Genomic DNA, 72,089 nt, shown 5'->3' with positions numbered 1-72,089 from the left:
TTTTTCTACCAATCAAAATTTTAATTTTCTTCCTAGGTAAGGTTCATGACAGATCTCATGTGAGAAAATGTCCTTGATTAACTTCAGTACATTATATGTTTTCCTTTTTCTAAAGTCCATAACACTCAACAATCTCTGAAAATTGGCTGAGCACTAGTATTTCTCACCACTTATTTTATTAATGGATGTCTAATATTTCCAAAGAAACTATGAATTTCTTGAAGTGCAGCAGCATATTTATCGATTTTATTGTCCACTGTCTCTTGTACAGAGTTCTGTAATCAAGAAGGCTTACTAAAATTTGTTGATTTGATATTTCCAGCTGCTTATTGAAGTGACAATTTCCATTCCCTCAATATCTCAGGTCCAGATGAAAATTATCCTTTTAAATTCCCATAAGCCTCTTGAAACATCTTCCCTTAGAGAACTCAAAAATACCATCTTTGTTGTTTAACAAATCCCATCGCAAGATTATTTCTTGGTCAATTCCCAAGACCCTACATCTATTTTATACAAAGCTGCTAAACAGCTAATGATGCAACTAGGTCATATATTTATATTTAAAATGATCTCTTATATGCTCTGGCAGAAACCTACTTCACACTATTAGCTCTCTCAAGCCTTGATTCTATTATAGATGTGGTAAGAGAGGACTTTTCCAATGATTTTCATGGAAATGAATTTAAATGTCTTTCCCACTCTGATCTAACAGCTGTTCCACAAAGGTGAGATCCAAACAGGGATGGAAATAATAGATTTATCTTTGAGCTGAGGGCCATTCCAATAAAATTGATGGGATATATACTTTAGGAGATAAGGGCAAAATTCTAAATCATAGAACTGTAATATTTATAGGAAGATATTTAGAGAAGTAAAGCCTCATATATAAAAGATAAAAAAATTGAGACCAAAGGGTCAAATGCCTCTTCTCAAACTTACAGATATAGTTTGCAGTCAACCTTGATAATAATTCAGTCTTCTTCCACTGAGTAAGTATCAAAAAACTGAATTTACAATGTTTTCTGCTAGGTTTCAACCACAGAACTCATTTAATATGTGCATAAATATCCAGTTCTACAAAAGTTCTACCACTGTTCATTGACACCTTTCTTAAGAGCCCATGCTACTTACATGTGAAATAATTTTTATGATGTTTATGTGCTCTTTCAGTAAAGATATCTTTGTGAATACATTTTAAATTACTATACACACACACACTCACATACACAAGTACACATACTCTTAATTCAATATAAGTACATGCTTACTAAATGTTAGCTATTATCTTCAGGGTCATATAGACAAATGGATGAAAAAGTAGATAGGCATATACATTCAGGATGCTATAATACCATTTTGTTGCCTTTTAGTACTACAAAGGAAAGTGTATTATCATCTGTATTCCTTATATGGCCTTTTCCTACAATCTCTAACACCTATAATTCCCTTTTAAACTAATTATGCCAAATGAGAAAGATGAAAAGAATAGGAGAGAAAAATTTTAATATAGGAAACTAAATCTATGAATACATGTTGCTAGAACATCTCAACAAGAAGCAAAATGTTTCTAATAAGTTATTAGTTTGTGGTCATGATGTACAAAATTGGATGTGATTTTTGGTCTCTTTACAATGCCTTCTCTCCCTATAAATTACCACATTTACTAACAGTTCTTTTTTTATATATATATGGGCAGGCACCAGGAATCGAATCTGGATCCTCGGGCTTGGCAGGCAAGTGTTCTTACCTGCTGAGCCACCGTGGCCCACCCCTAACAGTTCTTGATTTTAACAGAGGCATTCTTAGGAATATTATACAGTTTACTATGGGTAAGTCATTCAGTGACTTGGTTTGAAATTTACGTAATGCCATAAATTCTTCTTAAGTAGAATATAAACTAAGATTAAAATTTCATTTTGTTGTTTTCTATTTTATTTAGTACTTTGGTTCTATTATAGTGAGGTACTTAACAAGAAACTTCATATGCTTGGTAAGGAAAGCAACCTCAACTTAAAATCCATCTTTAAGCTTTGATGCAAAGACATTTCATTAATAACTTAAATATTATTTAGTAACAGTGTTGGATTAATCAAAATCATGTTCTTACTTACTTAATTGTGGAATATTATTTGCACATAATTGTAGCAAAAATGGAATACTATGTTATCCACATGCCATAAAAAAGAAACTAGGTCGTTCATCTTTCTTAAAAACTACTCTGAACAGAGTGGGCCATGGTGGCTCAGCAGGCAAGAATGCTCTCCTGCCATGCCAGAGGACCCGGGTTCATTTCCCAGTGCCTACCCATGTAAAAACAAACAAATAAATAAATAAATAACTACTCTGAACACTCATGAAATTTTTCATGAAATAAGCTGTTCAGAGGAAACATATTGCTAGTGTTTTCAGATCTGTAACTTGGAATGGCAAATATAACATTGTCTTGCAAACCACTAACAATTGAATTAAAATATGGCTTCACTTCAAATGGAATGATTCCCAAACAGATGTGAAATAATACATACTTAAACAACTGTCTGATCATAGCATGGATGTAGTGTGGTGATCTTGATATTTATATGATTGTTCTAGTAAACAGTCAGGAAACAATTGCTTGAGATGATATTTCAAATTCAAGTTTCATTTGTTGAAGTCCCTGCCTTCCATACAACAGATGGCAACATAATGGGTTAAAACCAGACTATCACTCATTCTGCTTTCAGAAAGATAGATTCTTGGAAATGTCTAATCTTTTCCTTCCATACTATCACATTTTCTCTTTTCTTTTTCTTTGGGACAGACTTCCACCTACCAAGCAAAACAATGGTTGTGGCCAATAAATCAACTATGACTGAGTTTGTTTTGCTAGGTCTCTCTGATTCCTGGGAGCTACAGACATTTTTCTTCATGATCTTTGCATTGTTTTTTGCGGCAGCCCTGGTGGGGAATAGTGTGATAGTCATCACAGTTATAGCTGACTCTCACCTGCACTGCCCTATGTATTTCCTGCTCACCAAACTTTCCATCATTGATTTGTCTCTTGCTTCCTTTGCCACTCCCAAGATGATTACAGACTATCTCACTGGGCATGAAACCATCTCTTTTGATGGCTGCATAACCCAGATTTTTTTCTACAACTTTTTACTGGTACTGAGATTATTTTTCTCATGACTATGTCCTTTGACACGTACATTGCAATATGCAAGCCCCTCCGCTATGCTTCAATCATAAGCTCCCACATGTGTATAGCATTTGTGGTAGTTGCCTGGGCTGTGGGAGTGATGCATTCAATGATTCAGGTCATATTTGCCCTCACATTACCATTCTGTGGTCCCAATGTTATAGACAGTTTTATCTGTGACCTTCCTGTGGTGTTCCAGTTGGCTTGTGTGGATACTTACGTGCTGGGCCTCTTTATGATTTCAATGAGTGGCATAATTGCCTTGTCCTGCTTTATCCTTTTATTCAATTCTTATGTTATTGTCCTGATTACTATCAAACATCATTATTCGAAGGGATCATCAAAGGCACTATCTACATGCACTGCTCATATCATTGTTGTCTTCATGTTCTTTGGGCCATGCATCTTCATCTACATGTGGCCACTAAACAGCTTTCTGGCAGACAAGATCATGACTGTGTTTTATACCATATTTACTCCCATTCTGAACCCAATAATCTATACCTTGAGGAATCAGGAAGTAAAGGCAGCAATAAGGAAACTGAAGAATAGGTTTCTATATTATAACAAGGCTTCCCCTTCTCATTATTTTTAGTTTTAACATCAAATTCTAATGACCTTCCAGCTTTAATTTCCTAGTCATTAAATGCCACAGTTTTTTCTTTACAAAGCAATGGTCATAATGCTGTGCTAAGATCTTGTTTTTGGACTTATCATACTGTAATTGCCAAGTATTTGTGATATCACAAGGTAAGTGCATTTGAAATAATTGCCATCTGTATTTTCAAAATACTTTTTAAATTCCAGAAGATCAAGCTGACAGAAACAATTTCTTCCAGAAGCAAAGGATATTTATAAAATGCCAGGCGTGACAATTACACTTGGAAGATTCAATATTAATACCCTATTAATTGGAAAAAAGGAAAAATGAATTAGAAGAGGAAGTATAAATAACAGGATAACTAAGAGGGAGCCACATTTACATAAGCCTAGAAACTGAGCAACTCAGAGTGTGACCTCTAAGTCATGACAAATAAGTCACATTTCTACAGCCTTAGAGGCTCCATCCTGCTGCAGGAGGTCAGTCTCTGACAGGCAAATATTTTTCTACATACATCTTTCAGCCACTCCTGCTGAAACTTTAAACCTATTTGTAATCTCTTTTATTAAAGAAAGCCCTAGATTATGTTTCATTACAAATGTTGATGGGGTCCAAAGAAATGATGCAAGTGGAGGAGTCTCAGTAACCAACTCTTAACTAATAAGCAGAGCAATTTAGCCATGTTAAATCCCGATAATGCAGAATGTGTACAGAGACTACAGAATTCTGCAAATCAGGAAGCATTATGAAATGAGGTGTAAATCAGCACCCTTTGTTTTGAATGTGCACAGTGGCAGTTTACTGCTTGGGAAATTAAAACTAGAATTAAATTAAAAGGTACTATTTATAATGTATTAATTTGTGGAGAGCTTATGCTTTCTTTTTAAAGCATTACATTGCTTTAGATTTTGGTAAAATTCATTTTCCTTTTAATATATAGACAAAAAAATTTAAATGTGTGCTTAATAACACAATGCCAATTTAATAAGCATAAGTTTATGTATAGACTTTTTTTTACTGTTTTAAAGATTTTTAGGTTTAATATTAGATTTAAAGTAGGCAATGTATCATTACTACATGCTGGTACATACAAGAAATTCAAGAATTGTAGGTCATGTTAAATAATTCTCTAAGGTGCTATGTTTTAAGTAAATAATCTTCCTTAAATGATGGAAAACATTAAAGAATTAAGTGTTATTTGTAATTTCTTAAATGATGCTTATGAAATATTGTAAGAATTTGAGAATTTTGCCACGCAAAGGAGGACTCCAAGAGATGTTCTCTCATGCAACACGCAAGGGGTTTATTTTCCACACATGTGTGGGGCTCGCTGAACACGCAGGAACAGAGAGCCCCGAACTTAAGTCTGCAAAAGCTTTTTAAAGGGTAAGATGAGGGGGGTGGGGGTTGAGCATGGGTCACAGGTGCTGTTTTGCAAAAAAGCAGATAAGAACAGTTTTACAATAAGCATTTCTTAACAGTTTTACAACAAGTAACCTTGGCGCCAGGATTGTTTATCTTCAGCCTGATGGGGCCCATAATTCTTTTCTTTATAATTCTTAACTCACACTAAATGCATAGCCGTGAATATAAAATGACACAAATGCTTTTGCTGGATATTTCAGAAGCTAAAATATATGTAAATAGCTAAATTAAGCAGGAAAAATTAGCTACTGTTAAGCTTTATAAAATTCCCTTTTACAATATGTGCCTAGTACATGATCCAACTTGTAATAACAAGAAAGACATGTTGCAACCTCAGTTTCAAATACCAAGATGTATTCTTTTCTGGCATATGGAGTAATGGAGAAAACCAAGATTCAATATGCAATAAGAAAGTAACTATCATTAATGAGAAACAAATTAAGAAAAGGAAATTACTGATTTTATTTTAATCCATAAGAGAAAAGAAATGCATCCTTTTTATCCTATTTTTTAAAAATTCATTACTGTATTCAACAAATAAGAGAACAACTTTATAGTTTAGAAGTGTTGGGTTTTGTGTTTGAAACCTCAGCAGATTTGAAATTATTGAATAACAATGTTTAAAGTATTAACATGAGAAAGAAATGTGTCTATATCAACATACAATAGCACAATTGTATTTGATGAGCAGATACAAATTAACCAATTTAGGTTGTGTGTGTCAACTTTCTTTTACCATCCCAGTTAAATATGCAAATACATGCAGAATCAAAGATCTCATTCAGGTAGGAAATAGTTTACCTGGTTTTGAAAATTTCCAAAATAATTCTTTCAAATAAAATATTTACTTGGCCAAGAGATAATTTTTAAAAATCAACTTCTTTTCTGTATAAAAATGTAATATCTTTTAAAAAGAATATCATCAATCATCAAAGACTTTGTGGAGAATTCTAAAACCCAATTTAATTTTCACAAAAACTAAAAGGTGTAATTGATCTGCAAGGACTCTGTAAGACAAGTCAATATTGAGATCAAGTAGATGGATTGATAACAAGCTTCTGCATCTGAGGGTGAGAAGGATTGTGGACAGCCTCTGAAGGGCTTCCATATATGAATGGAACCACCAACTACCTTCTCTGGGTTCTCAATGTGAGGAGATATTATCCAAGATATTGCTACATATTATAAAAACACTTAAATCTTAATTGGGAGCTATTGGTAGATGGTGCTATTTCCATGTCCCTTCAACATGCTGCTGATGACCTTAGAGCAAGGGCAAGTGGAGTGGCAGAGTCACTGGCTATGTAACCAGTGCCATATATGGTGCCACTCACTACTACAGCATCCAAAGGCAGAAATGATGTTTTGCAAATGATCTGCTCCTATTGCTAGCCAAATAGAAATATAGATAAATACACCAGGTCATAGATAACTTTAAATAGTGTATAACCATTTCCAGCAACAAAAGGAAATGTGTGTCGAGATGTGAAGAATTTGCAAGAAGATCCGGGTGGCAAGTACCTGAATCTTCCTCTAAGTATTTGGGGAGCCATGAACCTTAGCAATTCCACATTATGAGCTTCTTAAAAGTGTACAAAGCATGGAAACCGAATTTCCTTGAAAAATTAAGCAAGACAATTGAATGCAGGTTAAATAAAACTATTAAAATAATGTCTATATGAAAACAGATAAAATGTAAAATGTATTATGTAAGGAATTGGGTATATGGAATGCATTGTAAACTTTAAATCATGTGTGCTTCAGAAATATCAAGGAAAATTCAGAATGATAAATGTTATAATGATAGTGAATTTACCATGAAGCTAGTGAAGTTCAAGTTTCAGAACCCTCCTCTACACAGATGTCCTCTAAAGCCCTGGAATGGGTCTTAACATTATTTTATCATAATTTCTCTTAAATTTTCTTAAAAAGGTCCTCTCAGATTACAAGTGCTTTAGACCTTACAGAACCCAGATGTACTTTTGAGTGTAGGGGTAAAGGTCATGGACTCTAGCATTTGATGACAGTTTCTTAGTAATGTAAAATCAGGCAACTGTAGTACTTGATGACAGTTTCTTAGTAATTTAAACTCCAGCAATATACTTAACATTTCTTAGCCTAAGTTTGCACATCTGTGATAAGAGATAGTAAAGCTACCTACAGCATAGTGGTGCTTGAGATATAAAGGAAGTAATTCTTTTAAAGCATATAGCAATGGTTCAATAAAGTTTCATCATTATAATATTTTTCTGGGTGAACAATTCTGGGTATCTTTGTTTAAGGGACTTGGTACTTTTCTTGAGCTAATATTAGTTTGTTTAATTTGAAAGGCAAATATCAATTTCATAACTTTTAAATATTCATATCTGTATATGGATGCAGAAATTGAAGTTTTATCAGGATTAATTTATAAAATTGAATGTGATTTCCAACAGAAAATTTCACTGGATCTCACAGTAACTCAAGGTTCTGGAAACTTTTTCCCTGAGGCAATAACTCTGTCCACAATTTTTGTGAATCAAGAGAAATTTCAAACTGCTATTTCATCAGGATGTGATTGTTTCTCCATGAGTATCTATTATTAAATTGATTTATTGATTTGAGGGTGCATTTTCACTAAATTTTGGTCAGTATAAGAATTATGATATTTAGCCATCTATATTAAAAGGTGAGTGTCATGGTTAGGGACAGGTGTCAACTTGGCCAAGTTGTGGTACCTGTTCATCTGATTGGGCAAGCACTGGCCTGTCTGTTGCAATGAGGACATTTCATAGGATTAGGTCATGATCACGTCAGCTACAGCCACAGCTGATTCCATTTGTAATCAGCCAAAGGGGAGTGTCTTCTGCAATTAGTGATGCTAAATGCAATCATGGGAAGCCTTTTAAGGAGGACTCAGAGGAGACAGGTTCCATTCCTGCTTTGGCTAGTGAGCCTCTCCTGTGGAGTTCATCCAGGCCATCCATTGGAGTCATCGGCTTCGCAGCCTGCCCTGTGGATTTTGGACTCTGCGTTCCTACGGTCACGTGAGACACTTTCATAAATGTTATATTTGCAAGTGTTCCCTGTTGATTCTGTTTCTCTAGAGAACCCTAACTAATACAGCGAGTATACAGTTAGATGGATATATTAGTAGATACTTAAATAGATATGTTAAGGCTTATATTGTATGAACTCTGTCACATGAGGTATTTTTTATAATGATTTGTGCTAGTATAATGTGAAGGACTCCATTGCCAAATAGAAGAAGCTCTTGGCAAATACAATCACTTGAGAATATTTGGACTCTGTAAAGAAGTGTTTCCAAACAAATAGAAATATCAGTGAACCTTACATCTCAAATGAGCTTTTAGGTAAAACAGTTAATACAAAGTTTATTCAGATTAAAAGAAGGAGCTGTAGTAATTCTTTTTTGTCCCTGTTTCTTCTTCAGTATCCTTGGTTGATTAGCATTTTGCTGGATAAAATAAGAGAATCACTACCTAACAGGTTCAATTTTGCTAAATTTGATTTTTAAAGGATTAAAGATTAATCTTCATTTAAATATTTTTAAATTAAGTACTCAGGTTTGAACATATTCAAATATGTAAGCATATCTGTCATCTGGGCAAAATTATCAATTACTTAACCCTTTGCCAATACAGGCAGTTCCCATTGTAGGTAATGCCTTCACAAAAAACAGCAAATATTTAACATGATGCTACTCTGCTAGATGATATTTGGATGCAGGTATCCAGATGAAAAAATGAGAGAAAAATGGACATAAAAATATAATTCATGTGAATTCCCTGCAAGTACTCTTAGACTTCAGTGGAATCCACCGAGGAATTTGACTATCTTTCCATTTATAACCTTCTCTCATGATTGATTTTATAAAGATCATGCTACTTTTTTGTTATGAATTATTTATAGCACTATGGCTTTTGTCTGTGATTCAAATATGCAAAAATTATGCTGGTGTTAGGACTAGTACTGAAAGAAGTTGAAACTGTGACCACGGATTGTTAGCTTCTGTCTGTGTGGTTGTCAGTATAATGCAGTTGACATTTTACCTTTTTCACTCTTTCTGTTAAATAAATACATAAATCTCAAGGCATAGTATGCACTAAATATTATGTTTGTATTTTTATTTTTTCAGTCTGGTAATTTATAATGTCCATGAGGATAGAAGATGTATACCAATTTAAAATTGTAACTGTCTTTTAAACCTTTGCTGTTCTAAGGTGCAGGGCCCATCCTCTTTTGACTTTCCTAATTCCATCACAAACATATCTTTTGGGAGGACACAATTCCAACTGATAAGGGTCATAATGTGACATCCTTTGTATATATTGTTGGATTGGGTTTACTAAATTTTTGGTGAATTTTATGTCTGTATTCATGATGGATATTGGACTATAGTTTTGTCTTGTGATTGTTCCGGCATCAGGGAAATACTGCCTTCACATAAAAAAACTGAGAATAGTTCTATTTTTTTTATTTTCTGGATGACTTTTTTAGCATTTGATATATATTTTTCAAATGTTTTGTAGGATTTATCAGTGAAACTATCTGCCCTGCATTTATATGCATAGGAAAAATTTTAATTACAAATGCAATTTCTTTTTTTGTTGAATGTCCATTTAAAGTTTCTATTTTTTCAGACTCTAAAATATCTTGTAATGTGTGCTTTTCAGATATATATATTTTTTATTTCATAGAAGTTGTCTCTTTTGTTGGCATAAAGTTCTTCATGGGATTATGATCATTTTATTTTATGCAGTGCCTGTATTGATGTTGTTTTTTTCATTCTTGATTTTTACAAAGTGTGTCTCCTCTTTTGTTAGTCTAAAGAAAGGAAAGGCTTATCAATTTTCTTGAATTTTCAAATAACCAACCTTTGGTTTCATTCATTTTCTTTTTGCTTTTCTGTGTTCCATTTCATTGTTTTGAATTGTTATATTAATTATATTTTTTGTGTGATATTAGTTTTAGTTTGCTCTTCTCTTTTTTGAGTTTTGCATGGGCAGGCACCAGGAATTGAACCAGGGTCTCTGGCATGGCAGGTGAGAATTTTGTCTGCTGAGCCACTGTGACCTGCCCTGTTTTTGAATTTTTATATTGAAAGATATGGTGACTGATTCGAGAAATTTCTTATTTTTAATATAGGTTTTAAGAGCTCTAGCATTTTCCTCCAAGTTCTGATTTCTTTTAATCCCAAAATTTTAATATTCTGTGATTGCATTCAGTTGAAAATAATATCCTTATGTTGCTTGTAATTTCTCCTTTCATATATGTTACTTAGAAGAATGTTGCTTGGTTTTCCAAATTTCTTTCTGATGTTGAGTAATACTTTGCATGGTTTTTAATTGATTTTAAATTTATTAAGTTTTGCTTTATAGCCTGGAAATAGTCTATCCTAGAGAAATACCGATATGTCTTAAGAAAAATTTGAACTTTTCTGTAGTTGCCTAGAATGCTCAAGGTGTCAACTAGTCATATTGCTTGATAGTGCTGTTAAAGTCTCCTAAATCCTTGCTGATTTCCTTTCTAATTGTTGTATCAATTATTGAGAGTGGAGTATTGAAGTATTCAAATGTAATTGTCAAATTGTCTGGTTTTCATTTCAATTCTGTCTGTTCTCCTTTTTCGAAGTCTTCTGCTCATTGCATGTATGTCTACATTTTTATATATTTTTGGTCAATTCACTTATTTCAAAATGCCTTTCTTAGTCTCTAGTAACATTTTTTCAAGTGTATTATCTCTGATATTACCATAGTTACACTAATTATTTTAAGGTCCCTCTTGGCAAGGTGCCCCTTTGCTATTCTTTTACCTTTCTTTTATTATTTCTGTGTTTGAATCCAAAGTGTACGTCTTGTAGACAGCATATCGATGAATGTTTTATTTTTAACCAGTCTAATAGTCTTTTGTTTGTAGTGTTTTATTTATTTGCATGTGTTGTAATTATTAGTGTGGTTTGATTTACATCTACATGTTTGCCATTTAATTCCCACAATTTCTCATAATTTTTTGTACCTTTGTGTCTCCTACACTATCTTTTTATTCTATTAAGCAGACACATCCTAGTGTAAGATTCTGATTATTTTTTTAGTTTTTAAATATATTTTTAGAATTATTTTCTTTGTGATTGATCTAGGGAGTATAGCATGCATAGTAAACATACTTCAGGGTAATACTAGCCTAAATTCAGTAAAATATATAAACTTTTACTCTATAATATCACCATTTCATCTTGCTTCATTTGTTCTATTGCTGCCATGTAATCCTACATCCTTATATTTCTTTGTGTTAAATAAAGTTAATTTCTGGTGTCTTTTGTTTCAGCCGGGAGGAATTCCTGAAGTATTTCTTGTAGAGCATAACTGTTAACAATGAATTCTCTAATTGCATCTTATAGCTGGGAATATCTTTATTTAACCCATATATATATATATATATATATATTTTTTTTTTTGGCATGGGCAGACACCAGGAATTAACCCATATCTTTAAAGAATACAGGCATGCTTTGCTCTCTTGCATTTCTCTTTATTTTGCTTTGGATATAATCATGTTTCTACAAACTGAAGATTTGTAGCAACCATTATTGAGGAAATCTATTGTTGCCACCAACAGCATGTGCTCATTTCACATCTCTGTGGCACATTTTGGTAATTCTCACAATATTTCAAACCTCTTCATTATTATTATATCTGTAAGGAAATCTTCACTCTGTGAATTTTGATGTCATCATTGTAATTGTGTGGGAGCTGCAAAAACTGTGCCTGTGATGGTAGGTCTGTTATCAACTTGACTAGTTCCATCTCTCCACCCCATATTATTGACAGCCCCTTCCAACATGAGAAGGTTAGAATGGCCATAGCCCAAATACCCCTAAAGAGTGGGATAGCAAGATCAAAGGTGATGATGGAGTATTACAGAGGACAGAGAAGGTAGGGTTTAACAAAGGAATATGATTGCTAAATCATTAAATTGATATATATATTTTTTAGTCTTCAGTTTCTTAGAGCAGCTAGAAGTAATAACCTAAAATTGTGGAATTGTAATCCATACCAAACTCTGAAAAAAAAGAAAAAATCAATTGTGATGATAAAAAAAATATTTATTTCTTCTGGCCTCCTATATTCTGAAACAGTTAGAAGGAAAAATCTGAGATGATGATATGGTAGCCCATTGACAAACTCTGGAATCTGTCCTGTAACTACTTGTTGAATATTGCTTTGAAACTACTGCTTTCTTTTTTTCTTTGCTTTGAATATATGATATATTATTCAATAAAAAATATAATATAGAATAGAAAAAGAAAGTCTACCTGACGTTTCTATTTCTTCTGACTCATATTTTATATTGTTCCTTTTCAGGCATTTTTTTTAATAATATAAATGTTGTCTCATTTGTTGACATTAAGTTGCTCATGATATTATACATAATTTACTTCATGCAGTGTCTATTTGATCCTTTTTCATTTCTAAATTTTGTAATATACATCTCCTCTTTTCATCAGTCTAACTAACAGCTTGTAAATTTTCTTGAGCTTTTCAAATAACCAACTTTTGATTTCATTCATTTCCTCTACTGTTTTTCTGTGTTCCATCAGACACACTGAATGTATATTCCAATGTAGTACCTGTTATATAGTTGCACATCAAACACACTGAATATATATTCCAAGGTGGTAACTGCTGCATATGTTAGGCCTGGAGGACAGGACCCCTTCATCTTGACAGTCATTGGAAACTGAACTGTCCTGACAGAGATCCTAGGCCCCATGCAGGACCATGCCTAGTTTGCAGCTGTGGTGGTCACTGGAAGTCGAGCCGTCCTGAAAACCCTGTTTCTAGGAAAGTTAGTCCTACACACCATATGGACCCAGAACCAGGATCTTCCTTTCTGGAACTCTTCGTATTGCCAACAGAACCCTGATGGGTCCCTGGTTAGAAACAGCCCCACATCTCCATCAGTAAGTCTGAACCAAGGGTGATTATCAAGGTTGGAGGTAAGCTGATCTTTTTAATTAGCATGGGGACCACATATTCAGTTCATCTTGAGCATTCAGGACGTTTATAGACTTCCTCAATCTCTATTGTACAGGTTGACAGCATTCTCACTTTCTCTTTATTTACTGAACCAATAATATGCTCAATAGAAAGTCTGACATTCTCTCAGCAATTCCCTATAATCCTTACCTGCTCCCCCCACTCCTACACCATGACATTTTATCCAAACTACACTCTTCTGCTTCCTCAATGAAATAATCTCTCTACTTCCTCACCTTCCAGAGCCCTTAAAACAATTCCTAACATTCCTGCTAAACAAAGTGCTTCAAGGAATTTTCCAGGACTTCCTGTGGCAAATCCCATCCTTATTTCTGCCTCTACTGAAACCATGACACTACCCCTCCTCCCGTGTTATTTCTGCCAACTCTTCCTCTTACTATCTCACTCTTCTTCACATTAAATGCCTTAGAAAACCCTTATCATCCTCCCACAGAAACCATTAAGTCTTATAAATCAACTGAACTGTTTGTTCTGGGAGAGCATTAGATGTTCTCACTGAGGTCACAGGAGGTACCTGTGCAATCATAAATAAGACCTGTTGTTTCTATGTAAATGAAACTAGGCAGGTAGAAGAAAATCTTAAAATTTTAAAAGAAAATATAGAAATCATTTAAAAAGTCAGGAATGTTAATTAAGGGACCAAATTATGGTTATCTTCATTACTTTCCAATTTCACTTCACTGCTAAAATCATTTCTTGTATCCCTTATATACACTATTACAAAAAATGTTTTTAGTTCTTTTCTTTGGCCCTTGTCTCTTATAGCTCCTCTCCCAATTCATACACTGAGTTGTCCAGTCAATAACTCAAAAATAGATGAATGAGATCTCCCAATACAAGAAGGAACAGAAACAACTTTTCCTCCTGTCCCATGGTACATCTGGTCACCCACAGATTTTTACCTTTAGGACAACTACACTGATTTTCAGTCAGAAGCACTTACAGCAAGGACCATTGCCCCATTCCCCCTATTAACAAAAAGATCAGAATGTTAGGCTTGGAAGACAGGACCACTTCTCCCATGATATGACCTACCCCTGGGAAAAATTTCAAAAAGCCTCTCCCACCCCAGTCCATACCAGCCCACATCCCTTTCACCCTCCAGCAGTTGCCCTATTGAGATAACCTTCCATTACTCAACCTCCACCTTCTGACAGTTGCAGCCCTGCACAACTAGGGAAGCATTCATTTAGATTTGTAACTTCACCAATGGAAAGGTGTCAATTCCCTAAAATCCACCAATAAAAACCCACCTTACCCCTACCCCCCAACTCTCTACCCCCAAGCCATAAAAACCTTATCCCCTGCCACTTCCAGGCAGCCATTTCTCTCTCTCTGGAAACACTACCTGGGCAGCTCAGTTTCTCCCTGAGATAAAACTTTGCCTGAACTTCTTCATCTGATCTTTGGTGAGTTTGCTGAGTTTGCCTTTCAACATAGTTACTGGTTTTGGTAAAACCTTAAGTACTGGACTAGGAATCTGGTACTGATGATTTGGAACCTCATTAAGAATCTGAAGCACAACTCACATATGAAAGAGAAGAGTGCAGTCAGGAATCCTTAAAAGACTAAGAAGAAGTACAAGATCAAACTTCTTTCACTGCCTTCCACTTCCAATCAAGGATCTAGAACTATTATCTCCAGCTGGGTGATGGCTCATTAGGTGATCTGCTTCCAACCACCCACTCACAAGCCAATCCTTGATTTTAATTTACAGCTTTCTCTCTAATAGTCAGAAATTTAGATGGATGCTGAGTCTCATCTTCTGGGTAGAACATTTATTGAGGCATGGCCCAGAATAGGAGCTGGTGATTCTGAGAAAATATCTCTTGAAGGACCCCAGCTCTTGGCAGTGAGCTCTGAGTTCTCTCCACTGGTCAGGTTGTAGCTGAAGGGGTCCACTTTGCCTGGTTCTGGATGAAAATTTTCTCTTTCATCATCATGGGGTGTGTTGAAGCAGTGAACTGAATGGCAGAGTGGTAGCTGCAGCCCTAGTGTGTTCAACAGAAGAGTAGGCAGTGAACAGCCCTGAAGGGAGCCCCACCCAGGTGGTGTAGCCCAAAGAGAGTGGCACCCACCTCCCATGATGGCACGTCCTGGAGCACAAAGCATGAGCTGTCAATCAGGCTTCACACTCCAAATACACTTATCTATTTCATAAGTTATGCCTTAAACATTTTCCTAAATGTCATGGTTATTAATAAGCATGAATTTTATGATTATTAAATTATAATTTGCTTCCTTTTGGAATGAAAACAGATAAGTCACTGCCAGGGCTTGTGAAGAGATGAGGGAGAAATTATGCATATTGGGATAGCATCAGGAAACTTCTGAGGTGCTGGGACTGGTCTGTCTGGAATGGTGATGATGGACAAATATCTCTATACATTTCTCACAATCCATAGAAATGCTTGAATTTTTTACTCTGTTGAAAAAAATCAGATTATAAAGTAAATTAATAAAATTATTTATCATTTACATATATTTACTATTTTTAGTATTTTCCATGTGTTCATGACTGTTTTCTTCTGTTCAGTTCTGAGTTAAATTAGTAAGACAATATATGAGCATTTTGAAATTTCTTGATTTATTTTGCTAACTTGCTTTTCAGAATATTATTCTCACTACATACCAAACAGATTTTTACATCATCGAGCAGACAATTTTAATCTGATCATTTAATAATTAATAAATATTTCTCACTGTTATATTTTGATTTTCCTTCATTTCTAACTAATTTTACCTTTACTTTTGTCAATTGCCCTAACATTGTATGCCCATTAAACATTTGGTATTGTTTTATCAGCTTGGTTGACTTTTGTTAGGTTAAGAGAGTAAAACTTTCCTGAAATTATCTGTGATCTTTTTAGAGAAAACAAAAACTAAAATTCATTTCTTGTTGTGTGAATTTATTTGGGTTTTGAAAATATTTAGTAATGTAACTACCATGACAGAGGTCCAAACTGAGTTCTATCCCCAGAAAGTTTCCTTACACTATCCCTATACAGATAAGTTCTCCCCCTTTCCACAATCCCTGGAAACCACTCATGTTTTCCCTTCTGCTGTTTTGCCTTTTCCAAACTATCATATAAATGGAATCATGCTTCTTTCACATAGCTAACTGCATTTAAAATTCAACGAAGCATTTCATTTATTTTATTGATGAACAGTGTTCCATTGTATTGAGATACCACAGTTTATTTGTCCATTCCTCTGTTGATGGACGTTTGAATTGTGACAACATTTTAGCTGTTATAAATACAGCTACTACGAATAATTGTATACAAGTCTTTGTTGCCTTCTTATCTTTATTGTCAAAAAAAAAGAAGGACCAGATCATATAATAGGGGTTTATTTAACTTTTTAGGAAACTGTCAAACTGTTTTCTGAAGCACTTTTATTGTTTTACCTTCTCTCATTCTGAGCGTCCCAGTTCCTCCACATCTTCACTCAAACTTGACTACGATTTGTCTTTAATTTTAGCCTTTCTGTTTGGTGTGAGGTTGTCTCATAGTTTTAATTAGTGTTCCCCTAATCACTAATTTTGTTGAACATCTTTTATAAGATTTTGTTTTTTTTGAAATCTGTATGTATTCTTGGTCAATGTCTCTTGAAATTTTTCATTCATCTATTTTATTGGATTGTTTTCTTTCTTATTATTGAGTTTTCATAATTCTTTATATATTCTGGATACAAGTCCTTTCTTAAATATTCATTGTAAAGAGTTTCTCTCTATTTGTGGCTGACCTTTTAATCAAATAATATTTTTAAGAAGCAAAGCAGTTACTTTCCAAGAAATTAAATATATCAATGTGTTCTAAGGAATGTGAATTTCATGTTGTATCTAAGAAATCCTTGTCTAACTCATGGTCACAAAGCTTTGCTCCTTTAGTTTCCTCTGGAAGGCTTATAGATTTACATTTATTATTAAATTCATTGTGCATTTTGAATTATTGTTGTATATGATGTTAGGTATCAAATAATTTCTTGAGTTTTTCCTCTTTTCATTTTTTTTTCTGCTGAATATGAAATTGTTTCAGCACCATTTGTAGAAAATAATGTTCTTTCTCTCCTGAGTCTCTTTTGCACCTATCACTGAAATAAATTTATGCAGTTAAATTTGTATGCTTCCTGGGCTTTACTATATTCCATTGAAGTATTTATTTATCTTTAAACCAATATCTTACTATTTCAGTAACTGTAGCTTGGTAGTAAGTAATGAAATCAGATGGTATTGGTCCTCTAACTTTCTTCTCTATAGCAAAGTTTTATCCCCTCTAGTTCTTTGTACCTTCATATGATTTTTTAGAGTCAGCTTTCAAGTTCTAAGATTAGAAAGCTCACCTAGATATAAACTGGTATTGTGTTGAGACTATGAATCAATTAGGAATGAACAATAATGCATGTTTCAATGTAACTGAGAAATCAGGATTTAAGGGATGATTTTCATTACTGAATCATTATATAGATACTCCTTTTTGCTTTCTGTGATATTGGAGTAGACAGATGGGAATACCTGAAAGCCCTAAATTATACTTGAACTGCCCTGATATCTGAAATGATTGTAAAAGCCCTTATCTTATGCCTTTGTGACTGTAAGAGCTGTGATGCCTCTTATCTGGTCACTGTCTTGTAGAGCACAGGCCCTAATGATAATGCAGTCAGCCATTAACTAGCCTCAGCCTGGGACATTTGTAAGTCATATCAGCTAGATTCTGCTATTGAAAAATAACTGCCTTCCTTCCTTTTGGTTTACACCTTTAATGCTGAAGTGATGGCTGTGTCTCCCTCCTTCAACTTCTATTCACCTATAGAAATGGTAATGATAATACTGTCTCCTTTTCTGCTTTGCAATTGGGAAAAACTCTGGAAGACAGATTTTGGACTGCCAGGCCATCTGCTCTCCTACTACGCATGTAGTAATAAACTCTTTCTGTCTTTGAAATCCAGGTGCCTCAGGGATTGGTTATTGTGGGGGGTCAGGAGCAATAAATCAGGCAATAAATCAGGCCCTAGCAAGAAGAAGATATCCACAGTCACAAGATCCAGGACAGGAAGTTCCCAAGAGTTAAAAATTGAACAATAATCATTGTTAAGGAACAAAAAAAAAATGGGCTGTATTGTGCAAGAACAAATGGCATTTCTCTGCTTCTGTAGATAATATTGCTTGCTTAAAGCTGCAAACCAAGATGTGGCTCAAAAAGATAATGTCCTTGTTTCTCCTTCTGTGGATACTCTTGTGGTTTTTACCTTTATAAGCCCCCACTGAGAACTCCTCTGGGCTGCTTTCTGATTCCTCCTTCTTGAGTTTCTGAGACAGTCATTGGCAAGCTAATAAAGACTCCTAATTGGCTTGCAAATTGCTTTGACTTGTGTGGTCTCTCTTTTGGTGCACCCCACAATATTTATTGAGTGAGTTGGACAAAAGAATCCATGGTCTTTGGTACCATCAACATATGAGCAAGATATATTTTTCCTTTCAATTACACTCTCTTTAATTTCTATTTACAATATTTTGTAGTTTTGGTCTACAGTTCTTTTACTTCTTAGTCCAGTCTTATCCCTAAGTATTTCTTTCTCTCTTTTTTTTGGTGGTATTTAAATGATATTATTTCAAAATTCTTGAAATAGTATTGATTTTTCTATGTTGACATCGCACACTGTGACCTTGCTAAACTCATGCATTGGTTTCTAGGAGCTGCTACAATTTTTTATGTAAACAAGAGATTGGCAAATTCTTTCTGTAAAGGTTCAGATAATAAATATGGCTTTCACTCTTTAAAAGCCATGCTCTGTCAGTGAGTACTCTTTAACTCTGTTGTTGTGCAAAAACTGCCATAGACAATATGTAACAAATTGTTGTGGTTTTGGAGTGAGACCTCATTTACTTGGCCAAGCATTAAATTCTGATTTACAAACATTAAATTTACATTCCAGTTAACTGCTTCAATATGTAGATGATCTCCTACTGTGCTGTTTCTCTGAGGCCTTATCACAAGAGCACCTGTAGGAGTTAAAATGGTTGTTTAACCTAAAGCTTGCAAACTACAAGTCTGCGAGGGAATGCAGACTTGAGCTTTCAGAATCTGGAACTTCAATAGAAGCTGAGATATGCAGATAAAGCACAATGAGGTGTGGAAGAGACTTGCTTAAGGGAAATCAACATCCTAGCATTAAAAGTATTTAATTCCCTGAACTTGTTTTTGCATTATATAGCTTTTACATGCAAACAACCTTTTTAACCTTCTTTCTAATATATAGTTTTGTACAAGGCTGTAAATAAACTTGTCTGAAGACTGATGTCTTCGGATCCCGTGATCCCAATCTCTCTCTCTTTTTACTTTAACATTCCTTAGGGTCATAGCTGTGGCCAACAGATGGCGACCATGAAGGGACTCTAAGAAGGGATTACTCTGCTTTCATGTTAAAGTATCCAAGGAAATTGAGTGTCTCTGGATGCTAAGGATTCACCAAAAGAACAGACCTAGGTCATTGTTATAAGTCCTTTTAAAGTTTAAAGTAATTTTAATTTCCTTGCAGCATCAGGGTAATTGGAAATCATGGAGGGCAAATGGAGGGGTATATTTGTGTGTTGAAAGCATTGTTAGAAACTACAGGGGTCTCAATGAAGACTTCAGAGTCACTACAGCTCTTTTCTTTAGTACAGAAAAATTGTTATTGGTTTCAGCCTCAAGGCCATAATGTTTCCTATTATTATGATAGATTTAAAAGATTGCTTCTTTACCATAACTTTAGCAGAGCAAAAAAAAATTTTCTGAGCTTGTTCTTAATGAGCTGCCTTTATATAAAAACTTATATACACCTGAGTCAGAAAATATTTAACAGGAACAATGCAGAACAGGAATCAGTACTCATTAATGGTTCCTATGGAATTGTAACAGATTGGTCCCCTAGGGGGTATGCAATTCAGGATTGCAGTTCTGACTCAAAGTGCTCTGTTAATTTACCTTGGTTTAATCTAAATGATTATTCTACTGAAATTTATACCAATGCTACAAATAAAGTCTTGTGACAAGAAATGGGAATGACAGCCCCATCTCCTTTTGTTTTCTTAGATCCTTGACAAATAGCAATTTGGAAACTGGACATGAGTTTAGCTCCTATTCATATTTGAAATGGAAACATATTTTCAGAACTTTAAAACTGAAAATTCTTCTTAAAAACTATATATTGATGTTCCAAAAGCATTAACTAAAGGATTTTAAGTATTTAAGATTATTCTAACAAATCTCATTTTGATGATAATTATGTGTGGTAAAATATCTGTTTAAAATAATGACTTAAGCATGAAAAATATAAAAAATGTATTTTTATTAATAGGAAAAAGAATAGTTTTATCTTAAGATAAAATGAATAACTTATAAAATAAGAAAAATGTAGGACAAAGCTTGAACTAATGTAATAATTGCTGAGGTTTATAAAAATGGACATCATGGTCAAAATCAAGAAAGAGTTAATGAGTCTAAGATAACAACATTTTCTTGGACTCTTAATGAAAAGATATAAAATTTCTTTCTAGATAATCAGTGTAAAAGGCAAAGAGTCTGTGTTTTATCAAAATAACTTATGTTAACTTTTATCATGTCATCTGTATAAAAAATACTGATTTTCTCTTGGATATCATTACACTGGCAAGGGACTGTTTCTTTTCTTGCCCCAAACCAGGTGGCTTAATCTATTAATATAAGTAGTACTGCTATGAATGAATCTATTACTGGCTAAATAATATTCAAATCATATAAATACCTAAATTCCTTTAAGCCAAAATATTTTAATGCCTTATAAACTACATAAGCATAAGCTAAATTTATCCCCAAATAACCCTGACTTATGTTGGGAGCAGATCAAATTTGAGGGCTGAATGTAAGGAAAAAATATACTTGTGAAATCTGTTCTATTCACCTGATATTGCTATCACATGACCTTGGTAAGAAATAGTTAAAATATGCACTCTAACTGGGAGAACAGGCAATCCTCCCAAAAGGAAGTGTGTAGGAGCCAAAGGGTTAGTAGAAAACCTGCAGAATTTATTAGGAGTGACTGGCTTCAAAGTGGCCTTGAGGAGGTCTGCTGCAAACAGTGAGCTTCCAGCCATGAGCCTTATCTGGGGATGAAGAGGAAGAGCATGGTCTGCAAACAGACTTGTTTTGTTCCTACTTTTGCGCACAAAGTATGGAATGTTCCCTTTTTGCTACCCAGATATCCAGGAGGCTAGATTGAAAGTAACAAGAGAACAAGGGAGTAATATACTGAAAAATCAGGCTTGGTCAGCAAAAGAGCTGTGAGAAATGATATAAAATAAAACAGCTGGAGCTCTTCAGGGCTGCAGTCATCTTGTCTGTCTTCTGTGTGTGTCTGTGTGATTCATTCTGCAGGAAGTGCCCGCATCCGTGTTTTTTATTTTGCAGAGGTTGCTGAAAGACTGCAACAAATGGCGCCCAAACAGGGACCACTCATCACGTCACAGGGACCGGCTGGCCCGGCTCCTTGTGAACATTCAGCCCTGCTCAGGGATCTGGCCCAGCTCCCTGGAACATTCAGTGAAGGTTACTCGAGGCCTTCACCACTGCAGAACCTAAAGGGTAAGGCACCTCCTGGAATTGGGGAGGGACTTGGCACCTCCAGAATTTGAGAGGGACTTTTGGATTTGTGTTTTATGTCACAGGATAGGATAGGAATATTCATTTACTGAGAAACCAAAAGGGTACATGACTCCTGGAATTTGGGAGGGCTTTCGGATTTATGTTTTATAATGGGCAACTCACTGTCGATACAACAGAATATTTGTACTTACTTAAAGGAGTGTTACACTCCATGGGTATGGAGGCTTCTGATGCTCTACTTAAAAAATTTTTTAAACATGTCACGCAAAAATGTTATTGGTTTCAGCATAAAGGCTGTAATGTTTCCTATTATTGTGATAGATTAAAAAGATTGCTTCTTTTCCATACCTTTAGCAGAGCAAAAAAAAATTTCTGAGTTTGTTCTTAATAAGCTGCCTTTCTATAAAAATTCATAATCAGTACTCATTAATGGTTCCTATGGAATAATAACAGATTGGTTCCCTAAGGGATATGCAATTCAGGATTATAGTTCTGACTCAAAGTGTTCTGTTAAGTTACCTTGGTTTAATATAAATAATTATTCTACTGAAATATATACCAATGCTATAAATAAAATCTTATGACAATGAATGGGAATGGCAGCCCCATCTCCTTTTATTAACTTAAATCGTTGACAACCAGCAATTTGGAAACTGGCCATGAGTTTAGCTCCTATTCATATTTGAAAAGGAAATATATTATCAGAACTTTAAAACTAAAAATTTTTGTTAAAAACTATATATTAATGTTTCAAATATGCATTAACTAAAATATTTTAAGTATTTAACATTATTCTAACAAATTTAACTTTGATGGTAATTATATGTGGTAAAATATTTGTTTAAATAATGACAAGTGTGAAAAATATAAAAGACATTTTTATTAATAGAAAAAAATAGATTTATCTTAAGATAAAATGAATAACTGTTACAAAACGAAAACAAAAATGTAGAGCAAAGCTTGAACTAATATAATAATTGCTACAAGTTTATAAAAATGAAAATTATGGTCAAAATCAAGAAAGAGCTAATGAGTCTAAAATAACAATATTTCTTGGACTCTTAGCCTGTTCTAATGAAAAGATATAAATTTTTTTTTCTAAATAATCAGTGTAAAAGGCAAAGAGTCTGTGTTTTATCAAAATAGCTTATGTTAACTTTTATCATGTCCTTATCTCTATAAAAAATATTGATTTTCTTCTGGGTATCATTATACTGGTAAAAAACTGGTTCTTTTCTTGCCCCAAACCAGGTGACTTAATCTATTAATCTAAATAATATTACTGTAAATAAATCTATTACTCACTAAATAATATTCAAATCATATAAATACCTAAATTCCTTTAAGCCAAAATATTTTAATACTTTATCCAGTGTTTGTATAAACTACTTAGGCATAAACTAAATTTACCCCAAAATAACCATGACTTAAGTCGGGAACAGATCAAATTTGAAAGCTAAATGCAAGAAAAAATATACTTGTTGCATCTGTTCTATTCACCTGATGTTGCCATTACATGCAGCTCATGTTGCTATCACATGACCTTGAAAAGAAACAATTAAAATGTGCACTCTAGCTGGGAGGACTGGCTATCCTCCCAGACTGAGATGTACTTTCATAAAGATATCTAGGTCCCAGAAAGCTCCTCTTGGTCCCTAGCCAGTTCCCAGAGGACCAAACTGGGCCTGGTCATGTAAGCAAATTGGAATTTGACCACTATTATAACAAAAAATATATATATATCATACAAATTGCATGCAATCAATTTAAAATTAGCAAAAATACACAGCCAATTATAAAGAACCCTCTTCCCTGCATTCCTTTTCAATCAGTCCAATAAATTCATTTTACAAAATCTGCTCATTTGCTATGAATGCATATCACTATTAATACTCTGCTTTCAATTTTGTTACTTGTCACTTTAAAAATTCCTAACTATATGTTGTAAAACTTATTTTATATTTTACAGGATCATTCTGATTTATTAAGCAAAAAGCAATTAACATCCTGAGCTCTGCCTGCTGTGCAGTCAAAGAGTCTCAGAGTCTAGAAGCCCAGCTGGAACGTGGCACTGCCTCTCTACCCTCCAGTTAGCTCCAGCTCAGGCCTAGGACCTATGCTGAAAAAGGTCTAAGCATTAATGTGGTTTTCATTTGCCCAGGGCAGGGTCCTGAGCAACTAACTTTTTCCTACAGAAATGTCATGGACGTGTCTCCCGTGGTCTTGGGTCTTGGAAATTGGGGGCATAGCTAAGCTGGACTTTGCAAGCAAAGTCCTCCCAGGCTGGAGAGGTGGATAAGCTATAACTGAGCTGGCCTGGAGCTGGATTCCTGGCTGGAAAGTACCTCAGCCCTCAAAAAGCACCCCTCATTTCTGGGCAAGGAAAAGGTAAAATCCTTTAAAAGATGTATTTTTCCTGTGGGGAGCAGTCTGGTCCTGCCCCCCAACCCTCACTAAAGTCTATGCTCATAAAACAAAAATGGGAAGATCAGCAAAATAATATTATAAAAATAAGTACACCAAAATATCAATTAGCAAAAGCACTGTTTACTTTAAATTCTTTAAACATTTATGATAATTCATTACACACTCCTGCAGAACAGCATTTTAATAATTTGGAAAAGAAAAGCAATATAACTCAAACAGAACTGCAACTGCAACTGATCTATTAGAAAAATATTTAAAATGATCTATGGAAACCAGGCATGATAAAGGTGTGGGTAGAAGATTTGTTCTTATCATTACAGCTGATGGAACCTCAATTTGGATTCCCTCGAAGAGAATAAACCCAGACATGTTGACCCAGATGAAAATAATAATTAAATGGGTAATGTATATTATAAAACATATAACTTTAATTGCTGAAGGACAGGGACATAATAATACTTATTGGGTTTATATTCCTAACCCACCTTTGCTACTAGCCCTAACACGGGCAATCCAACTTTACCAAAATATCTAAATACCAGTTTAGGATTCCCAGGTCCAATAAATTCAAGACTTCCAAACCTACTTAAAAAAGAAGAAAAATGGCATCAAATTTAACTCTTCTATTTTTAAAAAGACCCATATGCGTAACTCTATGAAATCAAATAATACTTGACTGTTAAATGAGAAAGAAAGTTGGAATGGATGGCAGTTATATCATATAGATCTAGCAGTTATCATAATTAATTATTCTAATGAAATTGCAAGAAATGCAGCCCCTGTGGGGTCAAAAATAACTGAGACTCTACGGACAAGCAATCTAAATCAAAGTTTAATACATAAAGGACAATTTGTGCCAAATCCATGGGATGATAAATGTAACATTAATCAGAGAAATTTATGGAAAATTTTCCTAGGACTGGGATCAATTTTTATAGCAAATTCTAGTAACTGTAACTTCCTTTTAAATAGCAGCCATAAACATCATATGCAAATATGTGCTAAAGATCCATATGTATTTGTTAAAAGTCATATGCATACAAGAAATCAAACCTTTAATTGTGAGAACTGTTTTCTATTCACTTGTCTCCAAGCATTTATGTTGCAGGAAAATGAGACTATTTTAGCAGCAAGGAAAAGAAGAGGTATGCTGTTGGTGCAGATGTCAAGATCCTGGTAATCATCTCCAGAAACACAGGTCCTGATCCATTTGGCAAAAGAATATCTGAAAAGGACTAAGAGACTAATTGGACTCATTATTGCAGCTGTCATTGGAATCATTGGAATTATCACGATGACTGCGGTTGCTGGAACTGTATTGCATCAAACTATACAGACACAGTATTATGTTAGAGAGTGGCATAAAAATGCCAGTGAACTGTGGCATAGTCTATCTCACATTGATGAGCAAATTAATAATAGAGACAGCATTGGTTCATATTGGAGATCAAATGTATAATTTAAATTTCTTATGAAGTTTAAACTGTGACTGAAATAAAAGCAATTTTTTGTATTACCCCTTAAAGATATAATCATTCTGAAATAGAATGGGAAAAGGTAAAAGAGGCATCTTTTGGGGCTTTCAGATAGTTTAAATCTTAATATATTAAAATTCAAAAAAGGGTATTAGAATTATTTCAGAATAATTTACATGTACCCTATGGAAGTGGTGTCATACAATCTATTACCCAAATGCTAAAAAAATCTTAGTCCTATAGATTGGTAGAAAACTTCTCATTTTCTAACAATATTGGGAATAGGAATTGTACTTTTCTTACTATTTCTTTTTCCCCTTTAGTGTCCTGAAGCACCGTTTGCTATCTATCATATCTTCTAATCATAAACAAACACAAGCTCCCAACGTGTTGTTTGCAAAGGCTTTAACTTCCTCCCCTAAATAAACTATAGCTCTTGACTGGTGGTCAATGACAAGTAAGACCCTTCCTTCAAAGCTTAAGGGCAACCTAAGACAGGCACAGTCAATAATTAAAGCAAATCATTCTTGCAGAACTCTTGGCTCCCCTCTGAAATCAAAGTCAGAGAGCTTGACTGGTAGCCAATGATGGGTAAGACCCTCACTTCAGAGCCTAAGGGCAACCTAAGACAGGCACAGTTGCCCTGGCTTACAAAATAAAAAAGGGGGAAATGTAGGAGTCAAAGGGTTAATAGAAAACCTGCGGAATTTATTGGGAGTGACTGGCTTCAAAGTGGCCTTGAGGAGGTCTGCTGCAAACAGCGAGCTCCCAGCCATGAGCCTTATCTGGGGACAAAGGGGAAGAACATGGCCTGCAAACAGACTTGTTTTGTTCCTACTTTCACACACGAAGTATGGAATGTTCCCTTTTTGCTACCCAGATATCCAGGAGGCTAGATTGAAAGTAACAAGAGAACAAGGGAGTAATATACTGAAAAAAACAGGCTTGGTCAGCAAAAGAGCTGTGAGAAATGATATAAAATAAAGCAGCTGGAGCTCTTCAGGGCTGCAGTCATCTTGTCTGTCTTCTGTGTGTGTCTGTGTGACTCATTCTGCAGGAAGTGTCCACGTCCATGTTTTTTATTTTGCAGAGGTTGATGAAAGACTGCAACAGAAGTGTACTTTAATAAAGATATCTAGGTCCCAGAAAGCTCCTCTTGGTCCCTAGCCTGTTCCCAGAGGACCCAACTGGACCCGGTCATGTAAGCAAATTGGAATTTGACCACTATTGTAGAAAAATATCATAAAAACTGCATGCAGTAAATTTAAAATTAGCAAAAATGCACAATCAATTATAAAGAATCCTCATCCCTGCATTCCTTTTCAATCAATCCAATGAATTCATTTTACACAATCTGGTCATTTACTATGGGTACATGTCACTATTGACCCTTTATGTTGCAAAACCTGTTTGATATTTTACAAGGAGACTCTGATTTATTAAGCAAAAGACAATTAACAGCTGTGGCTGAACAAGAGTTACAATTAATTCAACAATGCATTCAAGGACAGTTTGTACAAATAGATCTAGAAAATCCTGTTGATTTTATTTTCTTTACCTTGCACTCTCCCACAGGCCTATTTTGGCAAAATGTTTTAAAATGGATTTTTTTAACAAACAATTGACAAAAATGTTTAAATACATATTTGCAAAAAATTGTTTCTTTTATAGTCAAAGTTCACCAAAAATATTATCAATTAAGAGGTCATGATCCTAATCGCATAGTGTGTGAAACCTATTTATCTTCAATACCTCTTAATAAACAGTGTTAAGTAATTTTAAAGGCCAAATCAATAATCATTTGCCTATGTCAAAACTTTTACCATTTCTTAATCATGATAATATATATGCAACTATGTAACAATATTGTAAATTACTGATTAGATATATAAAATGAATTAATAATATGTTGAAAATGTTTTTGTTCATCTATTGTTAAATGTTTAATAAATAAATAAATAAATAAATAAGCTTTTACAATTTCTAAAAAGAACATAATGGATTTTGCCTAAAATAAATCGGGCTTCCCGCTAGCTAATATCATCTTTACTAATGATAATAGTAATGGGCAGGCTGCATATGTCACCCCAGCGAAAAACAAGTTAGAAAACACCTTATACCTCAGCCCAGTGCACTAAATTAGCAGCTGTAATTCAAATATTGCAAAATTTTCCATAATCTCTTAATATTGTTTCTAATTCTAAGTATGTCTGCCAAACAGTTACTCACATTGAGAAAGCTTCTTTATTTGAAGGAGATGAACTGTCCCAAATGTTTTTACATTTACAAACAGTCAGAAGCTGAATTAATCCTTTTTTTATCATACATATAAGAGCTCATACTAATCTTAAAGGTCTTTGTCATTACAAAATCAGCAAGCAGGTACTCTTGTGAGGGTAATTCTGTCATATTCGATCACATTTATTTAATGCTTTTGCTGTTATGGGATGCCCTCAATCTATTCAGATGGACAATGGTCCTGCTTATAGAGAAGAGCAATTTCATAAATTTTATACTACTTTTCATAATATTCATATCAGGATTCTACATAATCCCTCTGGGCAATAAATTGTTGAATGAACAAACTGGATGCTAAAGTCTATGCTCATAAAACAAAAAGAGAGAGATCAGGAAGATGATGTGAAAATAAGTATACCAAAAGATCAATTAGCAAAAGCACTGTTTACTTTAAAATGTTTAAAAGCCATTTATGATAATTCATCACAGACTCCTGCAGAACAACATTTTAGTAATTTGGAAAAGAAAAATTATACAACCCAAACAGAACTACAGCTATAGCCAATCTATTGGAAAGATGTTTCCATAACCAAGCATGATAAAGGTGTGGGGTAGGGGTTTTGCTCTTGTCATTGCAGATGACAGAACCTCGGTTTGGATTCCCTCGAAGAGAATAAAACCCAGACATATCAACCCGGATGAAAATAATAACTAAATGGGTAATGTATATTATAGGATGTATAACTTTAATTGCTGAAGGACAGGGACACAATTATACTTATTGGACTTATATCCCTAACCCACCTCTGCTGCTAGCCCTAACATGGGCCAATCCAACTTTACCAAAATATCTGAATACAAGTTTAATATTCCCAGGTCCAGTAGATTCAAGGTTTCCTAAACTACTTAAGGAAGAATAAAAATGGTGCCAAATTTAACTCTTTCATTTTTAGAAAGACCCATATGCATAGGTAATGAATTACCATGTATGACAACAAATAATCAAACTACATGGTTTAAGATCAATAATGATTCTCGTAATTACTTACATGTATATCCCTCTTTTAACTCTATGAAATCAAATGATACTTGCCTGTTAGATGAGAAACAAAGTTGGAATGGATGGCAGTTATGTCATATGATTGAGCAGTTATCATAACTAATGATTCTTATGAAATTGTAAGAGATGCGGCCCCTGAGGGGTTGAAGATAACTGGGACTATATGAACAGGCAAGCTAAATCAGGGTTTAATACATAGAGGACAATTTATGCCAAATCCATGGGATGATAAATATAACATTAATCATAGAATTTTATGGAAAAATTTCCTAGGACTGGCATAAATTTTTATAGCAAATTCTAGTGACTATAACTTCCTTTTAAATAGCAGCCATAAACATTATATGCAAATATGTACTAGAGATCCATATGTATTTGTTAAACGTCATATGCATATAAGAAATCAAACTTTTAATTGTGAGAATTGTTTTCTATTCACTTGTCTCCAAGCATTTATGTTGCAGGAAAATGAGATTATTGTGGCAGCAAGGAAAAGAAGAGGTACGCTGCTGGTGCAGATGTCAAGATCCTGGTAATCCTCTCCAGAAACACAGGTCCTGATCCATTTGGCAAAATAATATCTGAAAAGGACTAAGAGACTAATTGGACTCATTGCAGCTGTCATTGCAATTAACACTGTGGCTGTGGTCGCTGGAACTGTGTTGCATCAAACTATACAGACACAGTGTTATGTGAGAGAGTGGCATAAAAATGCCAGTGAACTGTGGCATAATCTGTCTCACATTGATGAGCAAATTAATAATAGAGACAGCATTGGTTCATATTGATAATAGAGACAGCATTGGTGCATATTGGAGTTCAAATGTATAATTTAAATTTTTTACGAGGTTTAAAATGTGATTGGAATGAGAGCAATTTTTGTATTACCCCTTTAAGACATAATCGTTCTGAAATAGAATGGGAAAAAAAATTTTTTAAGCGCATCTTTTGGTGCATTCAGATAGTTTAAGTCTTGATATTTTAAAATTACAAAAACAAGTATTAAAAATATCTCAGAGTAATTGACATATAACTGATGGAGATGATGTTATACAATCACTTACCTAAAAGCTAAAAAATCTTGATCCTGTCTATTGGTGGAAATCTTCTCATTTTTTGACAACATTGTGAATAGGAATTTTACTTTTCTTACTATTTCTTTTTCTCTTAAGTGTCCTGAAGCACCGTTTGCTATCTGTCATATCTTCTAATCATAAACAAACACAAGCTCTCAATGTAATGTTTTTAAAAGCTTTGAACTCCTCCCCTAAATAAGCTATAGTGCTCGGCTGGTAGTCAATGATGGGTAAGCCCCTTACTTCAAAGAATAGGGCAACCTAAGACAGACACAGTCACCATAGCGTTACAAAAAAGGGGGAAATGTAGGAGTTAAAAAGGTTGTTTAACCTAAAGCTTGCAAACTACAAGTCTGTGAGGGAATGCAGACTTGAGCTTTCAGGATCTGGAACTTCAATAGAAGCTGAGATATGCAGATAAAGCACAATGAGGTGTGGAAGAGACTTGCTTAAGGGAAATCAACATCCTAGCATTAAAACTATTTACTTCCCTGAACTTGTTTTTGCATTATATAGCTTTTGCATGCAAACAACCTTTTTCACCTTCTTTCTAGTATATAATTTTGTACTAGGCTGTAAATAAGCTTGTCTGAAGACTGATGTCTCCAGATCCCCTGATCCCAGTCTCTCTCTCGTTTTACTTTAACATTCCTTAGGGTCATAGCTGTGGCCAATAAGCACCCAGTCACTCTTCTTAACTATCTACATCTATACAGATACAGAGTCTGCAAAGATAAAGGGCAAATTTCTAAGACTCAAGTCACTTACTTAGGACTTTTTCTCTCTGCCACTGAAAAAGGCATTACCACCCAATGCAAAGAGATGCTAAATATTCCCTTCCCCCAGACCAAACAAGAACTTCTTTCCTTGGTTTAGCCAATTGTTTCTGAGCCTGGATCCCTGTGCCAGTTTGAATCTGTGGTGGAACCCAGAAAAGCCATGTCCTTTAATCCTAATTCAGCATTGCTGGGTGGAAGCGTTTTGATTGTTCCCGCAGAGATGTGACCCACCCAATTGTGGGTGGTAACTTTTGATGAGATGATTTCCATAGAGGTGTGTCTCCACCCACTGAAGCTTGAGTTGCTTACTGGAATCCTTTAAAAGAGGAAACATTTTGGAGAGTCCCTTTTTTTGTAGTGCCACGAGAAAGCCAGTAGATGCTGCCATGTTTGCCATGTACTCTTCCAGCTAAGAGGGAAACATTGAACGTCATCAGTGTTCTTAAACCAAGGTATCTTTCCCTGGATGCTTTAAATGGACATTTATACAAACTTGCTTAAATTGGGACATTTTCTCATCCTTAGAAATGTAAACTTGTAGTTTATTAAATTCTCCCTTTTAAAAGCCTTTTGCATTCTGGTAGCTAGCAAACTAGAACAATCCCTAACTTTGAGCTTATAGCTAAGAACTTGTATCAGGGCACTCCGGGAAACATCTTGGACCCAATAGATGATCCTTTAGCTATCAAACATTAATTTAAAAAGCTCAAAACAGCTTTTGCCCAGGACCCCGCCTTAGCTTTTCCAAACCTCAGCAAGACTTTTACATTGTATGGAGATACCAAAGACAGCTTTGCTCTTGGAATTTTAACCCAGACTAGTGGGCCAGACACCTGTGCAATTGCTTATTTCTCCAAAGCCTTCGATTCTCCTTTTTTACATGCCCACCTTATCTCAGAGTCTTAGCCTCTGCAGCACTCTTTGTTTTAAGCTTGTGCCATATGATCAATTATCTGTCCTCTCTTCTTATAACTTACCTTCCCTTTTAACACACCAAGCTATTTCTAGTGCCTCCCCCCTCTTGTATTCAATCCTTGCATGCACAGATCCTTTATAATTTCCAGGTTAAAATATCCTATTCATCTACAATTGCTAACCCAGCAAAATTCCTTACTTCTCTAAAGCATCTGAAGCCTATGCATAACTGAACAGAAACTATAGATCATTTCCTTCACCCTTTTGCAACATGAAGGATTCCCCTCTGCCTTCTATAGCTAATTCTTGGTCTATTGATGGCAGTGCTTTTGAAGACCTTTCTAAGCAGGCTACATATGCTATAGTGTCAGTCCAAGAGATAATTGAGTCCAGATCTTTCCCTCCTGGCACCACTTCCTAAAAGGCAGAGCTCATAGCCCTCACCTGAGCTCTCAGTTTAGCAGCAAATACGCCTACTAGCATTTATACTGACTCTAAATATACTTTCCATATTATTCATTCACCTCTAGCTATATGGAAAGAAAGGATATCTTACTTCTAAAAATTCTCCAATTATTAATAAAACTCTCATCCTTAAGCTCCTTGACACAACACAACCCCCCCTTCCTACATAGCACTTATTCACTATAAGGTTCATTGAAGTGGAAAGGACCCCATCTCTACAGGTAATAACACAGTGGATGAGGAAGCAAAAAGACAGGCTCAGACCCCAACTCAGTTTCTAGGAGTGTCCACCCCAGCACCTGCTTACTCCACCTTAGAGCAGATAGACTTGGGCCAGTTTGGTGCAACCCTCAATGACAGATGGTTTTACCTAAATAATAAAGTAATATTGCCCCAACAGCATACACAGAACATTTTACTTGACCTGCATGACCAGTTTTGTAGCAGCACCATGCCACTAGCCTCTCTCCTATCTCAAACCATAAATCATCCTAATCTTTACTCAGAGCTCCAGCATATCACTAAGATATGTGCCATCTGTATTTGTCAGTGCTCCACCTTTCAGGACAATCTCAAACCAGCCCTCTTCCTTTCCATGAAGCAAGAGGATAGATTCCTGGGAAAAACTAACTTTCCACTGATTAAAAAATTTAATCACCTCTTAGTCCTTGTGGATGCATTTTCAGGATGGGTTGAAGCCTTTCCTGTCACCTCATAAAAAGCTTCTGAAGTAACCATTGCTTTATTGCAGAGCATTATCACTGGGTTTGGTCTTCCTATGTCCATAAAATCAGACAATGGCCTGGTCTTTATTTCTCAAATTGCACAACAAATGTTTCAAGCCCTAGATATACATTGGCATTTACATACCCAATACTGACCCCTGTCACCGGGAAAAGTAGAATGAATGAATGGCATAATTAAAATGAATTTAACTAAGCTAAGGACCCAGACTCAATTACCATGGCTTAAACTTTTAAAAATTGCACTTCTTAAGATTTGAAATGCCTCATGTATGCCCCATATGTTAAACCCTTTTGAAATTATATATGGAAGTCCTTTATTACTTGGCAACCTCCCTCCTCCATTGGAGACTACCTCCCCATTTTAACACAGATTTGGGCAACTCTTAGAGATTATGTAAATAGCAGTCTACCTCAGGCTACCCAAAGTGCTGTTAATCCTCACATAGCCCCAAGTAACTATGTATATCTAAAAAATCTTCAACCGAAATCTTTTACCCCTTCTTGGACAGGACTATACCTAGTGTTATTCATCACACCAACTGCAGTTAAACTATTAGGGTTAACATTTTGGGTTCATCTCTCTAGGTTTAAGCTGACCCAACAACTAGCTGAAAACTGACCCCAACGTCCTCACCAACCAGATGAGGGACCTCCACCAACAATATTCATGTATGCCTACTAAAGCATTTAAACTTAAGATCTCCAAGATGACCCCAACAGGGAATAAGTACTTTGGCCTGCCGTATCTGCAGCCTAGCATTTTTTATCTTTACATTTGCATTCCTTCTTCAGATAGTAATTTCAGCTCTCCTAGAAGAAATCTGCCCTATTTCCCAGAAACTAACTTTGCCCTAATTTTGTGGTGGAAATAACCACAACAAAATAACTCCTTTTCCTCTTCCTTGCACTAAGGCATATTCAGTCCTCTAGCCCTATGAGCTATTTCCCCTCAGCTTTCACTTTTCTACAAATAACCTCTAACAATCTATCCTGGTCACCTCTCAAAGGTCTTCTCACTCTGCCTGCCCTTTTAAAATTCATTACTGACTTTTGGCTTCAGGGAGATATACAAGGTGACACTTCTGATCAAATCACTTTATACTCCTTCATTCTCATCTTCCTAATAGCTCATCTCTTGCATGATTAGCATCTTTACACCATGTGACCTTTCCTGCTTACCACATCCCTCCTTACAATAACACAGCTATCTTCTCAACTTCAACACCCATTTGCACCTATTATCCAAAGTATTGCCACAACCTTTAACAAAACACACTGCTGGATGTGTCCAAAGTCTATACACTCTACTTCTCTCTCTATCTGAGCCTTCCAGTAAGCATACAGAAGGTGCCTATTTTACTCCCCAGTACTATGAATTTAAAATATTTTATGAAGGTGACCAACCCAATTTCAAATTACTTTATACAAATAAACAACCCAAACAAATAACTCCCCAAAATGTTGAATTTAATCCAGGTAGCCAACTCACTTTTATTTGTTTTTTATTTTTTGCATGGGAATCAAACCCAGGTCTCCAGCATGGCAGGTAAGAACTCTGTCTGCTTAGCCACCAAAGCCTACCCAGCCAATTCATTTTTAACATAGGTAGCTAACCCAAACCCAGAAGCTTTGTAAGAGTAATAAGTCAGAGAAAAACCCAAACTGAAAGGCCCAGGACCCACTGAATCAGCACCACAACTAATGGACAAACCCTTTCTGTATTTCCCCCCCTTACTCTTCCAATCATCAAACTACCAATTTAGGACATCCTAATACTTCCTTTTGCAATTACACCCAAACTTTTAACTCAACCCTCTTCAGATAGGTACCTGACCGCCTAAACAATTTCACCATACTAACTAACAAAACTAGTATTCTATTCGGGGGCAATGAATTAGGTTTATTTTACAGGCCAATACACTGATGATATAATCCTATTACCTAGTTCTCTAAATAATACCCGATTATTGGGACTAGAAAACTGCTCAGGCCAACTTTTCAATCCCACCAGTCATCATGCCACTGGAAATAAAAGGATTACATCAAACCAGTCAAACATTCAAAGCCGCTTGCTAAAATCCCACCAAGTCACAATTCTTAACCATTCCACTACCACTAAAAGTAACATCTGTGACATAAGAGAAGGTCACACCAACGCAATTACTATAGCCTCGTTCACAGAGATACCAAAAAGAAACAATTTATTCCAACTCCTCTTCCACAATACACTATGTCAAAGCCCAAATCGTCAGACATCTTGGCCTTTTAGCCTTTTTCTTCTTCACTCTGTGAAGATGAACTTTTTACAGGCTGGCAAACCTTAACCCTTGAGTGGCCTCCATCCTTACTAAATCCTGCCACATTCAGATTAAAGGACCCTCTTTATGTCTTTCTATGATAGTATGGGATATTATTTCCTTGTGGAAACACAGCTTACCTATTACTTCCAAACGATAGGGCAGGAAACTGCACTATTGTTACATTAACCCCTGAAGCCCAAATCATAATGAGAAATGGCTTTCTCAGGGCAAATTCTCAACCTTGGATTCTTTCTTGAAAAACATCTAAACAAACATTTAACATGAAACTATAGGGATCTGCAAATCTGAGGACACTTCAATTCCATTCTAGAAAGCCCAGGGCTAGGTCACACTATATATCAAGTATTTTTCTGGTTCACTGGCATCTCTCTACTACAAGTCTCTATCTTAAACATATCACAAATGATATAGCAATCATGGAATGCTACAATCCAAGCTTTAGGAAGATAAGAACAATCTTTAAATAGCTTAGCTGAAGTTGTCCTACAAAATAGAAAAGGCCTGGATGTTCTAACCACCACAGCAGAAGGGACTTATGCAAGACTAAATGAAACTTGCTCTTTTTACAGCATTAATGCTTCTCAGGTAGAACAAAATTTAAGAATACTTAAAAGAAAATGTGGACATAATAAAAATAACTTAGAAAAGGCAGATGCTGATTCATTTTGGCTGGAAAGCCTTCTCTCATATTTTCTTTCATTCTTCTCCACCTCTTTATTCTGCTCTCTTTCATTGGGCCCTTAATTACTCTCTTATTAATTTTCCCCCTAGCCCCTTGCATCTTATGATGTCTGACTAAGTTTGTTCACAGGTCAATAGCAGCCATGACCAACCAGCAGAATTCTGAAAACATACTCCTGTTACAACAGAAATTTGAAAGTCTGTTCCTGTCACAACAAAAACATTGCTATCAGCCCATCTCAACCAAGGATGCTCAGAAAACCAATTAGTGATGCTCCTGCTCAGCTTGAAGCAATCCTTCCCCCACCTCCCCAACTATGCCCTTTTGTCAGAAGGAAGTAGCTGAAAAGAGAACATGATGCCCTTGTTCCTTCTAAAAAAAATTGCTTCAAGCTGAGCTAAGGCATTAACCCAAACCTCACCCCAGCCTTATTCAATTATATTAAAATGGAAAAGCAGGAATGTCAGGTCTCAGTAAAAGAGCTTTCAATATAAAAGGGACTTTTTGACTCAGAGGCCCATCAGCTTCCTTTTCAGAACGAGATGGGGCAGCAAGATCCCCAGGCATGCTGGCACCTTACCCACCTGAAGGCATCAAACCTATCAGAAGAAAAAGACATATGGTCAAGGACTGTTTCTGCTTGATAGTCCTCACCTCCTGGCGCAGTTTTTCCTTTAAGTACCTGGCTCTCAGAAAGGAAGCTGGGTTCACTTTCTTTCCTTTTGCTGGTGGCTCCTACTTCTTTTCTCTCTGACCAATAAATCTGTTACTCTCTGGCTCATTATTTGGCATAGTTTCCTTAACAACTCTGTGCCTAAAAGTAGCCACTTCTCAGAAAGAGTAATTCATTGTTCTTCCCTGGGTTCTGTGTAGTGTTCTTTTGGTCTCCAGGGTTTCCAAATGGTTTTCTCAGATGGTTCTCGCCTGTTTAATAGTTATTCTGGTGGAAGGACTGAGTCCTGGGATTCCCTACCCTGCTCTCTTCCCACAATCCTCTGATTGATTGATTTTGGTAGTCTACCATGTAAACTGACTCTGTGTGGAGGTCTCCTTCCATGCTTAGTCCAGCTTTTACTGAGCCTGTAGATCAGCCCCTGTGAACAGAAGGATCTTCTCAGGTCGTTCTGGGGATGTCTTGCCCTAGCAAGCACAGTATCTTTCAAAAATTCCCAAGTAAGAATGAATGCTCTTGGGTGTCCTCAACCCCACCTTCTTCCTCACCAAAGAAACTCTCTCCCTAGCCTCTTCTAGGCCCCAGGCATTGTGTTTTGTGTCAGCTGTGATCTTTCACCCTAGCAGGCTAAAGTTTTCTCTGTTTCATGTCACATGCTACTTCGCACAGCCTCTCTGCCTCAAATGAGCTCAGGATTAGGTGAAACAGGCTGTTGCATTGAGTCAGATTTTCAGGGAATGGATTGGGGCCAATATATAACTGCACTAAGTATGTGTTAAGTGTACTCTGCCTCTACCAGAGCCAGATAACAGGCACACTTAATAGGAGTGTGAAGTGCCTGGCTGGGAACACGGACAGTAGTCAATCTACAGTAATGTCCATTCTGGGTAAGGTGAGGGGGCCAGGAAAAGTGAGAATCATACAGTTTTCCTAGGATTTTATAGGTTGTTTCTTCTTGTTTCTTCATTCACTGGGTTGGTACTAACGAGTATTTTCTAGAACTTGTGGAACGTTGGTTGTGACTATTTCTTTATTTCCAATGTTTCTATGGAGGAAGGGGAGTGCTTTTTTGAGCTTATTATCTCACTATCTTGATGGTGACCCTATGTTATACAACAATCTTTAAATGAAATATAGAAATGCAAAGCAGTTTAGTGGTTGCCAGGAGATAAAGAGGCAGTAGCATAGAAAGGAAGTTGGATTGGTTGTCAAAGAGCAACATAAAGGAAATTTGTGGTGATAAAATGTTATACATTTGTCTGTATTAATGTCAATATCTTATTTATGTACTATAGATTATACTATATTGCACCATGTTACTATACTATAGATTTGCAATAAATACCATTAGGGAAAACAAGACAAATGAGAAACAGTATTCCTTTGTTTTATTTCTTACAACTGCTCATAACCCTACAATTGTCTCAGTATAAAAAGCTTAAGTAAAAAAGAACAAGAAATTGGACAAGCAGCTTTTAGAAACGAAACTTCTAAAAGTAAAAATCTTAGTTATTAAAATGATAGCTAAATAACATGGGCTAAAGAACTATTAAACATAATTTAAGAAAAAATCAGTGGTCTGAAAATAGATCTGAAGTATTTCTATAGAAAGCATCACTGATAACTCAATGGAAGGAATCTAGCAAAGAGAAATTTAAGATGTTGAGAATATGATGACATGCTCCAACACAAGAAAACAAGTATAAGGAGGTAAAAATAGACAAAAGGGAGAGAAGCAATACTCAAAAGATAAATAGCTGATAATTTTGCAAAATTCATGTAAGTTATGAATTCAAGATCTATAAAACATAAGTAATCTTGAGTTGGATAAATTTAATAAATCAAGATCTCAGCTCACTGTGGTGACAGGGTATAGCATTAAACAGAAAGGATATCATGAAAAACAGCCAGAGAGAAAATCCAGTTTTCAACAAAGTATGACTAATAGTCAAACAATTATATATCTACAGAAACAATGATAACACAGTATTGCCATTACTTAAGAGAAAATAATAGGTAATCTGTATTTCTATATCCAGTTACACAAACACTCAAGGTGAGTGAAATGTATTTCCATGCAAAGATGGAAAATTAACTACCTATGAAGTTATTAATACAAGTGAACAATTACTGAGTTGTATAAACTTAAGCAATTTTTTCCTTAGTATCTCTAAGTTTCCTCATTTTTTCCTCATTTTCCTTAGCATCTCTGTCTCAGTAGATTAGATACAGGGCTCACACAAATCAATCAGTGGTGTCTGAGTTTGTGTTGCTGGGACTCTCCAGTTCTTGTGAAATTTAGCTTTTCTTCTTTTCACTCTTCTCTTTGGTGTTTGTAAATGTCTACGTGAGTAGGTAGCACTACCTTGCATGATAATTGGGAGGATTAGTTGAATAAGTGCATGTAATGTTCTGAGGAGAGTGCCTGGTATATAGATGATGGCATAATCTATTACTACTACTAATATACAAAGCATATTTTCTAATATTTGTAATGACAGAAGGATGCACAAGATATGTGAGTCACTTAAGTGATAAATTCTATTACAAAATAAAAGTTAGCTCCATTGTAAATTATGTCTCTAAGGTTTATAGTAATGTATCTGTATGCTCTGTAATAAATTCAACATTTCATTCACTAGCATCAGATGTCTCTGAGTATTTAGTAGATGTACGTAATGGATTGGATACTAGGAGAGATCACTTATGATGTCAGAATTTGTCTTTTTAAATTGAAAATTGTAGCTTTTGTTGGCCCATTTCTTAGTGAACATCTTCTTCCTTTCCAAGGCGTGCTGGCTTCCTCCTCTCCCAGCACGTGGGAGAGTGAACACAGGCCAGCCTTCCTCCAGGTCTTTGCCATGACATGAATATCTGAGTGAGAAGTTCATAATCAGTTCAGTTTTGTCCTCATTAATCCATTTATAAACTCGAGTAACTTTTGTTTTTGAATTCTTCTTGAGCTAGATGCCATAACTCAAATGCAAAGATTGTAGTCCCTATAAGGCTAGGATTTAACACTAACAACCAGGTTAAATTACATAATGACAGTTTGAAATGAGTTTAAATATTTTTGACTTTTTATTGGTCGATTTATGGTTACTTACACAATTTTTGCTTTTAAAAACTTACATATTTATTATTTTTGTTCTATGTAAGTACCCAGGTCCCACAAACCACTAAAGAACTTTGGGTACAGAACTTCAGCTAGGACAAGGACAAATAAATATCTATTGTGTACTGGTGGGTATACAAAGCTAAAATCAAAAGTGTACCCCTAAGAGGTGGAGATTTTGTGGGGTTTTCTTCTGGTATCATGTAGCCACCATAGCGTCCAGTGTATTATGTAAAACGTCAGAAAAAATATTAAAGGAGATTTACATGCTGCTTTTATCTTTTGAGTATCTGGTACATATTCAAAATGTACCACATATATTTTTTCATGGAATATTTCCACAAAGACCATTCCATAAATCTGTAAGAACTTTTTAAAATCCATGTGTGCCAATTGTTTCTAGGAAGAGACAAATGGCAGAGTAAGAGTATAAAGACTGACACGTATGGAACTTTCATTCCTAATTAATTGATATTTATATGAGAGAAGGTAGACTTTGATAAGCTATATTAAAAGGCTGAAAATGAATGTTCTTAACCTTCACAGAAACTTTCAGAGTATTGCCTTTTTCTCTAGAATATATCCCCTTCAATCCACTCTATGCTAAAGGGCTTCTATCAAACACCAAAACACTGCATGACGTTCTATGGTTTTCACTTTGAAGGCACCAATCCATACCACTTAACCTTTCATTCCAGGCTAATAACACCCACAAATCCCTTCTTTATACCTTTCCCAAGTTACATTTTATTGCTCCTTAGCCTGTATTCTCTGGACTCCAGCCACCCCATTCAACTAATATTTGCTTATTTATGATTTTATATGATTTATCTTTAATATAAGTATCCTATCTTTATAATTATAATTGCAGACATATCTAATGTTCTTTGTTTCAAACTTCTTCCACTTCCCTTTGCAGTTTCAGGTGCTAAGTATTAGTCAGCTGGTGATCTACATTTCATCAAATTAACTCAACTGAGAACTTACCATGTATTTTTTGTACATGAGCTTGATATATTAAAATTCCAATTCTTGTATTTCCCTGATTTTCTTTTATTTATGTGACAGTAGACTGAATGCATGGCTTACACAAATGAATTGGTGGTGTCTGGGTTTGTGCTGCTGGGACTCTCTAGTTCTTGTGAGCTTCAGCTTTTCTTCTTTGCGATCTCTATTGTATATGTGGCATCTGTGCTGGACAACATCATGGTTATTGTTGTCATTTCCTCTGACTCCCATTTGAACTCTCCCATGTATTTCCTGCTCAGTAATCTTTCCTTCATCGATATCTGTCAGTCGAACTTTGCCACTCACAAGATGCTTGTGGACTCTTGTTGAGCACATGACAATCTCCTTTGGGGGTTGCATGGCCCAGATATTCCCTCTTCACAGTTTTGTTGGGAGTGAGATGATGTTGCTTGTAGCTATGGCCTATGACAGATTTATAGCCATATGTAAGCCCCTGCACTACAGCACCATTATGAACCGGAGGCTATGCATACTTTTTGTGTATATTTCCTGTGCTGTGGGTATTCTTCATTCTGTGAGCTACATGGCTTTTACTGTGGATCTGCCGTTCTCTGGCCCCAATGAGGTAGACAGCTTCTTTTGTGACCTTCTGATGGTGATAGAGCTGGCTTGCAGGGATACATATGAAATGGAAATCCTGACACTAACTAACAGTGGCCTCATCTCATTGAGATGTTTCCTGGCTTTAATTATTTCTTATGCCATCATTTTAATCACCATTCAGCACAGGTCCTCCAGTGGGTCATCCAACGTGTTGTCCACATTAACTGCTCACATCACAGTGGTGATTCTTTTCTTTGGGCCCTGCATTTATTTCTATATATTGCCTTTTAGCAGATTTTCTGTAGATAAGTTCCTTTCTTTGTTCTGTATTGTTTGTACACCCTTGTTGAGCCCCATCATCTATTCTCTGAGGAATGCTGATGTAAAGTCAACCATGAGAAAATTAAGAAAGCATCATCTGAACTCCTTGAAAAACTAGAGGCCATCATGAATGGGCATGATCCTCCATGGAAATGAAGAGAATTCAGTGAATCACAGCATTATGCTAACTGTCTCTATTAGTGATGTGTGGTGTATGTTTACAGAATTGTTATTTTGCTATGAATGCAAATTAATTTCTCCCAGTTTGTTGCTTAAATATAATTTTTTACCAATTCTTTATATTTCTGAATTACAATTTTTCTTGAAATTGTTTAATCATATTTTCAAATATTTTATACAGTAAATGGATTCTAATGTTTTGAATTACTGATAATGGTCTAAAGTTATAATTTTTAATGGTGTATGTGGAATCTTTACACATAGCAATCAATAAGAACAAGTTAATTAAGTTTCTGATGTCTTCATTCAACCTATTCACAGCCTTATTCCACATATTTATATAATAGAAAAATCATATTTCACAATTTCTTTCTTTCACCTTACAGGTGTGCATTTGTTAGCCCATCTTTTCATTGTTTTTTGACTATTTTGGTTATTTACATTTTTCCTTACCTATCATTAATGATACATAAATGTTTTATAACATTTTTTTGGGGTTTTCTTTGGATTATTTGGTTTGAATTTCTACTCATTACTACAGTTTTTCTAGTTGGTGCCATCAGCAACATGTTTTGAAATACAATATATGGGTCACAGTGGATTCTGAAATATTCCGAGAAAATTCAAAATGTCTTTGAAATAATTTGCAAACATGGCAGGCTTTGAATATTTAAAGGCAAAGGAAAATAATTCCATATGTTTCTAAAAATGATGAATGCACACTGACAGAAATTATCATGACTGTGGACCAAATTTGAAATATATTGTACATATTTCTTGGAAATTGAGGGAAAAATTCATTTCCATCAAATATTAAAATTGTGTGTACTCTCAGAAGGAATACAATACCATATGGAAGGATATTTCAAACATATTATCTGAAATTATTTGGGAATATTAACCAATGAGAATACCCAAGAGGACAATATTAGAAGTATAAAACTTGGAAAGGAAAAGATAAAACCATGCATATTTACCATAAGTTTTATTGTATATTAGGACAACTGAAGAGATTTATAATGGAAAAGCTGCTGCAAATAAAAGAATGTATTTAAGTAACAATTTATAAAATTGATATTTAAAAAACAATAACCTTTATATAAAAAGTAAAAAGTAGAAGCAAAAAGAGACCAAAAGTCCATAAATTTAAAGCAAATGTTGAAAATCTATGTGGAAATGGTATTAAACTCCCCTACAAGATGCAAATATGTTGGGGACCAGAGGCTAACCTAAGATAGCGATTGAGCCAACATGGCCACCCCGGCTAATGCAATGGCATCTATATAGTACAACAAGGTTCTTCACGGAAACAGGTTCCCGCCGGGACCTTCCCGCCGGTGCGAACTCCCCACCCATTATCTAACCAGCCCTTCCCGCTGGCGCGAACTCCCTCCTATCATAATGCCCCACATACCCTACTCCCTCCCCAAGTCGGTATATATACGCCTGGCTTGCTTAATAAAATTTGCAGCTTGATCAGAATCCTGTCTTGCTGTCCTTCTTGCATCTCTCTGTCCCATAGCCATTCTTCCCTCAGCAGGTGGCGGACCCCGTTGACTGTCCTGCGGGTCAGGACAATTGGTGCCCAACGTGGGGCTCGACCGCTAGCTGAGAGATAGAAGCGTCACGCGCCAAAAAATGAGGAGGGCCCTCCCATAACCCCGGACTGCCACAGAAGTAACTCACCTGTGAACGCAGCCCCGGCGACACTGCCTCGCGCCGATGAATGAACAAAGAGAAGAGCGAAGGATCACGCAGTAAGTCACTTTCATTTTCATTTAAAAAATTCACTATGGGACAGGAATCTAGTACACATGAGCTTTACGTGAGACAATTAAAAGAAACCCTCAAGACACAAGGACAAAGAGTTAAGAAAAAGGACCTTAGAAATTTCTTTCAGTTTGTCTATCAAACCTGTCCATGGTTCCCTGCTGACGGGACCATAGACCAAAAATGCTGATCGAGAGTAGGAGATTGTTTAAAGGACTACTATAAAACTTTCGGGCTGGAAAAGGTACCAGTTACAGCCTTCAATTATTGGAACTTAATCAATGAGGCCATAAAACTTCCCCTTCCCCTTCAGACCCTGAAATACTAGAGCTTTGTAGAGAGGGAGAAAATGCCTTAAAAGATGCACATCCCCTCTCCAGACCCCACTCAGAATGTAATTCTGTCACTATAGATATACCAAATGACACTGACCTCCAAGAAGATAAAACTCCCTGTGCCGAAAAACCCCTCTCAGCTTTTAATGACCTCCCAGCCTTCCGACCCCCCCCCCATGTGCCATGTGCACCACAACCTCCTCACCATTGCTATCTTATAATGTCCCGAGTTCCGCCCTTCCTGCCACAATATACAGCCCTGGAGGAAGCGGCCAATATGCTCAGGAACAGTGCAAACGCCTTTAATGAACTCTTTGCCCAAGAACAGGCCAGAGCTAACCGACAACAACTGCAAAATAATCCCCTCCTTAACTCCCTGCAAACCGCCAGTCAGGCGCTCTCTTCTCTCTCTCTAATGACTAACCAAAATAAGCCCTCTAACCCCCGCTGTGCCCACTACACTTTTCCGGTCCTCCGTAGCCAGCAAAAGGCAAGGTCAGAAGCTTCCGAGCCTCAGTCTGAACAGAAAAGCAGTGAGGGGGAAGGGAGCGAGAAAGCTAATGATGAGGATGAAATAAAATCCAAATATAGCCACGAGCGTAGCTGCGAGCGGGAGGAAACACCCCAAACCAATAAATACGAAAGGATTAATCTAAAATATTTAAAAGAACTAAAAAAAGCCGTGCATGATTATGGAGCAACTGCCCTTTTACTCTGGCTTTGCTAGACAATATTAGCGAAAAGGAGCTTACTCCAAATGATTAGTCACAGCTCGCCAGAGCTACCCTATCAGGTGGCGATTTCCTGCTATGGAAAGCGGATTATGAGGAGCAGTGTAAAAGGTAGGCTGAAAGCAACATCTTAAAAGACAGCACAAAATCTTGGTCATTAAAAAAGCTTCTAGGGTCAAGTCCTTATCATCTTAATTCTACCCAAGCAAAATACCCCCGAGGACTTGGTCTCCAGGTGCAGTCTGCCGCCATTAAAGCATGGAGGCTACTCCCCCAAAAAGGGGCTCTCACGTCCTCTTTATCAAAAATAGTTCAGGGCCCCAACGAGGAGCCATATACTGACTTCCTCAGTCGGCTACAGATCGCAGCCCAGTGCATTCTTGGTGATCAGGAAAGCGAAAGCGATTTTATCAAGCATCTCGCTTATGAAAATGCTAACACCGCCTGTCAGGCAGCAATCTGCCCTTTTCGTAATACTGACCTCTCCAATTATATTAAACTTTGTAACGGAATAAATCCTAATACTCAGGCAATATTAGCTGTCTTACAAAATCGCCCTCAAAACAACGGCCCCATCTGTTTTAATTGTAATAAATCGGGTCATTATTCAAAAAATTGCCCCCTACGCATTATTTTTGAATAATGGAATATGGAATAAAGCCTAAACTAATATAATAAGTGCTGAGGGTTTGTAAAAATAGAAATTATGGTTAAAATCAAGAAAGATTTAATGAGTCTAAAATGATAATGTTTTCTTGAACTTTTAGCCTGTTCTAATGAAAAGATATAAAATTTCTAAATAATTAATTAGAAAGCAAAGAGTGTGTTTTATCAAAATAACTTATGTTAACTTTTATCATGTTGTTATCTGTATAAAAAATACTGATTTTCTCGTGGGTATCATTATACTGGCAAAGTGCTTCTTTTCTTGCCCTAAACCAGGTGGCTTAATCTATTAATCTAAGTACTATTACTATAAATGAATCTATTACTGGCTAAATCATATTCAAATCATATAAATACCTATATTCCTTTAAGCCAAAATATCTTAAGGCTTTGTCCAATCTTTATATACTACATATGTATAAGCTAAATTTATCCTAAAATAACCATGGCTTATATTGGAAGCAGATCAGATTTGAGGGTTGAATGCAAGGAAAAAATATACTTGTGGAGTCTTTTTTTTCACCTGATGTTGCCATTACATGCAACTGATATTGCTATCACATGACCTTGGTAAGAAATAGTTGAAATGTACACTCTAGCTGGGAGGACTGGCTATCCCCCCAGAAGGAGGTGTACTTTAATAAAAATATCTAGGTCCAGGAAGCTCCTCTTGGTCCCTAGCCAGTTCCCAGAGGACCCAACTGGGCCCGGTCATGTAAGCAAATCAGAATTTGGCTACTATTGTGAAAAAATACCATAAAAACTGCATGCAATAAATTTAAAATTAGCAAAAATGCACAACCAATTATAAAGAATCCACATTCCTGCATTCCTTTTAAATCAATCCAATGAATTCAATTTAAAAAATCGGTCATTTGCTATGGGTACATGTCACTATTGGCACTCTACATTCATTTTTGCTACCTGCCATTTTAGGGATTCCTAATTATATGTTACAAAACTTGTTTGATATTTTACAAGGAAATTTTAATTTATTAAGCAAAAGGCAGTTAACAGCTGCAGCTGAACAAGAGTTACAATTAATTGAACAATGCATTCAAAAAGGACAGCTTGTTCAAATAGATCTAAAAAAGCCTGCTGATTTTAATATTTTCTTTACCTTGCAATCTCCCACAGGCCTATTTTAGATCTATTTGAACACAATTCTCCACGGTCCTCTGGAAAGATCCATTGGATAACACTTGGTGAGGACCAGATCCGGTCCTGATATGGGGCAGAGAATCAGTGTATATATATTCTAGGGAATTAATTCAGACAAATGGTTACCAGAGCAATTAACAAAACAAATAGACAATAACAATCTGTCCAGGGCAAAAAGGTTGCCCTGAGAAAAGGCATTTTTCTCTCTTCCTTTCTCCAGCACAGCTGAAGCTACTAATAAACCAGCAAGCCCTGCTATAACCTATTCAACGACAGCTAAGCTGACAGACGACTGAAGTCCAAGAATCCATCTACTGGTGTTGCTGGTCTAGGCACCGGTATCGCCTCAATCACCCTCCAACAACAAAGCCTCTCCAGCCTAAGAGCTGCAATAGACGAGGACTTAACCCATATTGAAACTTCCATCACCCACCTTGAAAAGTCCCTTACGTCCCTATCAGAAATAGTTCTCCAAAATAGAAGAGGGCTAGACCTGCTCTTCCTTAAACAAGGAGGGCTTTGTGCAGCATTAGGCGAGGAATGTTGTTTTTATGCTGATCATTCTGGATTAGTTAAAAACTCCATGACCAAACTTAGGGAAGGAATTGAAAACCATAAACGTGAGCGGGAAGCCCAAGGAGTTTCCTCCTGGGGACTCAACGGAATCCTCCCTTACCTCCTCCCTATATTAGGCCCCTTAATAACCCTACTCCTTATAATATCTATTGCACCTGCTATTATAAGGAAAATACTGCAGCTTGTAAAGGATCAAGTTAATTCAGCCCTAGGGAGGCCCATTCAGGTGCATTACCAAAGGCTCCATCTCCAGGACCAGGGCGCAACCCTGGAAGGCCAAGAAAACATCTACCCTCTGTAAATCCCCCCCTCCTACGGGAGCAGCATACCACTCGAAAGTATGCTTCTAGCTTATGCTATGATTGGTACCGCTGGGTGCAAGGCAAAGCACTGCAAAGAAGGGCCAGAACAATCAAAGGCCGTTTTCGAGCTCCTTGAGAAGTATGCCTCATTTGCATAGGGGTTTGCTCTGCAAAAATTCCCCTCCCCAGAAAAACAGAGCCACAAACAACTTGGGGAATGAGGCCTCTACTTCCCCCAGCAAAGGTTAATGCCAAAAGAATGCTTAATCAGCATCCTTCCTCCATCCTTTTGAAAAACAAAGGGAGGAGATGTTGGGGACCAGAGGCTAACCTAAGACAGCGATTGAGCCAACATGGCCACCCCGGCTAATGCAATGGCATCTATATAGTACAACAAGGTTCTTCACGGAAATAGGTTCCCGCCAGGACCTTCCCACCGGTGCGAACTCCCCACCAATTATCTAACCACCCCTTCCCGCCAGCGCGAACTCCCTCCTATCATAATGCCCCACATACCATACCCTACTCCCTCCCCAAGTCGATATATATACGCCCGGCTTGCTTAATAAAATTTGCAGCTTGATCAGAATCCTGTCTTGCTGTCCTTCTTGCGTCTCTCTGTCCCATAGCCATTCTTCCCTCAGCAGGTGGCGGACCCCGTTGACTGTCCTGCGGGTCAGGACACAAATATAGACTTGAATAAATGGAAATATATATATCATGCTCTTGAATAAGAAGATAAAATGTCATTTCTCCTTATGTTAATTTATAACTTTAATGCAATAACTATACAAATGACACCAGGATTCTTTGATCTAGAAAAGCTGATTATAAATTCTTTTGGCAAAGTGGCATGCACACATGCAAAAGGAGCTCTACAAGGCACTAAAACAAACAATAAAATTCCATAAATAGGGTGTGAGGGTAGTTCAGTGATAGAATGTTTGCCTGCCATGTAGAATACCCAGTTTCAATTCCTGGCCCAAGCACTTCCAAAAAACAAATAAAAGAAACTGACAAAAAAAAACACACAAACCAAAAATTCAACAAATGGTGCTGCAATAACCAGATACTCATATGGAAAAAGAATGAAATGTGACCTTGCCATAGAGCATGCAAAATAAAACAAAAAACTCCATTAGTGACATCAATGAATGTATTTACAGAGAATTGAAAGAAACAGAATAGAAAGCTTAGAAATAAATTTAATTGCACATGAGAATTAAGCATATGATGAAGGAAGCACATCAAATGAATAGGGAAATAAGGGCTTTGTAATATGTGGTTTTGAGATAACTGATATACACAATTATTAAAAGATAAAATTGAATTTATTTCTCATACATTACATGTAAATATGCAAAATGGGACAGAAATTTGAATGTAAAATTGCAACAACACATATATCATAAACACAAATTTTTTTCTTTGATTTGGGAAAGGAAACCATTCTTAACTGTAATTCAAAATGCAGAAGCAAGGGAAAATTTTCAAAAAATGATTACATAAATAAATTTTCATGATATAAACAACAGAAACAAAATTAATACATAAATGAAATCTGGGATTCATTTTCAAATTATTATGGCATACCAAGCATTGGACATTTATATGTAATGGACTACTAAAAATAGAGAATAAAAAGACAAATCATGCTACCTATAAATCAGAAAAGAAATGCAAATGACTATTAAGTATATACTAGATGATGAAACTTTAATAATAGAACACTAATTAAATCAATATCAAGATATCACATCTTTCCTTTCATGTGGTAAAAACATTTCTCATGTATCATATAACAAAATCCTAAATGCTGTAAAAAATACTCTAGATGAGGCTGTGATGAGGTAATGCCAGTAGGAATGTTAAATGGAACAACCCATGGAAGGGCATTTAACAATATTTAAGGAAACACACATGCATTTACTAGTTGACTCAATAATGACTTTTCTAGGAGTCAGCCCTGAAGGGACTACAAAAAACGCATGGTTTCTGAAAACATTCCCTAATCTGCAAGTTAAGGGTGGTGAATGGGTGTGTTTTCGGGTTATTGTCAACTCCCATCATGGTGCAAGTTTTTGAGTTCAAGGTTCCAGAGTGATGGCTGAGGAAAGAATAAGTGTCTCCCATATCAATTAACATGTCAAAAATCTTAACTGCTCTCAAGGAGTACCCAAGACTGCTTCATTGTTATGACTAGCTGTGAAGTGGGAGCCAGTTGGGATCTCAAGTGCCTTGCATTCTTCCTCAAGGCCACCCCTGGTGGGGGTTCTCCCTCCTTTTCCTTTTGGAGTGGAAATAGTCCCTTTTCCAGTGGCCTTCCTTTCTGCATTGAGGGAAAGTTCCTAGTGGCTTGTCCAGGCCAGGACACTCTTTGTTCCAATATTCTAAGTCCTGACATTTGAAATATCTTCCTTTCCATCTCATTTGGTCCTTGGGTTTGCTCTGAGGGTGCTGGGTGCTATTTACAACAACTTCTATTCAATGAGCCTGTCTCTTGTCCTGCAATTGACATGGATGGACCCTTTCCAGTTCTTGAGCTCTGTATTTATAATTAAAACACTAAAGGCAGTGTATAGTATTTGATTAAAGAAGGTCTGAGGTGCCAGAGCCATTTTCAGCAGTTTCCTCTGAATATCTGGGTAATATTGACTAATAAACTGAGTCTCTAATGCCATCTGACCTTCCTGCAAGTTGGAGTAGTTGATATATTTCTTCAAGGCTTCTACTAAGCATCCCTGGAATAAAGCACGGTTCTAATCTTTCTCCTGGGTCACCCCTCTATTTTATCATAATTTACTGGTTTAGTGGTACATTTTTTATTCCTACTATGAGACAGGCGATTGTATGGTCTTAAATCTTAAGATTCACTTAAATCTTAAATCTGCCTGCCCATTTGGTATTTCAGGTTGGGGTTGCTATTAGGGACTGCAGTAGCTCCTACTGGTTACTAGTTTGGCTAGGTTGCTCCTAGATTATTTGGTGGACTTGGGCTTTTAGCTATCTATCCCATTTTTCCTCCAGGGTGCAGCAGATGGTTATAATGATACAGATGTCTCCCCAGGCTAGGACAAAAGAGGATGAAAGTGGCTGAAATTCTTTGGCAAACTTGCCTGGGTCTTCTGAAAAATGCTCTAGCTTCTGTTTACATTGGGCTAAATTGGTCATAAAGACTAGTTTATGTTGGGACTAGGCCATATTGCAGAAGACTGTTTTCCTCTTTAGGTCATCTGGTTGGAAAGTGTCCAAGTGTTCCAGGAGGCATCCAAGGGGAGAGGTGATTGGGATAGAAGGAAATTAACCATGTGTTTTTGTTCTATGATTTGTGTCTCTGCCTATGAGAGGGAGAAAAATAGAAATGATTAGAAAATGGTGAAGGGTACTACAGAGAAGTGGAAGTCTTCATAGTAACTCCCAATTGAGCCTCTAAGAGAAACTCAAGATGGGCCCTGTGCTGGTTTTAAATGATGTATATAACCTAGAAAAGCCATGTTTTAATCCTAATCCCATTTTGTAAAGGCAGACATTTCTTCTAATCCCTATTCAGTACTGAATGTTTGGAACTGTTATTAGTTCATCTCCTTGGAGATGTGATTTAATCAAGAGTGGTTGCTAAACTGGATTAGGTGGAGGTGTGTCTCCACCCATTTGGGTAGGTCTTGATTAGTTTACTGGAATCCTAAAAAAGAGGAAACATTTTAGATAAAGAGAGATTCAGAAAGAGCAGAGCAGAACAACATAGCCATGAGAAGTAGAGTCCACCAGCCAGCAATCTTTGGAGATGAAGAAGGAAAATGCCTCCAGGGGAGCTTCATGAAATAGGAAGCCAGAAGAAGAAGCTAGCAGATGATGCCATGTTTGCAATGTGCTTTTCCACTTGAGAGAGAAACCCTGAACTTCATCGGCCTTCTTGAACCAAGGCATCTTTCCCTGGATGCCTTTGATTGGACATTTCTATAGATTTGTTTAAATTGGGATATTTTCTAGGCCTTAGAACTATAAACTAGCAACTCATTAAATCCCCCCTTGTAAAACCCATTCTGTTTCTGATATATTGTATTCTGGCAGCTAGCAAACTAGAACATGCCCCATCCTAGACCCAGCATCCTGCATCAGTTCAACCACCCAGGTGATGTGATCTCTGTGCATCCTCGGAGATCTACCTTGCCTGGGCATCCTGGAGCTTGTAAGTAAGTGAGCATGGGAGAGGAAAGTTCTCAACATTGGCAGGAGAACTTGTCCCTGAAGGGAGACTTTAAAGGCATTTTGGTAGCTCTCTAGAAGGCTATGGAGGGTCTGTCTCTTGCAAAGGACAGAAGTCTGATGCCATATGAATACACATCATAAATTAGGCCCCTGACTGGTCTGGGGATCCCAATGGCAAAGAAAGAGGTACCTAAAGAAACATCCAACTATTATGAGTGTGTCACCTAAGCCTTGTCAGATGTGACATCCATGTCCCGGAGTAAAAACATTTTTTCCTGGGATTGCCACCCTGACAGCAGAGCCCCCCATGCCCTGGAGTTATGGATGAGAGTGGGGCCCTGCAAAGTGGTAGAAGAATTTCCTGGTACCTGGCATGAAACAAAGGTAATTAAGGTTAAAAAATCTCATTTATATTTCCTACTAAAATCAACTGACTCCTTAAATGGGATATATTTGAAGCATCAGCACACTCTCATCATTATTATATTTTATGTAAATATCATCTATAGCAGGCATACTGCTCAATTTATGCAATTGTTTAGTTCCTGTATTTTAAGAGGAATTTTGAGAATATACTTATAATACTAGCTAATTTGAATCAGTAAACTGGATTAATTTAAGAAGAACATACCTAAGTAGTATAAGCTTGTATTTATTTGATTCAAAGTCATCATACAAATAGGAATAGGAATAGAGTTTGTCACTACAATTTTTTCAGCTGCATTTGTTATTCCTTCTGTTGGAGTTTTAAAAAAAATAATTTATCCCTAAATTATGAACAACCTCAAAAGCATATAATCTCCAGGCTCACAAGGAAGAATTATAAACTAAGCCCATATCTCCCCCAGTTTTCCATGCTGAACCCTATCTCTTACAGCTGCTTTAGGAGGTTCATCCATATTCAGGCAAAGTTTATGGGGTCCTGAGGTCAAGGACAGATGAGAAAGAAAGAATGAGGCCTGATATATTGAACTTCGATTTTAAATTTTTTAGAAGAGGGTGATAGGATTTGAGAGTTTCTATGCCCTTTGATTGTTTCCAATTATTAAATCTGCTTTATCTAAAAATGTGACTCTCACAATTGGAAAAGGGCTTTTCTTTTTCCTGAGGCAGCTTTCTGGCAGCCCTCTGATGCCTTAGGAAAAATCCAAGGGTGTTTTCTTTCTAATGTCCAGATTTATTTACAGTAATTACAAAAACTAAGGCATTAACCCTCCTGCCTAGATGTTTTTTCTTTCTTTTTTTTTCCTCTGAGACTCCAGGAGTACTAATTCATTGTGGAATGTGGAGGGAAGTAAAGAGATGCTCTGACATGGACAGGCTAAGGAATTCTTGCAGGATGTGCAGGACCCCTGCAGTCACGCCCCAAAGAATAGAGTCATTCTTTCCTCATTTAAGCCTTGGGTCGACAAGGTGTGAGGAGATCCAGTGGAAGGGGACCTCTGGTCAAATGAGCTAGCTAAATTTATGTTCTATGGCTGCAGAAAAGAGAAGGACAATGACAGCAAAAATCTTATCTGTAGGGATGCTGCCTCTTCATGGTTACCAAACTTGATGTTGGACAGTCCTGGGAGTTCTCAAACTCAACCAGGAGCCATCACAATGGGGGTTTTTGACTCAGTGGCAGGAAAGAATCCAAGGACTACTCAGTGTGTGCAGCCCAAAAGTTTAATGCCTAGTGAAGTGTTCAAAGCAGGTGAGCATAGGCATCCTCCAAAGGAAGAGAAGTCGGCTCTTTGCATTTGATGTTCCCTCTTCCTGGAATTCTTTTCCCTTTATCATCTGCATAGCTTATTTTTTAACCTCAGTCAGATCTTTTCTTAAAGTCATATCAGAGAAGACTTCTCTATTTAGCACTAAATAATCCTTATTCCTCTCCTCTTTACTCTACTTTGTTCTGTAGCATCTATTACCACTCAACATGCTATATATGATACTTATTTACTTACTTCTTATTTTCTGCCTCTTCCAGTTCCCCAACAAATAGTCTCTGAGGGTAAGGGTTTGTTTTCTTCACTTACTCTATGAACTAAGCTGAGAAAGTTGACTAGTACTTTGTAGACATGAAATGAATATTATTGAATGAATACTGAATGAATAAGTTTTGACTAGTATGGAAACAAAGAAAGATAAAATAATACAACTGTAATCTCTGGTTTCCTATTCAGCTCTGAAAGAGTCAACAGACAACCGAGAGTGCCTTGTTTCTTAACTCACTCCAAAGGAACTAATACAGCCACAAACTTCAGCCCCTCAATCTCCCAAACCATTGCACAGTCCCAAAAACATGAGAGTTTGTAAAATTCTGGACCCAAAACAAACTCTTAGGTAATAATAGGAAGCAGAGAGTCATAAAGATTAATAACCAATCACCCAAAAACAAATTTTAAGGATGTGACAACAAACACAAATACTGCTAACTATCTTGTCCTAAAACAAAAAAGACAAGTAGCATTCAAAGGTTGCTCTGGAAACCTGTGACAAATAAAACCTTTCCTATAAAACAAGCTGGCCCAATCCATGCAGTGTGTGTCACTCCTTTGGGGATGTCTGTTTTAGTCTCTCTAACATGTACTCTCCATTTTAATGAACTTCTATTCTAATAAAGTTTCTGTTTTTGCCTACCGGCCCTCTCATCTCTAAATTATTTTAGTTTTGAGACTATCAAACCTGGATTGGGGCTCAGCTGGCACCATTGCCAGCAGGGCACTAGAAACATGAAGAAACATAAACTAACTCTATATATGCATACTGAAAGTAAATGCCTGTCATCCCAAATCCATTATGTATGCCACAATCAATTATTTCCAAACCACCAAAAAGTTTCTGTCCAAACATGCTCCTCCATACAGTGAAATCTAAGCAGTGATTGATGAATACTTTTGGAGTTTTGAAGTATTTCTAGTGACAGGGGCATTCCTGTCTTGATTATGCTTCTGGTTGAATAAATCATTCTACTATGGTAGAAAGTGCTAGGCTTTCATTCAGGAGAACTAGTTTCTACTTAAAATTGCTCCAAATTTTTTAAATCTTGAAGAGTTTGCTCAATATCCCTGAATTCCAGCTTTCCATATACAGAAGAATGGGAGTCAGATAAATCAGTTATTTCTCAACCAAAATGAACTTCAGCACTGGAGCACTTTTTTAAATATGAACTTGCCTGAGCTCACTATATGAACAAATAAGTGGAAAGCTGCCCTGATGACTGCAGATTGAAGGTGTGTGGAGATTTGGAACCCCCTTTTCCCTTTAAGAACCTGCACAACACTTCCATGGTTTCATGGATCAAGGTTTAAATTCCTTACATTAGAAAACCACTCTATTCCTACCCATGTCCTTTAATAATCACTTTTTTTTAACATGGGCAGGCACCTGGAATCGAACCCACATCCCAAGACAGGCAAGAAACCTGCTGCTGAGCAACAGACACACCCCCTCTCATGTTCTTTATACAGATTTTCTTGAAACTTAATGCTATTGCTTGTAATCAGCTGAGTCTGAATTTCCTATTATTTAAATGTTTACTCCTTTTATCCCTTCTTTTTCTCCACCCTTCTCATGACATTAGTAGGCATGCAAAGATCATCTGCAGTGACCTTCAATTGCATCTACTCAGCTGTAGCCTTTTTCCCCTCCAGTCAATTCCACAAATGCCATCAGATAAGTATTTCTAAAGCATATTCTACTGCACTGAAAATGTGAATAGCATTCCATGTTCCAATAGATTAAGTACAGAATTCTAATGCTTGTACATGAGATGTTCAAAAGTACAGTCTGATAAAACTCTCTGGCACCCAGAGATTTCACAGGAAAATATTTCAACCTGCTGGGTCCCACACCCAGGGAAACCTGATTAAATGCCCAGATGCCAGAAAAAAATAACTGATCATGCCAGGATATGGCCCAGTCAAAGGAACAAACCAACAGTTCAAATGAGATACAGGAGCTGAGACAACTGATTCTGAATATACGAACAGAAATGGAAAACCTCTACAAAAACCAAATCAATAAATTGAGGGAGGACATTAAGAAGACATGGGCTGAACAAAAAGAAGAAATAGAAAGTCTGAAAAAATAAATCACAGAACTTATGGGATTGAAGGACAAAGTAGAAAAAATGGAAAAAACAATGGATACCTACAATGGTAGATTTAAAGAGACAGAGGCTAGAATTGGTGAACTGGAGGATGGAACATCTGAATTCCAAAAAGAAACAGAAACTATAGGGAAAAGAATGGAAAAATTTGAGCAGGGGATCAGGGAACTGAATGATAATATGAAGTGCACAAATATACGTGTTGTGGGTGTCCCATAAGGAGAAGAGAAGGGAAAAGGAGGAGAAAAACTAATGGAAGAAATTATCACTGAAAAGTTCCCAACTCTTATGAAAGACCTAAAATTACAGATCCAAGAACTGTAGAACACCACAAAGAGAATAGACCCAAAAAGGCATTCTCCAAGACACTTACTAGTTAGAATGTCAGAGGTCAAAGAGAAAGAGAGGATCTTGAAAGCAGCAAGAGAAAAACAATCCATCACATACAAGGGAAACCCAATAAGACTATGTGTAGATTTCTCAGCAGAAACCATGGAAGCTAGAAGACAGTGGGATGATATATTTAAATTACTAAAAGAGAAAAACTGCCAACCAAGACTTCTATATCCAGCAAAATTGTCCTTCAAAAAATGAGGGAGAAATTAAAACATTCTCAGAAAAAAAGTCACCGAGAGAATTTGTGACCAAGAGACCAGCTCTGCAAGATACTAAAGGGAGCACTAGAGACAGATACAAAAAGACAGAACAGAGAGGTATGGAGAAGAGTGTAGAAAGAAGGAAAATCAGAAATGATATATATAATACAAAAGGCAAAATGGTAGAGGAAAATATTATCCAAACAGTAATACCACTAAATGTCAATGAACTGAATTCCCCAATCAAAAGACATAGACTGGAAGAATGGATTAAAAAACAGGATCCTTCTATATGCTGTCTATAGGAAACACATCTTAGACCCAAAGAACATAGGTTGAAAGTGAAAGGTTGGGAAAAGATATTTTGTGCAAATAACAACCAGAAAAGAGCAGGAGTAGCTAAACTAATATCCAACAAATTAGAGTTCAAATGTAAAACAGTTAAAAGAGACAAAGAAGGACACTGTCATGGTTAGGGACAGGTGTCAACTTGGCCAAGTTGTGGTACCGGTTCATCTGATTGGGCAAGCGCTGCCCTGTCTGTTGCAATGAGGACATTTCATAGGATTAGGTCATGATCACGTCAGCTACATCCACAGCTGATTCCATTTGTAATCAGCCAAAGGGGGGTGTCTTCTGCAATTAGTGATGCTAAATCCAATCATCAGAAGCCTTTAAAGGAGGACTCAGAGGAGACAGGTTCCATTCCTGCTTTGGCTGGTGAGCCTCTTCTGTGGAGTTCGTCCAGGCCATCCATTGGAGTCATCGGCTTCGCAGCCTGCCCTGTGGATTTTGGACTCTGCGTTCCTATGGTCACGTGAGACATTTTCATAAATTTTATATTTGCAAGTGTTCCCTGTTGGTTCTGTTTCTCTAGAGAACCCTAACTAATACATCTTGGTACTGGGAGTGGTTCTTAAGGAACAGAATCTTAAAAATGGGTTTTTATGAATGGTTTTCTACTCTGACTGGGTTCAGAGACACTAAGGACTCTGATTCCTGTAATCAGAATGAAACTCCTAATCCATGGACTGAGTTGGCAAAGGAGATAGTCAAAATATCATCATTCGATTCTCCTAATGCTTCGCTTGTACGAAGCCAGACTCTGGGGGATAATGTTTTTGACACCTTTACAGAGTTTTGTAGGAATAAGAGTTATAGAGATGTTGGTTGGTTGTTGTTAGATACACTGTCTACATTAAAGGGTGAAAGGGATGGGCTTAAGGCTTCAAACAAGAAGCTTAAGTGCTGTCTGAAAGATGTAGAGGTTTGTATGAGTATCCTGAAGGAAAATTTTATTTCCTGTAGCCGTAGACTTGAGATCTCTGAAAATCAGACTCAGAATCTTATTGTTAGAGTAGCAACTTTACAATGTAAACTGAAATCTCAGTCTTGCATGGTGTCTGCCGTTAAAGTGAGGGCATTGATTGGAAAAGAGTGGGACCCTGAAAAATGGGATGGTGACATATGGATTGATAATGATGTTGGGGGTGAGGTTGAAACCCTAGACCATGCTGAGCCTTCTTTAGATAACCCTGTAATAGTCTGCCCTGAGGACATAGCCACCCCACCTCCAGCCTGCCGTGAGGAATTGGCCACCCAACCTCCTCCTGAAGGGATTAGCCCTAGAGTTATTAATCCTGTTTCACCAGATGAAACTCCAAATGAAAGCCCTGAAGCAAATGGCTTGGAAGATATTTCTAATTCTTTTCATGACCCACCCCCACCACCCCTCATTTCTTTTAGACCTATAACTAGACTAAAGTCCCAACAGGCCCCTAAAGGTGAGGTACAAAGTATCACACATGAGGAGGTACGTTATACTCCAAAAGAACTGTGTGAGTTTTCCAATTTATATAGACAGAAATCAGGGGAATATGTGTGGCAATGGATTTTAAGAGTGTGGGATAATGGTGGGAGGAATATAAGGCTGGATCAGGCTGAATTTATTGATATGGGCCCACTAAGCAGAGATTCTGCATTCAATGTTATAGCTAGAGCAGTTAGAAAAGGTGTTAACAGCTTGTTTGGGTGGTTGGTTGAAACATGGATCAAAAGGTGGCCAACATTACCTGAAGTTGAAATGCCAGAAATGCCCTGGTATAATGTAGATGAGGGGATCCAGAGGCTTAGAGAGATTGGGATGTTAGAGTGGATTTATCATGCAAAGCCTGCTCTTACACCACAGGAATGTCCAGAGGATGCACCTTTTATCAGAACAGTGAGAAATAAGTTTGTGAGACTAGCACCATCATCCCTCAACAGTTCTGTGGTTGCACTTCTCTGTAGGTCAGATATTACTGTAGGAACTGCTATCACTGAGCTGGAATCCTTAAACACAATGGGAATGACAGGATCCCGAGTTGGCAGAAGCCAGGTGGCAGCACTTAATCACCAAAGGCAGGGTAGACGCAGCTATTATAATAGACAACAAACTCAAAGGAAGCATTAAAATTATATGACATGCAGAGATTTGTGGCATTGGCTAGTAAATCATGGGGTGCCTAGAAATACAATAGAAGGGCAGCCTACTAAATTCTTGTTGGAGCAGTATAAACAAAAGAGTTCTAGGTCAAGGGAACAGAAGTCTAACCTGAATTACAAAAACACAGAGTCACGGCCCCTTAACCAATTTCCAGACTTGAAACAGTTTACAGACCCTGAGCCCCTTGAATGAAGGGGAGGCCAGGTCCCTATGGGGAAGAAACCTGTTACACTGCCACAAATTTATACTGTTAACCTTCCTCTAAGTCTTCCCCAAGGAGACCGACGGCCTTTTACCAGGGTAACCGTGCATTGGGGAAAAGGAAATGATCAGATATTTTGGGGATTATTAGACACTGGTTCAGAAGTGACATTAATTCCAGGGGACCCAAAACGTCACTCTGGACCACCAGTCAGAGTGGGGGCTTATGGAGGCCAGGTGATCAATGGAGTTTTAGCTCAGGTCCGTCTCACAGTGGGTCCAGTGGGCCCCCAGACCCATCCTGTAATTATTTCCCCAGTTCTGGAATGTATAATTGGCATAGACATACTGAGCAACTGGCAGAATCCCCACGTTGGTTCTCTAACTCGTGCAGTGAGGGCTATTATGGTGGGAAAGGCCAAGTGGAAGCCACTAGAACTGCCCCTACCAAGCAAAATAGTAAATCAAAAGCAATACCGTATTCCTGGAGGGAATGCAGAGATTACTGTCACTCTTAAGGACTTGAAAGATGCAGGGGTGGTGATTCCCACCACATCCCCATTCAACTCTCCTATTTGGCCTGTGCAGAAAACAGATGGGTCTTGGAGAATGACAGTGGATTATCGTAAACTCAACCAGGTGGTAACTCCAATTGCAGCTGCTGTTCCAGATGTAGTATCATTGCTTGAGCAAATCAATACATCCCCTGGTACCTGGTATGCAGCTATTGATCTGGAAAATGCTTTTTTATCAATAGCTATTAGTAAGGACCACCAGAAACAGTTTGCTTTCAGCTGGCAAGGTCAGCAATATACTTTCACTGTCCTACCTCAGGGGTATATCAACTCTCCAACCCTATGTCATAATCTTGTTCGCAGAGAACTTGATCGTTTCTCCCTCCCACAAGACATCACACTGGTCCATTATATTGATGATATCATGTTGATTGGACCTAGTGAGCAAGAAGTAGCAACTACTCTAGATTTACTGGTAAGGCCTTTGCGTGTCAGAGGATGGGAGACAAATCCAACAAAAATACAGGGGCCTTCCACCTCAGTAAAATTTCTAGGTGTCCAGTGGTGTGGGACATGTCGAGATATCCCTTCTAAGGTGAAGGATAAATTGCTGCATCTGGCCCCTCCCACAACCAAAAAAGAGACACAATGCCTAGTGGGTCTTTTTGGATTTTGGCGACAACATATTCCTCATTTGGGTGTGCTACTCCGGCCCATTTATCAAGTGACCAGAAAAGTTGCTAATTTTGAGTGGGGACCTGAACAAGAGGAGGCTCTGTGACAGGTCCAGGCTGCTGTGCAAGCTGCTCTGCCACTTTGGCCATATGATCCAGCAGATCCAATGGTGCTGGAAGCGTCAGTGGCAAATAGAGATGCTGTCTGGAGCCTTTGGCAAGCCCCTATAGGAGAATCACAATGCAGACCCTTAAGATTTTGGAGCAAAGCCTTACCATCTGCTGCAGATAACTACTCTCCTTTTGAGAAACAGCTTTTGGCCTGCTACTGGGCTTTAGTAGAGACTGAACGCTTAACCATGGGCCACCAAGTTACCATGAGACCTGAGTTGCCTATCATGAGTTGGGTGTTGTCTGACCCACCAAGCCATAAAGATGGGCGTGCACAGCAGCACTCTATTGTAAAGTGGAAATGGTATATACGAGATAGAGCCAGAGCAGGTCCTGAAGGCACAAGTAAGTTATATGAAGAAGTGGCCCAAATGCCCATGGTTTCCACTCCTGCTGCCACATTACCTTCTCTTTCCCAGACCAGAGCTATGGCCTCTTGGGGAGTTCCTTACTGCGAATTGACTGAGGAAGAGAAAACTCGGGCCTGGTTTACAGATGGTTCAGCACAATATGCAGGTACCACCCGAAAGTGGGCAGCTGCAGCATTACAACCCCTTTCTGGTGTGTCCTTGAAGGACAGTGGTGAGGGGAAATCCTCCCAGTGGGCAGAACTTCGAGCAGTGCACCTGGTTGTTCATTTTGCTTGGAAGGAAAACTGGCCAGAGGTGCATTTGTATACTGACTCATGGGCTGTTGCTAATGGTTTGGCTGGATGGCCAGGGACTTGGAAAGACCATAATTGGAAAATTGGTGACAAAGAGGTCTGGGGAAGAAGTATGTGGATAGACCTTTCTGAGTGGGCTATAAACATGAAGATATTTGTGTCCCATGTGAATGCACACCAGAGGGTGACTTCAGCAGAGGAAGATTTTAATAATCAAGTGGATAAGATGACCCGGTCTTTGGATACCAGTCAGCCTCTTTCCCCAGCAACTCCTGTTATTGCCCAATGGGCTCATGAACAAAGTGGTCATGATTGTAGGGATGGAGGTTATGCATGGGCTCAGCAACATGGACTTCCACTCACCAAGGCTGACCTGGCTACAGCCACTGCTGAGTGCCCAATCTGCCAGCAACAGAGACCCACACTCAGCCCCTGATATGGCACCATTCCCCGAGGTGACCAGCCAGCTACATGGTAACAGGTTGATTACATTGGACCACTCCCTTCATGGAAGAGACAGCGATTTGTTCTAACTGGAATAGACACATACTCTGGATATGGGTTTGCTTTCCCTGCACGCAATGCTTCTGCCAAAACTACTATCCGTGGGCTTACAGAATGCCTTATCCATCATCATGGTATTCCACATAGCATTGCTTCGGATCAAGGAACACACTTCACAGCAAATGAAGTGCGGGAATGGGCACATGCTCATGGAATTCTCTGGTCTTACCATATTCCCCATCATCCAGAAGCTGCTGGATTGATAAAACCGTGTAATGGCCTTTTGAAAACTCAATGACGGTGCCAACTAGGTGGCAAAAACTTGAAAGGCTGGGGTAATGTTCTCCAGGAAGCTGTGTATGCTCTGAATCAGCGTCCGCTGTATGGTGCTGTTTCTCCCATAGCCAGGATCCATGGGTCCAGGAACCAAGGGGTGGAAATGGGTGTGGTGCCACTCACTATTACTCCTAGTGATCCACTAGGAAAATTTTTGCTTCCTGTCCCTGCTACCCTGAGTTCTGCTGGTCTACAGGTTTTAGTTCCAAAACGGGGTGTGCTTCCTCCAGGAGAAACAACAGTGATACCACTGAACTGGAAGTTAAGATTGCCACCTGGCCACTTTGGGCTACTTATGCCTCTGGATCAACACACCAAGAAGGGGATTACATTATTGTCTGGGGTAATTGACCCTGACTATCAGAAGGAAGTAGGACTGCAACTACATAATAGAGGTAAAGAAGAGTTTTCTTGGAATATAGGAGATCCCCTGGGGCGTCTATTAGTACTACAATGCCCTGTGATTAAAATCAATGGAAAACTGCAACAACACATTCCAGGCAGGACCACTAATGGCTCTGAGACTTCAGGAATGAAGGTTTGGGTCACCACACCAGGCAAAGAACCACGGCCAGCTGAAGTGCTTGCTGAGGGGAAAGGGAACATGGAATGGGTAGTGGAAGAAGGTAGTGATAAATATGAACTTCGACCACATGATCAGTTACAGAAACGAGGACTGTAATGCTGTTTTGTTCGTGTGATACTATTTAAGTTGTAAGATATCAAGTTTAAGAATGAATGTTGCCCAAGGATTTGCACGCTATTCTGGAGAGATTTAATGTGTTTCCAGTTATATGCAGGACAGTTGAGTATTGTCAGGTAAAAGAAAAAATGTGTGCTTGTTTGTTTTCATTTGGAAATTAAGTATGGTCTAAGGTGATATATATATATATGTATATACATATATATATATATATATATGTGCCAAGTTGACAAGGGGTGGACTGTCATGGTTAGGGACAGGTGTCAACTTGGCCAAGTTGTGGTACCAGTTCATCTGATTGGGCAAGCGCTGCCCTGCCTGTTGCAATGAGGACATTTCATAGGATAAGGTCATGGTCATGTCAGCTACATCCACAGCTGATTCCATTTGTAATCAGCCAAAGGGGAGTGTCTTCTGCAATTGGTGATGCTAAATCCAATCATGGGAAGCCTTTTAAGGAGAACTCAGAGGAGACAGTTTCCATTCCTGCTTTGGCTGGTCAGCCTCTCCTGTGGAGTTCGTCCAGGCCATCCATTGCAGTCATCGGCTTCGCAGCCTGCCCTGTGGATTTTGGACTCTGCGTTCCTATGGTCCCGTGAGACACTTTCATAAATTTTATATTTGCAAGTGTTCCCTGTTGGTTCTGTTTCTCTAGAGAACCCTGACTAATACAGACACTATCTATTAATAAAAGGAACAATTAAACAAGAAGACATAACAATCATAAATATTTATGCACCAAACCAGAATGCCCCAAAATACGTGAGGAATACACTGCAATCACTGAAAAGGGAAATAGACACATATACCATAATAGTTGGAGATTTCAATTCACCACTCTCATCAATGGACAGGACATCTAGACAGAGGATCAATAAAGAAATAGAGAATTTGAATATTACAATAAATGGGCTAGACTTAACAGATATTTATAGGACATTACATCCCACAACAGCAGGATACACCTTTGTCTCAAGTGCTCATGGATCATTCTCAAGGATAGACCATACGCTGGGTCACAAAGCAAGTCTTAACAAATTCAAAAAGATTGAAATCATACACAACACTTTCTCGGATCATAAAGGAATGAAGTTGGAAATCAATAATAGTCACAGTGCCAGAAAATTCACAAATACGTAGAGGCTCAACAACACACTCTTAAACAACGAGTGAATCAAGGAAGAAATTGCAAGAGAAATTAGTAAATATCTCAAGGTGAATGAAAATGAAAACACAATATACCAAAACCTATGAGATGCAGCAAAGGCAGTGCTAAGAGGGAAATTTATTACCCTAAATGCCTATATCAGAAAAGAAGAAAAGGCAAAAATTCAGGAATTAACTGTCCACTTGGAGAACTGGAGAAAGAACAGCAAACTAACCCCAAAGCAAGCAAAAGGAAAGAAATAACAAAGATTAGACCAGAAATAAATGAAATTGAAAACATGAAAACAATAGAGAAAATCAATAAGACCAGAAGTTGGTTCTATCAGAAAATCAATAAGATTGATGGGCCCTTAGCAAGATTGACAAAAAGAAGAAGAGAGAGGAAGCAAATAAATAAGATCAGAAATGGAAGAGGAGACATAACCACTGACTTCACAGAAATGAAGAAGATAATAACAGAATACTATGAACAACTGTACACTAAAAAATACAACAATTTAGATGAAATGGACAAGTTCCTAGAAAGGCATGAACACCCTACTTTGACTCAAGAAGAAATAGATGATCTCAACAAACCAATCACAAGTAGAGAAATTGAATCGGTCATTCAAAAGCTTCCCAAAAAGAAAAGTCCAGGGCCAGACGGCTTCACATGTGAATTCTACCAAACATTTCAGAAAGAATTAGTACCAACTCTGCTCAAACTCTTCAAAGAAATCGAAGTGGAGGGAAACCTACCTAAGTCATTCTATGAAGGCAACATCACCCTCATACCAAAACCAGGCAAAGATATTACAAAAAAAGAAAACTACAGACCAATCTCTCTAATAAATATAGACGCAAAAATCCTCAACAAAATTCTAGCAAATCGAATCCAACAACACATTAAAAGAATTATACATCATGACCAAGCTGATTCATCCCAGGTATGCAAGGATGGTTCAACATAGGAAATCAATTAATGTAATACACCATATCAACAAATCAAAGCAGAAAAATCACATGATCATCTCAATTGATGCAGAGAAGTCATTTGACTAGATTTAACATCCTTTCCTGTTGAAAACACTTCAAAAGATAGGAATACAAGGGAACTTCCTTAAATGATAGAGGGAATATATGAAAAACCCACAGCTAATATCATCCTCAATGGGGAAAAATTGAAAACTTTTCCCCTAAGATCAGGAACAAGACAAGGATGTCCACTATCACCACTATTATTCAACATCGTGTTGGAGGTTCCAGCCAGAGCGATTAGACAAGAGAAAGAAATACATGACATCAAAATTGGAAAGGAAGAAGTAAAACTATCACTGTTTGCAGACGATAAGATACTATACATCAAAAACCCAGAAAAATCCACACCAAAACTAATAGAGCTAATAAATGAGTACAGCAAAGTAGCAGGTTACAAGATCAACATTCAAAAATCTGTAGCATTTCTATACACTAGTAATTAACAAGCTGAGGGGCAAATCAAGAAACGAATTCCATTTACAATTGCAACTAAAAGAATAAAGTACCTAGGAATAAATTTAACTAAAGAGACAAAAGACCTATACAAAGAAAACTACAAAAAACTGTTTAAAGAAATCACAGAAGACCTAAATAGATGGAAGGGCATACCGTGTTCATGGATTGGAAGACTAAATATAGTTAAGATGTCAATCCTACCTAAATTGATTTACAGATTCAATGCAATACCAATCAAAATCCCAACAACTTATTTTTCAGAAATAGAAAAACCAATAAGCAAATTTATCTGGAAGGGCAGGGTGCCCCGAATTGCTAAAAGTACCTTGAGGAAAAAAAACGAAGCTGGAGGTATCACGCTGCCGGACTTTAAGGCATATTATGAAGCCACAGTGGTCAAAACAGCATGGTATTGGCATAAAGATAGATATATCAACCAATGGAATCGAATAGAGTGCTCAGATATAGACCCTCTCATCTATGGGCATTTGATCTTTGATAAGGCTGTCAAGCCAAGTCACCTGGGACAGAAGAGTCTCTTCAATAAATGGTGCCTAGAGAACTGGATATCCATATGCAAAAGAAAGAAAGAGGACCCATATCTCACCCCCCATATAAAAATTAACTCAAAATGGATCAAAGATCTAAACATTAGGTCTAAGACCATAAAACAATTAGAGGAAAATGTAGGGAGATATCTTCTGAAACTTACAATTAGAGGTGGTTTTATGGACCTTAAACCTAAAGTAAGAGCACTGAAGAAAGAAATAAGTAAATGGGAACTCCTCAAAATTAAACACTTTTGTGCATCAAAGAACTTCATCAAGAAAGCAGAAAAACAGCCTACACAATGGGAGACAATATTTGGAAATGACATATCAGATAAAGGTCTGCTATCTAGAATTTATAAAGAGATTGTCCAACTCAGCAACAAAAGGACAGCCAACCCAATTACAAAATGGGAAAAAGACTTGAACAGACACCTCTCAGAAGAGAAAATACCAATGGCCAAAAGGCACATGAAGAGATGCTCAATGTCCCTGGCCATTAGAGAAATGCAAATCAAAACCACAATGAGATATCATCTCACACCCACCAGAATGGCCATTATCAACAAAACAGAAAATGACAAGTGCTGGAGAGGATGCGGAGAAAGAGGCACACTTATCCACTGTTGGTGGGAATGTCAAAGGGTGCAACCACTGTGGAAGGCAGTTTGGCGGTTCCTCAAAAAGCTGAATATAGAATTGCCATATGACCCAGCAATACCATTGCTGGGTATCTACTCAAAGGACTTAAGGGCAAATACACAAACGGACATTTGCACACCAATGTTTATAGCAGCATTATTTACAATTGCAAAGAGATGGAAACAGCCAAAATGTCCATCAACAGAAGAATGGCTAAACAAACTGTGGTATATACATATGATGGAATATTATGCAGCATTAAGACAGGATAAACTTATGAAGCATGTAACAACATGGATGGACCTAGAGAACATTATGCTGAGTGAGTCTAGCCAAAAACTAAAGGACAAATACTGTATGGTCCCACTGATGTGAACCGACATTCGAGAATAAACTTGGAATATGTCATTGGTAACAGAGACCATCAGGAGTTAGAAACAGGGTAAGATAATGGGTAATTGGAGCTGAAGGGATACAGACTGTGCAACAAGACTAGATACAAAAACTCAAAAATGGACAGCACAGTACTACCTGATTGTAATGTAATTATGTTAAAACACTGAATGGAGCTGCATCTGAGCTATAGTTTTTTGTTTGTTTGTTTGTTTGTTTGTGTTTTTTATCTTTTTTCTTTTCCCTTTTTTATTTTTATTTTTTTCTCTATATTATCATTCTATATCTTTTTCTGTTGTTTTGCTAGTTCTTTTCCTAAATCAATGCAAATGTACTAAGAAATGATTATCATACATCTATGTGATGATATTAATTACTGATTGCATATGTAGAATGCAATGATTTCTAAATGTTGTGTTAGTTAATTTTTTTTAATTAATAAAAAAAAACTCCCTGGCATATGCTATCTGTAGTGAAGCTGGAGCAATTATTCTTGGATCACTTCCAGTTTTCTTCACTCGTACATTGTGGCATACTTCTCAGGGACTGGAGCCTAGCCAAACTTAAAATTTTTCAATGTTTCTCTCCCTCTCTAGGTTCACTCTCTGCCCCTCATATCTGTAACCTAGCTCACTGTTCCCCCCTTCCCCCTCTTGTCGTAGACCACCCATTTCCATAGCCCACCACAAAACAACAGGCCTTCCTGTTATTCTCTATACTTCCCTATCCCCGAAACATACCCTTCTGCCTAGCAACTGCCGCTAAGCTTGTGTGAGTGGCTGCCTCCTCTTGACGTGTGCGCCCAAGACTCCACCCCTCCCCGAGAGTACTTAAGCCCCACGCTTATCCCACTCTGGGTCGTCCGAGCCCCGGGGTCTTCGGACCCCAGACGTCTCACTCCTCAGGTTCCTGGGTGGCCCATCCTGGTGTGTATCAATAAAAGCGTTAACCCGAATCTGGCCTCAGTGAAGACTTTTCTCGCGACCGCCGGCTGGGGAAAGTGCCAGCTCCAGCTTACCCAGGTTAATTCCCTGCGAGCTCGCCTCAAACCCACCCAGTGTACCGGTCGCGCGGCCCGGCTGAAGCTATCAGCGGCAAGTGGCGCCCGAACAGGGACCCTCTACACTTCTGTCGCTGACTGGACACTGGAGATCCTAGGACCTCTCTTCTGAACCAAGGTAAGCCTATTAGACTCTCCTGCTAAATAAACGCAGTCCTAGGTTCTACAAGCAGTGAGTAGTCCCCTCTAAATTCTGTTATGGGTCAATCTCTCTCCGAACACCAGGTCCCACAAGTGCGCGACAAGTCTATTGGGACCTTCTGCTACTCTTTTATCCCTGGCTTCTAACCAGCCCGCTCTGGACACCGAGCACCTGTGACCAACTAATCGCTCGAGTCACAAACAAAATGGAGCATGAGGGCAAGCGTTTCCCTCCGGGGCTTCTCCCCACCCTCATCACCATCTGTTCCTGCCTTCAAGGCTCATTGCCTCCCACAGACGGCCGATCCAAGCGTAAATGCAGCCGCTGTGGAAGCCTCTCCCTTAAGTTAACGGCAGCCCCATCTAAGAGCGACTCGAGAGGCACCCGCCCTTACAGGACTATGGCGGAGAGGCTAATGGCAGAAAGACCAACTCCACCCTCCCGCCTTCTTCCCCACTACCCAGACCGGAAAAGAGTCACAACCTTTACCCCGCCCTCCCTAAGGGCGTGGAGGCAAAACATCCTAAACCCTCCCCCATTCCTTCCGCCCCTCCTCCCGCCGCCTGTCCTCCTCCCTTTAATAATGGCTCTGACCTTTACATGAAAGATTCCTCCAATTACGGTACCTCAAGCAATACTAACCTCCCGGGCATCTTTCTAAGATCCGCCTGGTGGCCCGTCCCTCCTAACGCTACCTCCCCTAATGTCACACCTTCCTCTCCCCCTGATCCCCTTGTAGTTCCCCTCACCCAGCTGAGGTCAGAAAACCCAAGTCGCTTCCTCTAAAACTTCACTGGCATAAATGCCATCGTCCTAAACCGCTCCGAGTTACACCTTATTATGCGCTTTATTCCCCGTCTGACGCCTCTCATTCTTCTCCTCGCCCCACAGCTGATGTTTATTTCGGAACCCCTCTATTCTCCTCCTACCTTGCTTGCAGCAAACATGCATGTCTAAATCTCCACCCTCTAGTCTGTCTTCAAGACTGCAGTCTCTGTAATGGAACTTCCAAGTACTCTTTCAGCCATCGACCAGAGCCCAAAATTGAGCAATGCATCAATATAACTACCTACCTTTTTCTCAAACCCCCATATTTCTTCCCTATGCATTTATTGTGCTTCAGCCTAGGTTACTGTGGATTCCAGTCAATGCCACCACCTGGGTGGCCCCCCAACTTCCTTACACCCCTTATACGCTAGGGACAGAAACCCACCACCGATCCAGACGCGACTTCGGCATTTCTGCTGCTATTGCCACCACCATCGTCGCTGCAGTCGCCGCCAGTACAGTAGCAGCCATCGCTCTCACTCAAACCTCCACCACAGCTAAAGTCCTTCTCAACGTATCCCAAATGACAGCCAAAGTAGCCCGCGCCCAAGAAAACATCATTCATCTTCTGCATGCAGCTGTCTTCAATCTGCAGCAACAAATAGACGTAACTCCTGTTCCTGTCAATCACTCCCAACCCTGCCTTAACCTGCGTGAGTGGATTTTCACTGCCTTTAATGACTCCTCTTGGAATCATACACACCAGCTTCAATCTCACATTCTAGAGCTCCAAAACACAGTGGTCCCTAAAATCTCTGCCTCCCTTTTAAACGACCTTCTATCCAAGTTTACTTCCTTCCTCAACCCTTCCAACCTCGCCTTCTACGGCATCCTCCTATTTCTCCTAATTCTCTTCCTCCTTACCTTAAAATGCCTCTGTGCTAAACTATCCCGGCGTAAAAAAAGAAGCAAAACTCTTAGCTCTTGCTGCGCTAGAACTCCAAAATCCCTTCTCCGACGCCGAAAACCGTCGTCAGGCTCAGGTATGGCTTGCCAGTATTACTCACCCTCAGGACTGACCACCCTGGGGTCTTGATGCTACTCCCAAGACTGGTCCTCTTGCGGAGCCTGCGTCATACTGCTGTAGCTCTGGCCATGCTTACCGTGTGCCTCTGCCACTTCTGTGTTCCCTCCATTCCCCTACGGGGGCTGCACATTACCAGAGTATGTGCATCTGGGGCCGCCGCACGGCTACCAGATGGGTACCGCTGGGTGCGACACAAAGTAGTCGCAGAAGAGGGCCACTCTAACAGGCCTCCTCTGGCTCTTCTGGGGCACATGAGATTTGCATAAGGGTCGGCTCAGCACACACCCTTCCCCTGAAATTCTGAGCCTCAAGTGCAAGGGGAATCTCATCCCTACCCCTCCCAGCAAAGGTTCATGCCCACCACTTGTCACACAAGTGTGCTCTTTTAAAAGAAAAAGGAGAGGAATTGTGGCGTATTTCTCAGGGACTGGAGCCTAGCCAAACTTAAAATTTTTTAATCCTTCTCTCCCTCTCTACATTCACTCTCTGCCCTCCGTACCTGTAACCCCCCTCTCTGTTCCCCCCTTCCCCCTCTTGTTGTAGACCGCCCATTTCCGTAGCTCATCTCAAAGCCTGCAACCCTTCCTGTTATGCTCAACTCGTTCCATACCCCTAATTTCTACCCTTTGCCTGGCAACTGCTTACTACCTTGCATGATTGGCTGCCTCAGTGTGACGTGTAGACCCTTAGCTCCACCCCTCCTCCGAATATATTTAAGCCTGTTGCTCGCCCAGCCCTGCATCGTCGATAGAGCCCCGGGGTCTTCATACCCCAGAGGTCCCACTCTTCGGGTTCCCGGGTGACCCATCCCGGAGTGTAACAATAAAGGCTTAAAACCCGCATCTGGCCTGAGTGACGACTTCTTCGCGACCGCCGGCAGGGGAAAGACGCCGGCTCCAGCTTACCCAGGTTAATTCCCTGCGAGCTCGCCCCTAAAACCACCCAGTGTACCAGCCCCGCTGCCCGACTGAAGCTATCAGCGGCAGTACATTTATTTATTTTGATCTGTATTGTACTATGTTATCTTCCTTCTCTCATTCTCTCTGCCTGTCAAAATTTATTCTCTCAGTTATTACTAAATTTTTATCCTCTTCACAAATGCTATATTTTACCCTCTTCCTTCCCCTTTCTGCTTTCCTCCTTCACCCTCCTCTTCCCTCTTCATTGTTTTTCCATCTTTCCTGGTCTTTCTATCAAAATGTTATCTTACCTAATGTTGAATATCTACATCATATTGTTTGCACTTGTTTTATAATATGTATATTGTTCAATTTTGCACTATTTTCATTTCTTTTCTTTAATTCCCCTTCCTAAATTGCAAACTATTCAAAGATAAGCTTATTCTCTAGTTATTTTAATGAACTTTTTGATTATTTAAATAAGTTTTTCACATGGACAACTTATGTACATTTATGGCCCATTGATCTATTCTCAGTTTATAGTGAATTTCAGATGCTATTTTAAAAAATTACATACTTTCAGAGACTAAGTTATTTATGCATGGCTTCACAAATACGTAACTTCAGCTACTTGATGGGTGACAGTCCCATAATTTAGAGCTCATAGAGTCACATACATAAAAATTCTTAACCTACTCTTTCACCTGCATGAGGATAAGCTTGAGAGTCCATCCTCTCTTTTGCATATTTATGTCAGATTGCCTCCAGAGAAAACTTTCCTGTTCCTCTTTTAGTTATTTATTTTTGATCCTTTTGCCTTTATTTGCTATACAATGACTTTGTGATGGAAGAAAATACCTATTTGATTTTTCATGAATTCTATTAAGTTTAGGGTGCAGAGTTCATAGAATTGCCCCAAATTATATGGTCAACTGTAGAGATTTGGGTTAAAATTCGGTTTCTGATACCTAATTTTATTTCCTGACTTTTGTGTCTCCCTTATAAATTAGAGGTCTGAATGATCCCTTGATTTTTTATGTTAAAATATTTTCCCTTGCACATTTTTACTAAAAGTTCATGCAAATTACTGACATGCAATATAGCTTTGTGGTTTTCAGAGATATTCACTTAAAACAGCTTAAGGTTCTGATTTTCAGCATCTGTCTTCTGATTTTAATACATATTTTACACTTAAATTTACCTTATTTCTCAGATACAAAACAGAAGAACATATTGAAGAATTGTAAGATGAATGAATGAATGAGAGTTTTATGTTAGA

The 72,089-nt window shown here is 37.8% G+C and overlaps 2 protein-coding genes and 1 long non-coding RNA gene across 3 annotated transcripts; all 3 read left to right on the top strand.

Annotated features, from left to right (window-relative positions):
• The first annotated feature begins 2,823 nt into the window (after window positions 1-2,823).
• Window positions 2,824-3,776, top strand: LOC143654960 (olfactory receptor 4K2-like). The gene is given in 2 exon segments (XM_077126562.1): window positions 2,824-3,121; window positions 3,124-3,776. Coding segments are annotated over 2 exon segments (951 nt in total).
• A 17,681-nt stretch (window positions 3,777-21,457) lies between these two features.
• Window positions 21,458-25,834, top strand: LOC143655849 (uncharacterized). Its single transcript, XR_013162298.1, has 3 exons — window positions 21,458-21,870; window positions 24,087-24,279; window positions 24,639-25,834. It is a non-coding gene; the product is annotated as an uncharacterized LOC143655849 (long non-coding RNA).
• Window positions 25,835-40,943: 15,109 nt separating this feature from the next.
• LOC143654959 (olfactory receptor 4K1-like) lies at window positions 40,944-41,874 on the top strand. Its single transcript, XM_077126561.1, is given in 2 exon segments — window positions 40,944-41,191; window positions 41,193-41,874. Coding segments are annotated over 2 exon segments (930 nt in total).
• Window positions 41,875-72,089: the final 30,215 nt, after the last annotated feature.

The sequence above is a fragment of the Tamandua tetradactyla genome, chromosome 14 (genome assembly GCF_023851605.1).
Source record: "Tamandua tetradactyla isolate mTamTet1 chromosome 14, mTamTet1.pri, whole genome shotgun sequence".
NCBI lineage: Eukaryota > Metazoa > Chordata > Mammalia > Pilosa > Myrmecophagidae > Tamandua > Tamandua tetradactyla.
The sequence above is the reverse complement of the archived record's forward strand: the minus strand, read 5'-3'. Positions and strand labels throughout refer to the sequence as shown.